Source organism: Brassica napus, chromosome A9 (assembly GCF_020379485.1).
Source record: "Brassica napus cultivar Da-Ae chromosome A9, Da-Ae, whole genome shotgun sequence".
Taxonomy (NCBI): domain Eukaryota; kingdom Viridiplantae; phylum Streptophyta; class Magnoliopsida; order Brassicales; family Brassicaceae; genus Brassica; species Brassica napus.
The window spans coordinates 14,825,622-14,880,573 of record NC_063442.1 but is presented as its reverse complement, the minus strand read 5'-3'; the positions used below and the strand labels follow the sequence as shown (position 1 = coordinate 14,880,573).

Genomic DNA, 54,952 nt, shown 5'->3' with positions numbered 1-54,952 from the left:
ATCATTTTAAACACACCAACAAGAAAAAAAAAATAAAAACGTGAAAGAAAAAATATATCGGGCTCCGAGAAAATTTTCGAGTTGCAGAGGTGGATTTATATGCACAGAGATGCTAACGGGAGAGTGACGAAAGAATACCTCGAAGGGCTGGAGACATTTACGCATCAAGCAGATTCCACACCGCTAGACCAAGAAAGCGGTAAGATGTTCTGTCCTTGGCGAAAATGCAACAATTCAAAATTTACAAATCGTGAAAATGTTTGGAAGCATTTAATAAATAGAGGTTTCACGCAAAATTACTATATCTGGTTTCAACATGGAGAAGGTTATAATTATGAGAATGAAGCTAGTAGTAGTAATAGTAATTTTCAGAAAGAACCGGTTGATCATCATTTGCATAATGAACATAATTACCATGAGGAGGAGCAGATGGTAGATTATGATAGAGTTCATGATATGGTAGCTGATGCATTCGTAGCTCATGATGAAGATGAAGAACCTAACAAAGATGGAATTTTTTTATGAAATGTTAGATGTTGCGAATCAACCACTTTACAGTGGTTGTAGAGAAGGTCTCTATAAATTGTCGTTGGCTGCTAGAATGATGAATATTAAAACTGATCACCACCTACCTGAAGGTTGCATGAATGAATAGGCAGACTTGTTTAAAGAGTATTTGCCGGAAGACAATGTGTCTGCTGATTCTTATTATGAGATTCAAAGCCTCGTTTATAGTCTTCGGTTACCTTCGGAGATGAAAAACGTTTGCATCGACAATTGCATGATCTACTGGGGAGATGATGAGAAGTTAGAAGAATCTCGATTCTGCAAGAAGGCACGATTCAAGCCGCAAGGACGAGGACTTAATAAGATACCATACCAAAGGATGTGGTACCTACCAGTTACAGACATATTGAAAAGATTGTACCAATCTGAGCAGACTGTCGGAGGGATGAGATCGCATGTCGAGCATACTCAGATGGATGGTGAGATGATTCATCCATCAGATGCAAGAGTCTGGAAACATTTTAACAAAGTACATCCAGAATTTGCTAGCAATAGCCAGAATGTGTATCTCGGATTATGCACAGATGGATTTAGTCCATTCGGAATGTCAGGGAGACAATATTCATTGTGGCCACTCTTTCTTACGCCATACAACCTTCGACCGGAAATGAGCATGCAACAGGAGTTGCTATTCTTGACCATATTAATACCTGGTCTGAAACATCAAAAATTATCTCTGGATGTTTTCCTACAACCACTGATAAAAGAGTTGAAGGATTTGTGGTTAACATGGGTGAGGACGTATGACTGCTCAACGAAGACAGATTTTACGATGCGAGCGAAGCTTTTGTGTACTATAAGTGAGTTTCCTGCCTATGGGATGTTGTCTGGATGGACTACACATGGGAGATTAGCTTGTACAATGAAACGACATATGCGTTTCAACTGAAGAATGGTAGGAAGACAAGTTGGTTCGATTGTCACCGTCGATTTCTTCCCATTGGCCATCTGTACCGAAGAAACAAGAAATTGTTTAGGCACAAAAGGGTTGTGAGAGACACTCCTCCTCCATATCAATCTGGAGAAAAAATTGAAGCACAATCGATTACTACAGAGCTAACAAAACAGTTCGTTGTGGTGGTAATTGGCATGTCTCCGGTAATATGCCTAATTTTTATGGTGTTCGGCTCAACTGGCACAAGAAGAGTATTTTTTGGGAGTTGGCATATTGGAAAGATCTTCTTCTGCGCCACAACCTCGATGTGATGCATATAGAAAATAATTTCTTTGAGAACATCATGAATAAATATTGAATGTCCCAGGGAAGACAAAAGACAACATAAAATCGAGGTTGGATTTGCTGGATATTTGCTCAAGAAGTGAGTTACATAACAAAAGCAATGGACAAGTTCCCGTTCTGATATTCAGATTGTCTTCAGAAAAAAGTCGGTGTTGTTCAACTGGATGGCATCAGAAGTGAAGTTCCCCGATGGGTATGTTTCAAATCTCTTCAGATGTGTTGAAAATGGTCAAAAGTTCTCTGGGATGAAGAGTCATGATTGTCATGTCTTTATGCAACGACTACTTCCCTTTGTATTTGCGGAACTACTTCTAACAAACGTACTTGAAGCACTTGAAGGTAGTATATTATAACGTATTAATTTTATAATGGTCTAGTTTGCAGTAATATATGACTACTAATGGGTTTAATTGTTTTTGGAATATACTCCCTCTGTTTTTTATTGTAAGTAGTTTTACATGAATGCACAAATATTAAGAAAGTTATTAATTTTTTCAAAAGTAGCATTTGATATATAAATTAGGTGTTGTTAAACCAATCTTAAATAAACATATATTATTTGATTGGTAACACTATACCCAATAAAAATAAAAGTTACTTAAAATTATGAAAACTGCTTATATTTTGAAACAACCAAATTTTGCTTAAACTACTTACAATAAAAGCAGAGGGAGTATGTACAAGGCATTGGAACATTTTTCAGGGATCTGAGCACACACACTCTTAAAGAAGAAGTCCTGGAACAACTTCACGAGAACATTTCCATCTTATTGTGCAACTTGGAGAAGATATTTTCCTCCGGGATTGTTTGACGTCATGGAGCATCTAGCTGTCCACCTCCTATATGAGGCATTGCTTTGTGGACATGTACATTACAGATGGATATATCAGTATGACCGAGCCATTAAATATTTGAAGGGAAAAGCAAAAAACCTCGCAAAAGTTGAAGGTTCTATAATTGTTGGAAGTTTGACGAAAGAAACTTCTCACTTCACATCATACTACTTTGCGTTAATAGTACGTACCCGGAAAAGAGCTCCAAGAAGATATGACGGTGGTGGTGTCGTGCCAACATATACAATTGCTGGTGTTCCAGACATCTATAGCCAGATTGACCGAATCGGCGGGAAATCAAAAGAGGTTTGGTGGTCGAGTGAAGAAGATGCTCATAGTGCACACACCTATATTATAAAAATGTTCTTTTTGTTTAGAAAGTATCACTAAAACTATAAAATAATTGTATTCAACTAATTGAAAAATAAATTATTAAATATGATTAGTTGCACGGTTTTTAATAAAGTAAAAGTTACTTAGAAAGTTGAGAACATCTTATACTCCATCTGTTTCGATTTAATTGTCGTTGTATGAATAAAATTCATTTCAAGATAAGGGTCGTTTTAGAGTTTCAATGCAAAATTTCTTAATAAGATTTTCCACTTTATTTTTTATTGGTTGAAAAACGGTTCATTTATATGTAATTGTGTTTTTGTTTTGGAAGTATACAAAATCATATGTTTTCTTAATCTGTGTGCATAAACCTACGACAATTAAAATGAAACGAATGGAGTATTTGGAACATTAAATTTTTTTGAAACATCCTACATTTAAGAACATAGAGAGTATATAGAAAAATTATATCCATATAAAGTTTTGGTAGTGTTTTCGATTTGAGTTTGTGTCTGTTCAAATCTATGTTGATTCTAACCAGTTATGTATTGATATGGATATACAATTTCAAACCTGAATTATTATATTTTACTTATTTATTTTTATCTTAAAAAGAACTAAAATCATATATATTTTATAATATGAATGTATTGTAACAAAACTGAAGTAGCCCAATAGTCATGGAGGATTGTCACTTTCTCATTCGAAATATAGAGTAAAATATGATATTTTTTTATATTTCATTTTGTAATAGAGTGGGTAACATATTGGAGCAAAAATTGCACTATAATAAAATTATTTTATTTTAGTGTAAATTATAAGAGAAAAAATAGTTTCAGGAGATTTCATATGGCAATGTCAAAAACAAAACAAAAAATCCCCAAAAATGAATTATAAAGAAGAAAACAAGACCACTACATGTGGCTGTGTAGTATATACATGTTAACCTCTCACCTTTATTGACCTTGAGGTATGAAGAAAAACTAACTCGGTTATATTATCACAAAATGATGAATTTAATTATATATAAAGATTTTGTTTTTAATTAATAAAAGGCCATCGTCAAGTTTGGTAGGCCTCAGAAGAAGAAAACCTCCACGCTTGAATTCTTCAAGCTAAGACAAAGCGGACAAACTCGCACAGAGCCGTCGCATCCTTTACACAGGACCAAATGGCGACACGGCAAAGCCAACACCGTCGCCGCTCTCCGCCGACAAATCCTGCAACTCGGTCCATTCAATTCGAATCGATCAGGATCAACGTAAACAGACTCAGCGTCTCCAGCTTCATCCACACCGTCTACGCTTTTTAATTTTGGTTCCGCCGCCGTAACTCCACCGCCGTGAGCAACAACTTGCTGCAATCGAGCTTGTAACGACATCGCTTCGGCTTCTTTCGCCGCTGCTCTCACCTGCCAAGCACGTGCTTCCTTCTCGATCTGTGCAGCACGTGCTTCAAGCTCCGCGTGACGACGCGTGGCTTTCTCCATTTCCGCTTCTTTCTCTCCTAACCTCCGCCTAACAGATTCTTCCCTCGTTCTCAGAAGCTCACGATAGTGTCTCTCCCTGCTGTCCGCTAACATGCACCTCAATTGCTCTCCCTTTACAAATTTTTAAAAACTCAACTCGGTAAAAATATTTTTACCATTACAAAATACACGGTCGTTTATAGTAATTCCAGTAAAACTATAGTTACCTGGGTTTGAAGAAATCTATCTAATTCATCCGCTTGCCGATTGATTTCTCCGGCGAAATTTCCGTCTATCATCGGCGAAGATGATGACCGTTGTTCTATGCTCTGTGATTGTCCCTGAGACAAACGAAGACCGGTGGATACTACATTAGGAGTTTGTCGACGGCTGATAAACTGCGGCGGTGTACACGGCGGAGGGTTCATCGGAGCCGCCGTGGTTTCTAAATCACTCACCGAATAATCTTCTCTGGCTCGCTTTCTTTTATCAACCCCTGTTTTTTTTCCGACCAAACGTTAAACCGATTCATTTCTCGAGATAACCGATTATTTATTTATGATAACCGTTCGATTTGGAATTAGAAGTCAAACCGGCGGTGATGGAAGGCAACTGAGACTTTTGCAGGTCCGGTGAAAAATCAGTCCCTTCTTGGCCGTTTCTGAGAAAGAGAAATATTGAACATATGGATACATACACGCATATATACATATACAGAGAGTCAGAGAGAGTACCTGTTGAGGAAGAACATAGTAGAAGGATGGTGATGAGCTTGAAGAGCCATGAACAGAAGAAGATAAAAGAAAAACAAAGAAGGAAGCTTTTTAATGAGAATCTTCAATGCACATAGTTAGCATGATTGAAACTTTGCTTCGGGACTGGAATGGAATCAAATGGAGGTTTTCTAAGGGAAGGCTTTTAAAGTCTCTGTCTAATGCACATAGTTAGCATGATTCTCATTTATTTTAAAATCAATGTTGAATACTTGAATCGCATCTACATTTATTTACTTTCTAATGGAAAACGGATATTTCGTTTTTTCCAGGTGTATTATACTGTACTTCTGTAGATTCGTCAATATTAGTTTTTTTTAATATAAAAATGTTGCTAACGAAAATAACTAAATAAGAAAGGCAACTAGTTGCACGTATCACATTTCGATCTTTGTACATGTATGATAAGAAAAGAAAAAAAAAATGCAATTAAATTCGTTTAGGTTATAAATTCCTTTAGCTTATGATTAAATTTTTTGAAATATTACTTATTATTAAGATTATATTAGTTATACTATATAATTCAAAATTCCTGCTTGCTTTATAGTTTTTCAGTGAAAACCAAAATAAAAGGTGTAAATAATTTTTTCCCTACACCTATAGGAAAATACAGTATTTTTATAGAGACAATAGAATTTTTACAAGGTATTTTATAAATCTTTATGTATGTATATTTATATTTAATATATAATGTTTTGGCTAATATTTGGTGAAGAAGAAGTGTATTTAGTTAAGTGGTTAATTGTCCATTTCTCCATTATTTTTCATTAGAATTTAACTATATCAAAACATAGGAATTGGGATTTGTCAATCCAACTGATGACAAAAATAATATTCGGTGATTTATGATATATTTTAAAGCAGTAGCAAAGTTCAAATTTAATTTTGACATAATTTTTTGTTTGACAATTTTTAAAAATAAAATAATAATTATCCTTAATCATTTATATGTAATTATTATTTTATTTTTAATAAAGTATATATACAAGTACTAATTTAAATTTTATTAATAATGTAAAAGATGTAAATTAGTTGGATAACTAAATCAAAGATATATATATATATATATATATATATATATATATTTTTTTCATCATATATATATATATAATATAAATGTATTATTTTGTCGATTTTGCATTTTATACTTATTATTTTATTTTTGAATGTATACTTATTTTGTTAGGGCTTCATTTTTTGTTATTTTACTAAATAAAATTCATATTATTCATGATTCTGAAATACGTATTATAATTTTTTGACCAAGAAATATGTATTAGATTCAAATTAAGTTTACACGTGATTGAATTTAACAATTATGGCATTGCAGGTAACTGACTTTGTCCATGACAGAGACATTGTACACATTTGCGTGCGAACATATATATATATATATATATATATATAATTATTTTTTTGACATCATATATATAAACATATTATTGTGTTTAGTACACTATTCATGACGGAACAAAAATCTAACAACTAAACAAAGATAATCAACAAGTTTTATCAAAATAAACTGCAAGTTACGAGCATATAGATATTAGGTGGGTTGATGGCTTGATGCTCTTCGCTTAACCTAATAACTTTCCAAACAGTTTAAACATTAGGCGAGGAAGAAATATATATATGACTGACTGATAGAGTGATAGGAGGGATTTTGGTTCAAGTTGAGACTAAGTTTCTGAACGAATACATCTGACATACAATTTATAACTGATGATAAGAATATTGAGTAATGCAAAAAATCTATTTCTATAACCTAGCTGAGAGATGGCCATCGAGTGTTATATATTGTTTGATTTGACCAAAACTGAGTATTAATAATGATTGCCAGTAAATTAAAATTTTAATAAGAAGAAGAACAATAATGAAAGATAGTAATGGAGTCATAACACACTTTTGTTTCTTCCCTTGAGAGGTGCCCACAGCCCACCACACCAATTTGTGAATTCTTGGGGAAAAACTTCTTGAACATTCATTTCTTCTCTTCCAAAATCATGTTATCCTCACTTTTCAATCTCTCGTACGCCTCACCCTACAATCTTATATTCCATATATCCTTCATATTCCTTTAAATATACATATATCAACATTATAAATATATATGCATCACAAAATATAAAAAACAATGCATGTTCCTTACATTTTGGTGCTAGTGCTTTATATGTGATAGGTTTGCGAGTTATTTCTTACGAAAACTTGATCACATCTGAGATTAGCTGGATGCTTAAGCGAAACTCAAATATCTGATTCCAAACTGAAAATAGTATATTTTTATTGGTTGGTGCATGTGACAAGGCGTCTTCAAAAACGTCAGTGTATATCTAGTGCGAGAGTAATTTGGTGAAGGTAAGAAACAAGTAGTTATAACTTATAAATGAGATGCTTAGAGTTACTTAGAATACTTTCTATATAATGTTTATCGTGTACGTACATATCTGTATAGGTGTAACTTTAGCCTATAGGTGGATTGTGTGTTGGCCATGATGAAAAATGAGTGAGAATAAAGTGGATATTTAGGGAAATAACAAATTAAGAAATATAAAGTGAAAACGAGAAGAGTCAATATATATATATTCAAATGTGTAGATTTGATTAGATGCAAAATACACAATTAGACATCATTATTTTCTTAAATTAGGATTTTAGAAATTATCCCTTTTGTCCACCTTCACTTTTCCTCGTGAGTAACAATAATGCTGCTTCACACTTGCAATATCACATTCTCAACCAAAAAAAGTCATTTCCGTCTTCTTCAAAACGAAGGTTATACATAAACAAATGCATACGTGTATATCATATGGTAATATATTTCTAACTGTGAGAAGTAATGGTAAATGTAAGAATATTAGACTCTAATTACCTAAATTCACAAATAAGATGATTATGGACTATACACACACGCATACATTTTGAGTATACGGAAAAAGGTTATAGAATGGTGGCAAGAGCTAGACAGGTAGGCAAAAAGACTGATGTAAATGAATGGCATCTCTTGAGACAATACATGTTTTTTTTTTTTTGTTCTCATCGAGTTTTTATTTGATAAAAGCCAAAAAGCCCAGACAGCATACAAGGCCAAACCACTTAAGGGCCCAACTTAGAACAACAGACAAACACCTCGGGCCCAAAACAGAACCGTAGGCCCAAGGGGAAAAGAGATGTCGGCCGCCTTCATCGCGAAACCGCAGCATCCCTTCCGATTCGACTATCACCGGAGAACCACCCAACGATGCCCCTAGCCACACCGGAGCTCATAAACTCCACACCGACTTCACCGCGACCGCCAACCTCTTAAGTGCGTCTAATCTCGGAGAGCATCACTCGTAAACGAGATCTCATCCGCCATAGTTCAACACATCCACCAAGGAGAAAGCTTCGCTCAAATATCACCCTTTCCACCGGAGAGCTTCCATCGTCCTCCGACGAGATCTCTCCACACCAACCCGAACCAAACCATTAACTAAGAAAACACAATAACGAAGGAAAAAAACAGAACCAAACCCTAGAACGCTACTAAGGGGCCATAAGCCGGCGACGCAAGGCAGAAGAGGCCTTTACCTCCCGGAGACAGAGCCGGCAACAATGGAACTGTGGGAGCCTCCACGATCCGGAAACTTAACCGGCGCCACTGAGCTGAAGAAGCCTCGACAACCCGGGATCTTTAAAGGCGATGCTAGAGCTGGGGGAGCCTCTACATCCCGAGACAAAAACCACCGCTGGACTGGAGATCTGACTAACCTACACCCTCACCGCGAATCCAGAGAAAGAAGACTTGTAGAGAACCGAGATCTTCCCGGCGCAAAACCCTCACCCAGATCCGCCGGCATGTCGGAGAGGAGCATCAGATCGGATCAACACACACAAAGACTAAAGCGAAATGAGACAGAAAAGCACCAACGGCGCCGGTACGCGCTCAGACGCGCCACCGGGCGCTGGTGCTTCCCTTCACGCGACTCTCTTTTCGACTCTCTTTTCTCTCTCTTTTCTCTCTCTTTTTCTGTTATTCTTTTTTTTTTATATTAGACAATACATGATTTACTAAGTAAAACTATATATTGGATTAATTAATCTGATTATGATTTGTTTTATTTTATTGTATACAAAAAGCACCATACACTGAACATAGCTTAGGATGTTGAGCCTATCAATTTTATTCCTTTCCATTTTCTGGTTAAGTTTCATGAGCCCATCTTTGTTTGTTGAAAATATGAAAAGTAGTACAAAATAAGAGTCAAATTTGTATTTTATATTAGTCTATATTATTGAGAAATGTGGCAATGCGCCATGGCTCATGGCCTCACGTAAGGACCTGACAAAATACGAAATATATTATAATACGTAAAGGTAAATTAACGCTCCAATTTAAGGCATAATGGTAACATGTAACGTAAGACTCTTTTTGAACATGTACACGAAAATAAGATGAACAAAGCCATCTTTAATTTGTTTACTTAGCTAGCTAAAATCATATACACAACTTGCTTATAACCACACTAGAGTTTAGTTTCCTTTGTTATGAAAAACAAATTAGCGATTTGTCAAACTTTACCTAATTTGTTCCTTCTATCTCTTTATATATCTGTGTGTTTTCTCTATCAAAGGGATTCAGAAGTTAGCCAAATTGTAGCTTTCAAGAAAAACCAAACTAAATCTAAAATTGTGTCTTATTCTTATACATGTGAATTGCTATGGATTCTTACATGGGATTCTTGTATGCGATTCTTATAGGGATATATTCATATATTCAACGTCACGATCAAGTCAATTGCATGTATATAGGTTTTTATTCATCATCATCAAGAAGCCGATCCGAAAATCTTGATCATCTCTATACATGTATGTGTCTAGTTTCTCTATTATATGGATTCACGAATATGAACTTAAATGTTGGAGTAATGAGGCCAACTGGTTTTATACTGTTATTTTTGGACACACTTTTTGAATTTCGAAGACTAATGATTCCAGTGAGGAAGACAAGACACATCCTTCACTTGGTGGAAGACAATACCCGATTTTTTTTACCTTTTTGCATATATGAATCAACTTTCATATTTTTTTGGGTACTAATCCAAAATCAAACCCAACACCACTAGCTCATAATTTTCTTAGCAAAGTATATGGTACCGAAACCTAAAGTACAACAGAGCTACAATCTAAGATATATATAAGATTCGATCTAATAATCTAAAACCCATTTACATCCATTTTGATATTCTAAGTCTTAAATATATGGTAACATACCAGTGTGGATATGCAGTTACGATATGAATAATTAATTTGAAGTTTGGTATTTTCATTATTCATTATGAAAATATGATGTAATTATAATATCTGATAATTTATATATTACCATGTTTTGGATAAAAACAAATCATAAATAAAATAAATTAAATAATATGCCCAAAGAAAATTGATAATCTACGTGACTAGCATATATTCAATATAGATGATTGGAATGAGCTGTAGTTTTATATTTTTGTTTTAGAAATAAAATTGCAGATTTTTTTTGTTATGGATGTAGATAATTTTGCTGTAGAATATTAGTTGTAGGTTTTAAAAAATTCAATGATTTACATATAAATTTTCTAAAGCAAAAAATAAGTGTTCTATATTTATGGTTTTTCACAGCTAAAAAAAAAAAAAAAAAATCTGTAGCTTTAAAAAATCTTTACAAAACATATTGACAAAAATTTGGGCTGTAGAAATAATTTATGCTGTAGAAAGATCATACGGCATTTCTAGAGCACTTGCCAATCAAACCACTAGAATATATGTGTGTGTATGTATTAATGTACGTATATATTTTATAACGTACCAAATAAAAAGTATCAAGTAAGATTTGAAAGATCTATATACCAAATCTTCAAGAAAACAGAAAAGATAGATTGGTGGAGAAATAAAAGAAGTTTCATGAAGATGGGGTTTGATAAGGCACATGAGGAAAACATTTAAATAAAGAATACGATATCTGTTGTTGTTATCGTTAGATATTCTCAACCATCGATCCATCCTCTACTTCTTCTTAAATTCTTGTAATCCTTTATAAGGGGGACCAAGGACCAACCATATTTTAGGGTATGGCCAAAATAATTTAAATCCAACAAGCTTTAACGAAAGTTATGGGTGAATAAAACAAGAAATATCAAAGTAACCCAACCTCTATAAGCTATAGCCGAGTTGGTTTAATAGCCTAATAGGACTATAGGAGAGTCTCTATGAATTTAATTTTTGTTATAACAAAATTCATGAATTCCTGTCAAGATCGTTTGGAAGAAACTATCTATTAGACACAAAGTGTCTCACATCGAATGTTGGAAAATATCCTAAACAATATATAAGATAGATGGATCATTTCACTTATCACCAATTGGTTTTAGGTTGGAAACTCATCTAGCTTAACATGGTATCAGAGCCCGATCTTACATCGATCTGGCCCGAAATTGGTCCATCGATCATTGCCTGAACATTCTGAGATTGACGCTCAAAGAGCCATCATCTCGAAGGGGCGTATTAGACACAAAGTGGACACAAAGTATCCCACATCGGATGTTGAAAAAGATTCTAAACAATATATAAGATAGATGGATCATTTCACTTATCACCAATTGGTTTTAGGTTAGAAACCCATCTAGCTTAACACTATCGACCACCGATATACAATTTCTTGATACTTCAAAGAAGATATAGTCTTTGGAAGCATGCTGAAGGGAAGTATATGACTAAGTTTACAACAAGCAACACTTGGGACCAGATTCGAGATACTAAACCGATTTGTGATTGGAGTAAGGGTGTATGGTTCTCTCATTCTACTCCGAAATACTCGTTCATGATGTGGGTTGCATTGAAGGGGAGGTTGCAGACAACTGATAGAATGATGAGATGGAATAATTCTATAAATACAGAATGTGTCCTAATTCTATAAATACAGAATGTGTCCTGTGCAATGAGGAATCTGAATCATGCGCACACCTCTTCTTTGGATGTCGGTATTCAGAGAACGTTTGGAGGAACCTGGCTGGAGGTCTTATGCAAGACATGTTCACTACTGATTGGAGTAACCTGATAAGGATTATCTCGAAGCCTTGGCTAACGCCTATCAAGACTTTCCTCCTCAGATACACTCTACAGGCTGTGATGCACACAATTTGGTGGGAGAGGAATGCTCGTAGGCATGGGGAAGATCCTAAAACCATGGCTACTCTGACACAGCTTGTAGATAAAAACATAAGACTAAAGCTACTTGCAGTGAAAGGGAAGGGAAATTATTTAGAAGAAGGGCTGATTACTTGGTTTGGGACAAGACTAGATTTATGAAGAAGTAGATTCTATTTCTTTTGGAGTAGGGAAGTTTATATTTCATAAAAACAAAGAAGCACTTGATGTAATACTGTTTTTGTTTGAATAAATTTTACATTCATTCAAAAAAAAAAAAAACAAAGAAGATATAGTCTGTAGCTTCCTTTTATAGTTCTCTTACAGAACCTAATGTGTCAGTTCATTTATCGCTTGTTTTTTTGGTTACAAAATTTAGCATTAAGAAAGCTTCCATCTTTCATTTAGAAAAAAAATTGTCGCACACCCAACGATTGGGTCGAGGGCCGCACAAACCTCCTACATCGGACTGGGCCGAGAATATAGTTTGTTTTTTTCTTGAGATCTTGCCAAAAACGTAATTGCGAGAATATGAGATTTAAAGAGAGAATATATTAGGGATATGTATCCCATATTGAAAATTTTAAAGGAAATTAAGTAATTAGGATAAGACATGCGTCTTGCGCAGGGTGAGTTTATTTATATATATTATCAACAAATTTTTTAAAATATATTTGATCATTTTATTTATACATATACAATATTTTTTGTTGTTATTATATAATTGATTTCCGATGGACCGTATCAATTTTTTATTAAAAATTGTGGAACTAAATTATAATTAATATATCATGGGTTGCTTGGATTAGACATTAAACAAATTATGACATAAAAACCTTATTTTTTTCACCGAACACATTCTTGAAAAAAATGAACAATACTTTTTCACAGTTAAATTATTTTGACTTTTATCTTCCATATGATTTTGAAAGGTTTCAGATCAACCATAGAATTGATACATATCATTTTAATGTTTTTAGTCGTATGCTTAAGGAAAACTTACATTTTGTAATTTAAAATCGTTTTAAAAAAATTAAAATATAACAAAAAAAGAAAAAATCTAACATATAAGAAAATTTTAAAATATAATATTTTTCTCATTTTTTAAATTTTTTTAGTTTGTTTTTAATTTAAATTCATTTAAAATATAACATATAAGGTTTCCTAATTTTTGTAATTTAAAGTCATTTTAAAAATTCCAAAATATAACATATAAGATTTTTTTATTATTATATGGTTAATGTGAATGTTTAATTTTATATTAAAAAAAATTAAACAAAAATGAAAAAGGATGCAAAAATTATTATCAAATCTTTATTATTCATAGTTATTAATTGACATATATATATTAATCATATTAGATAATTCTGTAGCTTTTATTTAAGGAAAGAATACACGCTTCTTATATTTTGGATTAGTATAATGTTTAGTAGTTGGATTTGAACCAATATTTTTTTCAATTGATTCTTAAGCTGCCACGTAAGCTAAATTGTCATTTTAATTAAGTGTCACCTAAGCATAGTCTTTTTTTTTATTAGTACAAACTTAAGGTTATAATTTTTTAAATGATCCTCAATTAATATACAGAGGATATATAAAAGGATATGACCAATCCACTTATCATCAATTGGTTTTAAGCTGAAAATTCATAATTAATTCGAATCTGACATAGTATCAAAACCAATCGAAGTTACTGTTTAATTGTTAGTTCTTCATTGCAAAGATGCATTTTATTATTATTTCCCATAATTTTCCTTGATGTGTTCATGTCATCAAAGATAAGGTAAGCTTACTCTAGTTCTATTGGGGTAACATTTTTTTTGGGTTAATGTATCAATAGATATTGGCTGGACACCGGTATGGTATCAAGATAGTGATTTTGTGAGCAAATCATAAACAAGTATAATTCTAGCCAATGCCGGCCCTAGCCCTGTGCTAGGAATGCATATGCACATAGTCTCTGTTTTATTTTTACTTTTCATTGTGTATTTAGGGTTCTAATTTTTTCATATTTTGCAAAAAGGTCCAATTTTTATATTTTATAAATATACACTTTACATGTGGGTAAAAAAAAGCGCTAGCACATGACCCATTTTTAGTTTGAGTGATTTACACTCAGAGACAGTTTATGAGTTTTAATTACACTGCAGGTCACATAGCATAACTTGGGTAGTTTATTGGAATGAAAGACCATCATGACCCTGAAAAAGCAAACCAGAAACTAATTCTCTCATTACTTTTTATTTTTAGTTTGTTTTTTAAAATTTGAATAAATTGAATGGTGGACTCAAAACCAAGTTTAATAGATTTTAATAATTAGACCACTTGCCTTTTACTTTTGGACATAATAGTTTTAATCAAGATTTACGATTCCCAAAGTGAAAGAGAAGAAATAAGCTTGAGAAACTTACTATCGACAGAAGTTTGTTTCGACGATAGAGATGGTGCCGAAGAAGATGACGACTAGACGAAAACACACAGGAAAGAGAGAGCTGATGGCAAATTCTATCTTTTCGATTTTGTTTTGTTTTAGTCGATATTACTTGAATCATGTTTCTTACAATCTGTTTGGTACCTAAAATCAGAGCCTTCGGTTGTGGAAGAACTAGACGAGCGATTGAAATAGAGAGGCGTTTTGCAATTAAGTAAGTTGACATCTTTGATTTTGAAACGAAAGTTATAATATTTAATGTGTATTATATTGTTGTGGTGTTTGCGGATCTGACTGTGTCTTATGAGGGAAATTTGTTATTCTTAGTCTTTCATGTTTGCTTTTGTTTGTGTAAGAATCTGAGAGTTAAGAAGCATTGTGCCTTTTGCAGGTTAAACATGTGCTTACAAATCTATGCTACATGGGAATTCAGAGTTAGAGATGTTGTTTGAATTTGTGTACAATAAATACAATATGTTTTGGTTATAAAGAAAGAAACTTGGTTGTGGATGGTTGTTTTCTTGTTTGGTAGTGTGTCGTACACTTGTGATGCTTTGGGTATGTTGTACGGTGCTTTTATTCATAAGTAAATAAACTGTGAAACACTATAGTTGTAAAGTAAACAAACTCCATAGGTGCATTTTTGTTTTTATGTACATCATGTTCGTCTACACGAGTACATTTAGCAACCGCATGGATGTGTATGTAATGGCAGTGTACACGGGTACATGTGAAAGAAAGACATTTGTCTTTGTAGGTATAAAGACGAGGAAGTGTGGTTTACGTGAATGAAGGGGGTTCTCATTTTCGTGAATGTTAGAACACTCCGTTTTATGTTGTTTTCAGTGAAGGGAGGGAAGGTGACACATCAAATGCTACTATAAGAATCTTAGGTTACTTCCGACCTTCTAAAGCTAAGGTGGTTGGTGTGGTAAGGCAAGTTATCTATCAATCGATTTGTCTCATCTCATCTAAATCACTCTTGGTGCTAGTCTAAGAGACGAAGGTTATTTTAGATATTGATATAGGCATACACATGTACAGCATTGTATATTATTTCACTGAACTATATATATGCGTACACATGTACAACACATTGTTTGTGTACACATGTACAACATTATATATTATTTGTGTACATATATACTTGAACTATATTTCACTGATAAGTTCAATCCCATAAGCCCAAGCATTTCAAACTGAACAGCTTTGATACGTTTTAGTGTCAAACGACATCCACTTTCACGAATATACTAATCTAAAAATGGAACACTAAACTAAAATGAAGAAAGTGAAGAATGGACACTGATAGGTTTGGTGTACATAAAAGTTAATGTACTGTAAGAAACACTAATATGTGTAGTGTACATAAAAGTTTTAGATTGATATGAGAACCGGTGTACAAAAAAAGATGAATAATGCTTTGGCGTTGCAATAGCTGATAACATTTATTAACATTTACGCGTACATAATGTACACGATGATTGACTGTCACGTGTACACTGGTGTACTGATTAACTTTTATGTACATCAGTGCTGATTAACTCTAATGTACATCACGAATGGACACTGATAGGTTTGGTGTATATAAAAGTTAAAGATTGACACTGAGAACCAGTGTACAAACAAAGATGACTCAATAATGTTTTGGCGTTGCGATAGTTGATAACATTTATATGTATATAATGTACACGATGATTGACTGGCCGGCCGCGTATACACAATCTTGGTTCGACATGTACATCTGTTTAAAAAAACAACGTGTACACCGATTACAAAACATCGACATGTACATCGTTTTAAAAAACAATGTGTACACCAATTGCAAATTTTTACACTTACAGCATGAGACCTAGTACAAGAACAACCAAAGTCATTGTTTCATCACCAGCCATGTCATTAGTTTGAAAGCAACTTGTCTCACTATCATAGCTCCAAATTTATCAATTGGATTCTCAAGCTCAATCAAAGCCAAAGCCATAACAAATTCTCAAATCTAATAAAGAAAAAAAAAATAAATAAATAAAGAACAAAGATACCACAAAGATTACTACCATTGCCCTCTAAAAACTCTTTATTTTTAAAAATCTAGATGTAGCTCGTAAAGTTTATCTTTTCAAGCCAAGATCCAACATCATGTAAAAGAAATGAACAAATATCCTCATCTAAAAAACTTTCAATATATACAAACGAACAAACTAAAAAATTATAATAATTAGTAACAAAACAATACTCATCCACAAAAAGCACGAACTAGCCGTAAAGTGAAAGCATATACCATCAAACTAAATTCATCATGTTCACAATTAAAGTTGTCATTAACTTGGAAATGATTTAGCTTTTCTTCGAAATTGTTTCACAGAATATTTTACAAATGGCCAAAGCAACTTACAAAAGACTCAAATTTTCTAAAACTGTAAGAACCTTTGGACAAAAACGACAACACCGTGAAGCTTATGACCTTTCAGTTCTGTCCAACTCAGCAAAGGAGGACTGTGTAAAAATTGTGAGGTAGAAGACGCGGCGATGGGGATGATTTTCTTGGAGGTGTCCCATGTGAAGGTGCTATTGTGGAGGAACCTTAACTTTGGCGGTGTCCCATGTGAAAGCGCCATGGTGGATGAATTTCTTGATTCTTACAGTCTGGTTTATGGTGGGGGATGAGTCTTCTACATTGTTTTTGCCGTCGACTATGTTTCCGCCATCGTCTTCGTCAAAGTCGCCAACATCTCCTCCATTGTTGTTGCTGTATATACCACCATTAAATCACTATCGGAGATACACCTTGATATATTTCAAAAGATAGATTAAATATTAAAGGATATGTATCCCACATTGGAAAATCAATGGGACATTAAGTAATATATAAAGGGTTAGGGCCAATCCACTAATTGCCAATTGGTTTTGAGTTGGAAGCCCATAATAAACCTGAATCTAACATGGTATCAGAGCCCAGATCCTAATAAGTTAAACCCCTAATTAATGTTAACCCTACCCGACCGGGTATATAGGTCGTAATTGACTCGCTCGACCGAGTATAACTGTCTTAAAAAATTTCCGAGATTTCTGGCCGATAAGAGCCATCATCTCGAGGAGGGGTATTAAGGGATATGTATCCCACATTGGAAAATCAATGGGACATTAAGTAATATATAAAGGGTTAGGGCCAATCTACTAATTGCCAATTGGTTTTGAGTTGGAAACCCATAATAAACCCGAATCTAACATTAAGTAATAGAGATAATGATTAAACACAAGTTTTCTTGAAAAAAGTATATAAAGAAGCAGGTTTCAATTTTAAAAAATGGAGAATATGGGAGGAGAAAAAATGGAGAATTTGGGAGGAAGATGACGAAGAGTAAAGATAAAAGGACACACTTGGTCTCTGAAGAATCTTGACCATTAGATTAACAAATAAATGAATGACTATAGTTAAATCCCGCCTAAAAATGAAATAGATGTTACATTTAGTTATCGTATAACACTTGGTTACAAAGTTATTTAGTTAACTTTTAACCAGAAATTGAGTTTCACTAGACAAAACTATCTTGTTAGTGAGAACTGCTCTATTGTGTTAATAAAACTCATAAACTGTTTCTAGGTGTAATTCTTTCTTTTAGTTTTGAGTCGGGCCTGATTTTAGTTATAGCGAGCTTTAAGAAACCTTATTGAAATGCAAGAAACTAAAGAAAGAAATGCTTTGAGTTGTCAACAAAATTTAAAGAGAGTGATTGATTTCATAAGATAGTTTCGTGTGGCTGCGACTATAGACAGCCAAGGTTACTAAAATACAATGACCTTACACATCTTTATATCAACTCTATCTCAACTTGAAACCCTAGATACATAAGCTCATGGGGTTGAATAATTATATGGACTGAGGTCTCTAATAGATTCTACCGCAGAGGAACTCGAAGTACTTGGTTGAAGTGCCCGTCGCTGTACTTTCCAGCTTAGAGATAAGGTTTTAAACTTTAATTTCTTGGTATTATATTAGGAGCAAGAATGTCTGCTCAGGCTAATCCAACCTAGGCTGGTCAATATTAAAGTCGGGCTCTGGGTTGCCTTCGTTTTCTAGAGTTAAGGCTAAGTGGTTCTGTGGATAAGTCCCCAGTCAACCACCAATACAAGAAAAGAATCGGGTTTTGCAAGGTATATATGGTCCTGTCCAGTCTTCGCGCAATTGGTCCCACATGGACCGCGTTTGGTCTGATTCATATTTTGCTTGAGTCTAGATCGGGTTGGTCCACAATGACATAAATTGGTAAAGAATGGATGGGTTTTTTTTTTTTTTTTTGTAACACAAAGAATGGATGGGCAAATAGGTGAATATTGGCAAAGAGAAGGGAAGACGTTCTGGAAAACACATTTGAAGTAGGTTTGTTCATTGTGGAATCACTCTAAATTATGACAACAGAGCAAAAGTCCCAAAGCTCTCATTGTCTTTAAGACCAACATAGTCAGACCCACAGACAGTCTTTGCCTCTTTGGCTCATTTGATAAGGTTATCATCCGTATGTGTGCATCTTTCTTTCTTTTTCCTCTCACTCACATCTCATCTATATTGTAAGTTTGTGTATGTAAATGGGCTTTTAAATTTAACTTGCTCAGTGTTTCAAAAAAAAAAAAAAAATTGAACTTGCTCATCTTCCACAAAACCAGTACTCTCAAAACTTGATTTGTTAATCATGGTACGAGTTGTTGTTCGATGTCTGAAAATGGTCGTTCGAAATCATAATATGTTTTTGTCACATCTGCAACCGTCTAATATTTTTGTAACGCTCTCTATCACTGAACGTGACGATCGATATTCTTTCATGTGTCTCAGCTCATGCATTAGGCTTCGTCTTTTTTAGTTTTTTTGGGCCTCCTGTTTCTGAAATACACTCCCACCTAATTTTCTCAACATTAGCTCTAATATATTTTCGTTAAAAAATGCAGAAAAACGACAAGTGGTCCTTACATAAACTCGGAGACCACAAATAAATTCGGAAACTTGTAGCTGCTCAACACAAACAAGTAACAGAGAATATGAACACAAGAAACTTGTTGTTGGTTTGTGCCTTCCACAAAGTAATTTATTATTCAAACAAACTCCAACACAGTAAAAACAAGGAAAAATCATCCTTAGTTGTAGTAAGAAAAAGGGACTTTCATTAATCATCTGTAAACCCAAATGATTTTTGTTTTAATGAGAGAGAAAGAGAACCTTCTTTTAGCCTGAGAGAGCTGCGTTCATAGCACTGTGAACTTCGACACCAATCTGTGCTTCTGCTTTCTCAAGATCTGTTGATGCAGAAGCAAGTTTCTGTGTGAAGTCAGCTAAACCCTTTTGGACTTGGCTTGCGTCGATATTCTCAAGCGGCACGGCCTCAACCGCTATGATGTCAGCGACGGAGTTTGCGTGGAGAAAGGCGAAACCACTGCTGACGAAGTATTTCTTTATGTCAGTGCCTTCGTGAACGGACATGATACCGGGTTTCAGCTCAGCGATTGTTGGAACGTGTCCAGGCAAAACACCCATTTGTCCTGTTGTCGCGGGAATGATGACCATGTCGACCTTGAGGTAGACAAAGAGAAACCAATAAACTTTTAGTCATGATTGAATATAAACCAGAAAATAAATGACAAAAATCAAGAAGTAGGGGTTAGTTTAGGTTTAATATTGAACATATGGAGATTGTGATATTCAATTTGCAAAGAAAAAAGATGATATAAGCTTTCAATGCAAGTAAGTCTGGGAAGATAAGATCCTTCAATGCATTCTACATGGAGAGAGAGATACCATAGCGAACAGCAAACTAATATTCATCTGTAAAATACTATACGAATAGATTACTACTTTCCAGGGAGATGGAACTCATGGAAATTACAGATATAAAACCAACGTTCAGTTTATACGTATCAGGTATGAATAGAAAATATACATTTTACACCATATATATTAACAGCCAGCACTTAGGTTATGTAAATGCCATATAGGATTGATAATGGCCATGAATCTCACAGTTTCAAGACATGAATAGATCATAAACGAAACATGATTTTACTTTTTCAATCTCATTGTAAATATAAAAACCAGAAAAACACTTAAAGTTGGGATCATTACTAGGAATAGAAACAAAATAAATCTCTTATAAGAGTTGCAATGCAGATAACTTTAATGATCGATCGATCAACAAAGAGTTTCTAGGTAGTGCTCTTCAGTCCAGAAAATAAAATTAAATAAATCTAAACAAGCAACATTTTTTCTTTCTTAATCACAACTATCAAGTGCAGCTTTTTTTCTCTAGAAAATTTTCATTCCTACCGCAAAGATTAGCAAAAACCCTTAAATATATCTGCGTCAGATCTAACCAAAAATAAAAGGCACATTTTTGATACGTTACCGATTAATCAAATCCGAAATGCTGTGATTAGACTTTTCCACACATGAATCACCACAAACCAAAAGCCACACAACAATCCAGCATTCCAGATTCGTACTATTAGACCAAAACCTAGGAACGAAAATGGGAAGACTGACCTCTTTCCAGGAAAGCTCAGATGCGTAAGGGAGGACGAAATTGACGGTGAGCTTCGTCGGAATCGAAGAAGCAGTCGAAGGACGTGGCTTCATGAAGGAAGAAGGAGTCTGCGGCGGGTCCATGTTCGGCGCTACTTTCTTCCATGACTCCACGAAAGTCGAATCGATCGTCGACGGAAGCTCCGTTGAAAAGGCACGAGCCGTCACCGATTTGGAGGATGCCGCGGTGGCGGATCGGGAGATGAGGCGGGAAGCTTGTCTCAACATGGCGGCGATTTGGAGTCTCGGGGAATATTTGCAGATGAGACGAGAGAGAGAGAGAGAGAGAGAGAGAGAGAGAGAGAGAGAGAGAGAGAGTCGATCCTTGAGATTCTTAAAAAAATAAAAATGCTGTAACTCCTCAAGTGTTTCGGAGTCTGAGGTTCACGCGCTTTAGTTGCGTGCGTGGTTATAGCTTCGGCTCACATAAACTAAGAAAGGCCTAGACAGTTAAGCCCACTTATTACCCATTTAACTTAGTTAATCCTGTGGTTGACATTGACCTTGTTTTTGTATGGATTGCAGGTCAATAAACTTTTGGTCGTCTAGATTTTCAGATCAGTGTAGATGGTCAAATATCATTTTAGGTCACTTATACTGCTAAAAATATATATATCAGATGTTGTTGGTTTGGTTATCTGAATCTTTTTAGAATTTTATATTGTTGACAGCAAAAGACAAGTATCAAAACTACAACTCTCAATCTTGATTCTTGAAACTTAGATCAGGTGTAGAATTCGGATTTGGTTTATTGTTTTGAATTGTTCTGCCTTTATACCAAAACTTTAACCTAACTTACATTTGAACGTATAATATACACTGAACTTTTCACGTACCAAACAAATAATAAATTTAACTTTTGGTTAGGGTTTAGAATTTGACCTCCATCTAAACTCTCTAGTTTATAAAACTAGCCTTTCGTCTGGCAAAACCATTCTCCAGATAACCAACTAACACTGAGAAGTGAGAACTACCTACTTGTACTTTTTAGCAGATTTACATGGAAAATAAGATACCATCTTTTCGTCGTCTTCCGTTATACGTCAAGCTCCAGATTCATATGCCCAGAACGTATCTGGATCGGGACAAAGAAGAGAAAAGTCTGATACTTCCAGATTCGCGACGTGCCAGTCAAGGAACCGAGCTTGTATCCACTTGAGTAACAAGAGCATTGCTGGTAATACCCACCACTTATCATCATCTCTGCCCAGATACATAAACCAAATTTTGTACTCAATATAATAAAGAGTTTTGGTGTTCCATAAACAAAAGCTTAAGATTAAAGACCGATTATGATCAAAATGTTCATTTTGTGGGATGATTAAAGAAGACACAAGAACAAAACAGAAACACTATTTTTATTACCTTATGGCGTTCCAAATGTTTGTCTTATCACTTGGATTGTCAGAGAAAAATACGGAATGAATGACACCACAAACGAAAGCCACAATCTGCAAAAATACTTGGCAATAAGAGACAACAGAGCGAGAACGAGGTCACGTTGTTGCTAAATATGTGTATCAACTTACGACGTTGGTTAGAGATGCAGCGTTCCAAAGGGCGTAGACACGAGTAAGTGAAGCTCTTCTAATTTCTTTACTTAATAAAGCGTTAAGGCCAGCGGGGAATGGGCAAAGGAGAGCGAGAGGGAGAATCAGGAGGATAGCGAGAAAGGCTGCAAGAGCAAGCCAATAGAACTGAAGCAATGCAAGGATTGTAACTGAAAGATCCGCAAGAAGAAGGATGGAGATCAAACGTAGAAGAGTATTCTGCATAACATGAAAAAGATTCTGCTTATATTAGTACAAAACAAAAGGCAAAATAATGATTCAGGAGTGGAGAATATATGTAACCTGACGACCAACGGGTCGTGTATTGTTTAATAAAAGAGAAAACGGGTAAAGCAAGTCCCTCCTGTACTCCAGAGATTGTATTGAGATCTCGTTGATGAGGCCTCCGTTTATTCCACCATTGATTCTCTTCCGAGATAACCCATGCCCTGGTTGGATCAAGTTTTGTTGCAACTCTAAAAGAGAATTGCTAGGACATGCAGAGCTGTTCCTGGAAAATGGAGTTATGATTACGCAGGTTGAGGAAGTGACAATAACTAGATGAGGTCAAAGAGAGGTAAAATCTTTCATGGCTCACCTAGGGGACTCCTCGTCACATCTGCTGAATGAAATAGTCTGGTTCACAGTGTTCGGAGGAAAATCGCCAACAAAAACCAAGATACCAAGTTGGTAATATCCAGAAGCTGTAGCTTGAAACCATCCAAGCTCAATTCTTACTCCGTGGAATTCGAGTTGAGGATTCCCATGGCTGTTTACCCACCTAATGACAGGAAGTAACGCTGAACGAATTGATCCATGCCTCACAGTCCTAAGCTGTGCGTTTAAACCGGCAACAAAGCGGTGCCAAACACTTGGTGGGATGTGCTGGAATAGTGATTTGGAACTCTTAGGAGATTCTCAGAGGATAGATCTTGAAAGAAACAATATATATAGAGAGAAGTAAGCTAACCTGGCCAAGAAGATTTGCTAACAGTGCGTCACTATGAAGACTATAGGGTGACATATAACTTCCATCTCCACCAAAAAGTATGCACATTGGGAACCTTTTCTGTATAATAGAGACCATATCTACACGCTTCTCGTCACCGCCGAGAAAAAAATCAACGTATGCAACCATCAGATCCGGAGTGGCTCCAACCTGTGTTAACGTTGGATACATACAGTAAAACTGCAAAGTAAAAAAGGTAGCTAATTGTGAAGCAACAGGTATATTAGATAATAAGAAATCCGAACCTTCATGCCTTTGTATAGGGCTCTAGACCTGCATGACCGGAGGCAAGAGTGGTCATATTGAGTTTTTACGTATTCTTGAAGGCGATGAATTTTTCTCCTGCGACGCCATTGTTTCCATGACCAGGCGCAAGGATTTGCCAGAACTGATAAAATGCTGTGCACAGACCCTTCCCACCAATCATACGCCGCAGTAGAATTGACCTCATCGATAAATCTGTTAAAAGCATCCTCGTACCTGCGAACAAGAAGTGTACAGAACAATGAGTGGAAGACATGCCTTGTAATGAAATGAGCCAAACGTCAAAGTCACATTGGTCAGCAAAGAGTAGGACTTAAGAAAACAGAATATGGATTAATGATATAGACAGTCATTACTTCGGGAAAGGTAAAGAGAGAGAGAAAACACGTAGTTGTTATAAATAAGTAGCACAAAAGAGACTGTCACTTAGCCAAGAGTTTTTAGCACAACCATTTCATTCACACACTCAATGGCATCCAATCGCAACAGAATTTGAACATGTCAAGTTATATCCTTACACCATCTCGATGATTGCATGGGGACGAGAACAGGGCAGATGCCAAGGCTCCCTGAAAGTGTTTGGACCCATGAAGTACATACGGTAAGCGTGGGTTTGTGTAACGTCAGATTTTGCGCCTCGGACCTATAATGATAAGACACAGGCCAGAGAGTTTGGTTGACTTCGTTGTCTTATAACAACAACAGAAGATTTGGGGACAAGACAATACTCGCAGCACCATACCTCAGAGAGTGACAGAAGATGGGGTAAACAATGAGTACTCTGGTGTTCGATGGAACTGGTACCATAGAAACTTGATCTTAGCAATCTGATACTTAACGTGCTTAGCAACAGACCCAAGACTACCACCACACAAGACAGAAGAAGAGCACATGGAAATGGCCCTCCAAATGTATAGACGAGATCTTCCAGAGGTGTATAGCAGTTTGGTAATCTGTACTTGTCAGACACACATTTGTAGGGACAAAAAGGTTCGCTAACTCCTCCTGTAGATTCACAGCTTCTACTATCAGAAGACTAATCAGGGAATCGAAGATAAGAGAACAATAAGATAATATACCTCGTACGTATACAAATTTTGCACGGCTTGGAAGATGCTCAGGTGGGCAGGGTGTACAAAGACGTTTGTCAGAACCTTCAACATTCTTGAAAGTCCCAATGGGGCATTCCTGAAACAACACACAAAGCCATAAAATCTAGAAGTATCAAGCACAAGCAAACAAAGCAGAGATTTGCCATGATGGTAAAGGAACACTATTGGGTCTGTCTAAATTCTAATTTATTACACCGACTTGTAGCTGAAATTAAGGATAAGAAGAATTAAAAAAAGACTTGACCAGTGCGGAAGAAACTACAACATAATAAACCATAAGACTTACCAAGCAAAATGTACCATAGAGTCCCTTCGGACACATTTTTCCAGTCATCGTTCCCTCTTCCCCAAAACGGCCTACATTGTCCCCTGCACCTCCTCTGAAGACATCACAGAGCAAGCAATTCAAAGCCAGTGTTTAAATTTCATGAGGATTAGTTTTGCATATTAAAAGGTCTGTCAGATTCAGAGTTCCAATATACGTTCCAAATTCGGCATAAAGAAAATAGTGCAGGCAGAGTTTCAAGCATCAAACACTAGCAATTATCCTCTCAAACCATGGCGAGCTATAGGACTAGGAATCAACTTATATATGCATGCCTTACCCTAGTAACTACAAAAGACCCACAAAGTAGCAAGCATGCAAGGGAAATAGCTTCACTTATCATGATAATGGTGCATACCTATTACTAATGGACCCCTTGACAGTCGCAACAGGAATATACTCATCACCAGTGTGTAACATGTCCCAGTGAAAATGAAGTCTTCCACCTCCACCCCCACCTCCCCCAAGAGGGCCACCTCTGCCCCCTCTTACTGATAGAGATGAGTTCTTTGAGAGTTCAAGCATCTGAAGGAAAAGAAGAATCGTCCCACCAGATCCTCCACCAACTCCACCGACCAAAGATCTGTTACCGTTCGTTATCGGCTTTCCAAGGCTTTGACCATCAGAGCTTAATGATCCACGTAGATTAAGCGTCAAAAGAGGAAAGTGGATGGAGCCAATTACTGAAAAGGTGGAAAACAAATTTGTATATGTGACATGACAGTGTGGATGAGTAAACAGATAGTTCACAGTGTACTATTGTCTGGCAGCTTTCTTAGTTTAATAGAGAAATAGTACTGACCAATCATTCCTCCACCAATCACATTCCCATATGATTTATCTGGACTCTCAGCTCCGCTCCCTAACTCACAGGGAAAATCAGGGTCGCCGTAGGTATGACCTCCATTGCACACTCTCCCATTGAAAATGCCCGATCCCCCTCGCCCTCCATGCCCGGCACCACTACCAGCCCCATTTGAATAAAGTCCTTTCCCCAGGCCACCACTGCAACCTGTCATAGCAATTTTTATGCATAGAATCAGAAACCAAATTAATCTTCTTGAATACAAAGAAACGTATTTAAAATTTTTAAGACATGGTGAGAATCCTGCTGTGGCGAAAGGGCAAACAGCTATAGGAATTTGCTGAGAAGGATAGAAGATTGAGTTTCGATGGTTTACGTACCAAATTCAGATGCACTGATCAGGCCTTCATCAGTAACTACTACCGTTCTTGCTCTATGAATTTGAATTATGCTTCCTTTAACAATACCACTCACAAGAATGTCCTCAACTCGACATATCTACACAATTAAAAGGTTGAAGAATGATCAAAATTTGGTTGGAAGCTACAAATAGAAGAAAAGCTAATTAAGCAGTCAAGTCTGATTTTCATCGAGGGGAGAAACACAGAAAGGACTAACGATGCACAACTAGAGGCGTTACAGGATAATGGAAGTCACAATTGTTTGGCTTATCTTAGCAAAAAGTTTCGATCAGCCGGATAATTTATTAATAGTAGATTATTTACTTGTGCAACTACCTAGTAAGTAGTAAAAGCTCTGCCTAACAGATAATTTTGGACTATCAAGATACTTCTTTACTAAACTCACCTGAAGGGAAAATGATAGTGTATAATTGACATGGCAATCATCTGGCGGACTTATCAAGTCTACTGGGCATGTCTTGCTCTCACAAAGGGCATGAGTAACCCTGTAAAAAAAAGAAAGGGATTTTCTAGCACAAGCGTTTCAGTTACTAAGTCCAGCACTAACTACATTCCCAAAAATAATGTAAACGTATAGGAAGTAGTACTCACGCGTTTTTGCTTTCGTCGTCATCAAGTGGTGCCTGAAGTATAGAACCTGGTCCAACCTGTAAAATTTTAAGGAACTATTAAAAAAAAGCGCTTTGCATACTCCACCGATACTGTCTAAGTGAATGTTTGTAACAGAGACGAAAATGATCTCATAATAGCATACATGATCATGAATTTCATGATAGATATAAAAAAAAATCAACAGAAGTTGGGTGACATAACATGTTAAAACAACAAAGTCTTACAGTTACGTTGTAAAACTGAGATAAGGAAAGTCTCTGCCCTTTAATTGCATCTCCAGGACCGGTGAGCATCAACATTCCTTGACCATTGACACCCAAGTTCGCATTAGAAGTAATGATGGAATTTTCCTACAACAAGAAGAAATCAAACCTGGCCTCTAATCAAACCAACGGAAGAAAAAGGTACAAGATAAGATTTACAAGTATACCGTTAGAACTGCAAGGTTGCGAACTTCGAGTACAGAGGAAGGCACTGCAGGGTTTCCTTCGCCATCAATTTTAATTACAGAATTCAACATGAGCAGTATCTTCGTAACAAGTCGTAATGCACCGTAAACCTTCATTTAAGGACAAAACAACTTTAACAAAACATATTGAAAAGAAAGACAGTAAAAGAGACATAAGATTGTTACTGAGAATGATCAGGAACAATAACCTGCCTTTATCACGGAGTTACTCATTAAAAGCTCTTCTGCAACAAGCTCAAATTCTGAATCTGGAAAATTTGATAACCCAAAGACAATGCTGCTTCCCCGATAAAGACTGATTTGACCTCTGATCTTCATAACCAGAAAAGAACATTTAGGATCATAACAAATACATTGGATTAAAAAAGTGTAAGCGGATCACAAAAGTTCAAGGCAGAAAAGATGATTCAAGACATTATCGGAGAAAATAAGACATTCAAGAAATTAACTGACCTGCATCCTGGTCCAAAGCAACGGAACCAAAACTTTAGCATGATTATCTACATAGATGTTTGACCACGGAGGCCTCGTAGGAAAATCGAGCAAAGGAGTTTCAGTCTCTGTAGTCATGTTATCATTCCCAACCCTTAAACTCGACAATTCTGCATTAAAGTACGTTCCAGCTGCTCCAGCATTTTTGGGGCACCCGATACTTGCACCACCTGCAGTTAACAGAACCAAATAATTTAAAATGCATAACATATTCAACACACACCCTATATCAGCAGAAAACAAAAAGGACAAACTTTTTCCCATAATATGGAAGCCGGAAACAATTTTCAGAAGGGCTTAAAACTACTTGAAAACACAAGCCTGTAGAAGACCTATGTCAATTGCATCGCATGAGCGTTAAAAGGTAGCAAAAGAGAAATACAAACCATGCACAAGAACTCTGACATCTTCTTGAATGCTGTAACAGTCAAGGGAGATCCTTCCTCCACCACCTCCACCCCATCCCTTCCCACCCGATGCAGATATTTTACCGTAACCCTTCCTACAAATCCAAATGTTACCATCCAATAGCAAGATCAATTTCAAAGTATACCAAAACAATTGTTACAGTCAGTTAAGATATACTTCATGATTGAGATAAGACTCGAATGAACTCACAGCTTAACCGCACGAATACAGATACTTCCTCCAGATCCTCCACCCCCTTCCTCTCCACCATCACCGCCCTCAGCAGAAACGGAACCATTCAACAGCATCGTATCCTCCAATATTACCCTAACACGACCTCCACCTTTACCTCCTGCGTTCAACTTAGCCCCTCCCTCGCTCCCATAGCTCCACGGATCATCCAAACTCGACCAGGAATAAACATCACCACCCCAATAAGCCGATACATTGCTCTTCACACACGAAGCACCTCTCCCACCATATCCTCCCCCCGCACCATCTCCACCGACAGGTGTCCCGCTAGTCTGAGAAGGCGGGGGTCCAGCCAACGCCGTCGTGTAGATGGATGAATTGCTCTCCATGGTTAGATTGATAGCAGAGAGAACAACGGAACCGGCGAGGATTCTCGCCGATTGGCTGACGTGGATGGTTCCGGAGACGTTGAAAGCGATCGTACATCCTTTTACAAGGCAATCTACTAAGACGTGTGATAGTATGATGAGATTCCCCGTCCCGTATACGTAAGTATCGGAATCGAAACGGTGATTTGAGTTCAGTGTGCATGTGGTGTTCAACGATCCAACGCCGCCAAGGTCCTGACACGTCACTGAGGTGAAATTGCGAGGTAGTGCCACGGTGGAGTGTGGTAAGCTAAGGCATGGCGTTAGTAACAAAAGGACGCACCAGAGCACGAGTTCGAGCATCACCACAAGGGAATCGAGTATCAGTCGCACACACTAGCCCAGAGAAACAGAAAATATAGTAAACGGCATCGTTTCGATTCCGTTAAGGTTCGTAGTAATCCTAATTCGCAGCTATCTCCGAAAACAAACAGTCTCGATTTCTGCGAGTGATTCTTCTTCTGCAACAAGAAGTAACAATCGCGTGAGGGATTTTGAGAAACCTATTGAAGAGGAAAGCAATCCGCTAATTAGAGAAGAGAGAGTTGATGAAACCTGATTTTGAAGAAAGAAGAGAATATGGAGGTTTTCCCCGAGAGAGTCAAGAGATAGTCTCTTTCTGTGTTTACTGGGCTTTACTTTTCTTTTCTTTCAGCGTCTGCGAGGAGAGAGAGAGAGAGACTGTTATGGAGTTGAAGTTTACGCGTATATTATAGTCTAATCTACAGCTGTAAGTCCGCATCTTTAAAAAAATAAATATTTACCTTTTTTTTCTTCTGGTTGCTTTATTCATTTTTTGATAACTTAAGGTAAATCAGGTAACTCAAATTTGTTTATGATTGTTGATTTATTTATGTCCATATAAATCACAACTTTCAGTAGGGAGATTATATTAATGACGGAGACTACGACATCAACATCTTTTCCATGAATTACGAAACTGCCATCATGAGTTTGCCTGAATGATGCACAACCGTTAACGCAAAAATTTTCTTCTTCTTTTTTGATGCACCTTTTTCTTTTGTCCATCACTAATAAAATATTAGGGACGGTCAAGATAATACACAAAAGAAAACAAATTATAGATTGATGTTTCAGTTTAAACAAAAGAGGCGAGCTTAATCGATCAGCTCTTGTCAATATTCTGACGTAGGACTCCTATGAAGTCAGAAAATATAATATAAAATGTGTCGCAGCTCAGATAATTTTGGCATGTTCTAGTTGAGGTGTGACAAAAGCCAATACCAACGGATATGAGAGATAGTTGGGAGAAAATTGAAAGATTGATTTAGAAGGCCCAACTGGATTCTGAATCTAGTGACTGGTGGAGCAGGTATAAAAGCTCACGGCATCTTGCATTTCCATACGTTTATTTTCTAAATTCCAGCCCGTGAGAGATCGTCCCTTCCAAAAATTTATTCGATTTAACGCTAAAACTTAAACCTAATGATGATGACATAGCCAACAAACACATGAGAGCGTTTCTTGTCTGTTTCAGGTCAAACCGAAAACAAATGGAGCGTTTCGAGTCGGTCTTTTTAAAATATTTAAGCTTCTAGGACCAATTGGGTCCCGACAAAGTACTTCTTAAAAAAGGCCTCTCATGACGCGTTGACACATGTACAAGGTCACGAGGAACATAATGTCTAGCGAATCACTGATTCAAATAAGCACTACGCGAAAATATATATTTTTAAAATAATTTAAACAAAGAGCATTTAGTAATCATAACAATGTCACCAGACACAACCATCAGTCTTTAAGTACCGGTAGCTTCAGATAACTGATTGCAATAACAATAAGAGGAGGAGATTATAATGTTACTTAGGTACCAATACTTCTCCCAAAGTTACTTAGGTATATGTATCTCTGCACTATCATCGCATGTTGCTCTGCTTTAAGCGCAGACAGGCACGTATCTTGCATGCACCCGAAAGCCACCAGATGTTCTTTTTGGAGCCATGATAGCACGATACCAAGCTGCTGAATTTGCAAAAGGGGTTTACTGTTTACAAATCCATTGCATATTTGCATTTAATTTTAATTTGCCTTTTGTCATCTTTAGCCATTGTAAGGAAGTTGTAGGTTTTGTGTAACTTTAGGAGGTTGAGATTGCTGTGAGCCTGAATGTTATAGTGACTGTGTGTAGTGTGACAAATCAAAGACTGCGAGTAGAGTGAGTTTGGGAGACCCTGACCCTGAGCGACAAGAGTCATTAGCATATTTTGACCAGAAACATGTGCACATAGATAAAAATGGTGAACACTAACTAGTAAGGCCTCAATTGTTTGTCTGAGTTTGCGTTAATATTAAATGTGTATTTTCTCTAGATGAACCCACAACCTTCACCATCTTAGAGAATACCTTTTCTTTTGTTGATTGTGAACATTAATGCAACCGAACGAACAAGGATTAGGATTTGTTCACACCAAAAGGACAAACCTGAGACTGGAGATTAGGATTGTTCACACCAAAATAATTCTATTATCCATCATCATGGGATTCGTCAGTAAAACCAGCTTGGGTGAAAAGACATTGTGCTCACATATATTCCTACATAAGCAATAAAAGGCTCAGAAGAAGGTGCAAGTAAAAAAAAGTGTTAAAAGGTATGGCCAGGTGAAACACACCTGAGACATGAAATCATTACTCCCACTGAAACGAGAATAACCGCCTTGAGAATTCTGGTCCATAAAGTTTCCAGGAAACGCTCCACGGGCTCCTTGTGTGGCATAATCAACAGCATATCCACCCTGCGAGACATACCAATAAACAATACATGGTAACAATTATAACCCATCGAAAAAAGCTTTCAAAACGTATTAACTAACTTTGCAGCACATAGTTATTGATTTGTCCCAACCCCTTAACGTAGGAGAGGTTTGAAGTTTCCAAAATAGTCCAATATCCAAAGTATGTCATGTCTAATCACGAAAGCAGGCAGAAGAGAAACCAAACCTTTCTTGGCGACTGAAATTGTACCATGCTCTCCTTTAAATTATTAAGAGGTCCTTCAACCAAGCACCCATATTCCTGTTGATATAAGGGAAACAAACAAAAAGTTCAAGCTTGTATCATAAAATCATTCATATTACTCAATAAATTCCGGAATAAAAAAATGATAACATCCCAAAGCCTCAGAAAGAACGATTGCAACGACGGAGTCGCAGCAGAAAGTGACAATAACAATTTCGTAAAAGACCGCAATTTCTTCTTCTGTTTTAATAAAAAACGTGTACCATGTAATATGCCAGTAACCTGTTCCAGAGCGGCTGTTTACTAAGAACCTTTGGGTTTCTAAGAATAACATTCCCGTAATGAGCACGTGTAAGTGCAAACATTAAGCCTCTTGTGGATCACTAAGGAATCCAATGCCCTGAAAACCATAAAATCAGCAGTTACCAGTCAAATCCAATAATTCTCAGGAGCAATGTACAACAGAGCACCAACAAACCTGATGCTCGTTACTTCTCACGCAGGACAATATGATGTAATCTTTTTCTCTTCCCTGGAAAGCATCAACACTGGAAACCTGTAAATTCGAGAGCTTGTTAAGTAAATGACAGAATCAAATAAACCTTTTCGAATCCAACTTTAACAATACTACCTCAATTTCCTTGTAAAGTTGTTGTAGGAGAGAACCATTTCTTGCCATATAATTAACAATGCATCCCCTCTGTCCCACGTAATGAGTTATCACTCCAATCAGGTAACAATGCGCATAACTCATTACGTCAACAGATGCCAAAATAATTTACTAGACCAAGTGAAAACCCTAGTACACTCACCTGACTGGGGACAACTACACTATTTAAGAAAGCGGTCACAAGTTTCTCCACATTAGCAGCCTCAGTTCTATTTAGATATGATGTTCCACTAGCACTGATCTCCTCTTTCCCCAGCTGCACATTGAAAGACAAGATAAAGGGATCACATTTGCTTTAATGGGGTTTAGGATGGTGGAGGCTGTGGCTTTAGTAGACCATGTTTTTAAAGGTTATAAACTACTTCAAATGCGAAGTTTGATACCTGTACATAGAAAAACATTGGTTGATTAGGCACAGGCCACGGAAATTTAGTCCCTTGCCTTTCAATAATTGTGACTCCATTACATAGTGTTCCTTCATAGAAGCTATTAGATGGAAACTCGGACAAAGCTGGATGCATACGATATTGAACCTGAAATCAAGAATATGACAACACTGATTGCAAGGTCCTAATGGTAACAAACCTCATATCTTATATTCCTCAGTCTCATAAATTTCTTATAAACAAATAAAATTCCAGTATAAGTGGTAAAATCTGCTAAAAGATTAAAATAGTACCTGCAAGCTAATTGGTTTAATGCCAAGCTGACAATGATCACCAACAAGAACAACCTAGTGCAAAAAACTTTCTGTAAGTAATCGATAATAATTAACTGTAACAAACCAGCTTGTTTCAAATATTTTTTGAGTCAAAATGAGTCGCAAGGATAACTAGGATATGCTGGCTTGTTCCTTTATTTTAGGATAGATAGTCATGGGCAGTTACCTAACCGTGATCTTTCATAGCAGAAGCACCGAGACAAGATTGAACAGGTGGACTGTGCTTACCGGTGTTACTATCTTTATGCTCGAGTTTGCTACACTCATGGTCGGGTTCACTACCGTCCTGTTAGGAGTCAGTAACCTCATGTCTTCCTGCTGTTCTTTTGAGTTCTAGTGGGGAAGTCAATTCTTTAGAGAGATATATGGGACATAGTTGATACATCGAATACATCTCCGGACTCTTGTGTTATCAATGTCAAGCCTATGCTGAGACGTACAAACACCAGAGCCGTACAAGCCAAATTATTTTGTATTTATTTCAAGCTTAGTATTGGATGAAGAGATGGTTTCATTGTATTACAAGATGATGGAAGTACCAAAAGCATTATGTTTGCAACGAAATATCATGAAGCTTATGATGCAAAGAAGAAGAAGTTGGGATCACAAGATACTGAAGAAGGACTAAACCGTTCGAAGTATACTTTGGCTTGAGGCAGATTTGGGATGAAACACCCAGAGCAAAACATTGACGTGGCCAATGTTCAGAGAATTACATGAAGGATTTGGTAGCAAGCTATTTGGAGATGAACGCGATGAGTTGTTGGTCGAGAGTCAAGAATTACTTCAGAGAGGTGAGATCGAGTTGGACAGATCTCAAGAGTTCATGAAGTAGAATTTTCTACACAAGATATGGGACAGATTGAAGATTCAGTTTACGGAGTTGGTACAGTGGGATGTTTCCGCCAGGAGGTTCAGGTTGAGTTAATCATATACAACAATTTCAGCATCAAGATATGTGGTCGAGTGAATTTCATTCATCGATTATGGTTTGGAGAATAAGCCAAAGATCAGATCGAAAATATTTGGGAACTTAGCCAAGAATTTTGTAGTAGATAAAAGACCATGGACTCTCAGAGCTTCGAGGAGATGTTAGAGTATGACGCGAATACTAAAGAAGTTATTGCTGAAGAAGTTCACCAAATTCTGCAGACCGTTTAATTCCAAACCAGTGAAGATCGAAGATTATTTTAAATTAGTGGATTAAGTCGCTGGGATGATTTTGGGTGTACGTTTCATCAGATCAAGATCGAGGAGGCTGAGTTGTTATGGTGGTGACATGCCATGACAGCATAGTCGGGATCATCCAAGTGCGAGAAATTCTTGATTATTTGCATCAATGCGATTCAGTGATTCCCTTGTGAAGAGTAAGGATGATTATTTTACCCTTGCCCATAAAGTTACTCGGTTCCTTTACCTATACCTAGGGTACCAGTAGTTGGAGTTGTTCACGCTTCCTTACCATTAGTCTTGATCCAAGTGTTAGGCTATTTGGGTAGAGCATACACTTTATGGTTGTCTGGACCGTCAAAACCCCTGAAAAGTTCAATCACAGGTTTGCTTCTTATCCCATTGTGTGTTGTGTTCATTTTTAAAATTTTATTAATGATTGAAATAAAAAAAAACTTATGTGAATTGTGATCAAGGTGTCGTAAGAGACCTTGCATATGAATGGAATTCTCCGCCCATATTGTGTTTGATTCGGGAACAACACATGGTTGTAGTTCCTGGGCGATGTCATAGTATTAGAGAGGATTCACTTTTGTGAATTCAAGTCTACCGTTCTTATTTGGAAGTACGGGCTGCCAGTTAAAGTTATGGTATGCCTTCCCCATTCCATAGTACTTCCGTTAGAGCGATATGTTTCTATCTAGAATGAGATTGACTATCTAGTTACCGAGCTCAATTAGGGTATTAAGGAAAGAAGTCTTTTGAAGAGGACCAGTTATTGTTGGCCTACAATGGTATACTACTAAGTGTTCGAGTATCACTCAAATCAGTCTGGCGTGTTGAAGAACTTTTGGGAAAAGGTAAAGAAGTGTACTCTAGTAACTTGATCGTTTAAAAAGTAGAAGATGAAAAGGAGCAGAGTAGAAGACAGTCTGATAATCAGGGAAGATGAAGATGTGTTTAAGGCATTGAAAGGATGGTCGACATCTAAAAAAGTAACATGTTCAGTATTCTTGTTGAACATGAATTCACTGCAATAGCCTAGGGATTTCACCAATTGGTTCTTGTCGAGTTCTAGTAGTAGTTCGAAGATTATGAAGAGCATTTCAGATAGATTAGAAGTGTAACGAATACTGTAAGTGAAATCATTCTTGGAATGGGTGAGTGTGTTTATTTGAGAGTAGCACCCCTTGTCTGAATCATGTTGGCGTGATTGATCGTGCATGTTCTTGTTTGATTGTTGCACGGTTAATCAAGTTAACATTGACTAGACTGGAGATGTAACATTCACGTATGGCACATCACCTCACGTTTCAAATTTCATGTTGTTGTTATGGGGGAGAGCCAAATAGAAAAGGTTGAGAAGTAATAGTCTACAGATACAAGATTGTTAGAAAAAGTATGCAGACCGCAGTTGACAAGAGTTGTACAGAGTAAAAAATTTGGTTATCTTGAAAGTGGCTGCTCAGAAAAGAAAGGATAGGTTAGGGGAATCAAGGGATCGACCATGAGTTGTTTGGATATGGGAAGATTAAGAAAAGATAAGAGCTAATATCCAGAATTCCTTTCAGAGACTATTCAGTAAAGAGTGCACAGCTACGTTTTCAGAATTCGGGGACGAATTCTTTTGAGGGGGGAAGAATGTAATAACCCTCACGAGCAGATATAATTTTGGTCGAGAAAATTCTTTAAGATCAGTTTGAAAATTGATCGATCAGAATTTAAATAAAAATCGACACGGTGAATTAATCTCGACGGGGCTGTCTTTTGGTCGAAAAACCATCTCTTGATGGTTCTGGTCGAGTGTTAATTATTATTGTCGATTTTTATTCATGCTGGGTGAGTTTATTCAGAGCAGGACGAGATTCGAATGATGAAAAATATTTAGTCGAAACAGTCCGAAAAATATCGACAAAACTCTAAAAATTATTTCTGAACAGTCACATGTCTTGCACCTTCTAGCCTACTTGCTTCCTCAGTAATTAGGTCACATGACATGCACCTACTTGCTTACCTGCTTGCTCATTAGAATTCACATGCTGGTCACAAGCTGTTTGCTTCAGCTGCTTGTATCTTTCTTCATGGAAGGGAAATGTTCAGCTGCTTGTGCTGCTTGGTGTGCTGAAGCATGTCACCAGCTGTCTAACCTCAGCTTTGTCTTTTGTGGGAGCAAACCCTCATCTGAAGCAACTCCTTAGGATATAAAATACCCTCTTCTCTCCTCTGGACGTCCTGTTACTGCAAGAAAAACCAGAGAAAAATTCAGAGAGAAAGAGAGAAAGAAGAGAGAAAAATCTGTGAGAAAAACTAGTTGAAAAATTCAGAAAAAAATTCAGAGAAGAGAATTGAGCATGGACGAACCTTTCTCACCATCCTGTGACTTTAATCAGTGTGTTCTGGCGTGGTTAAGAGCTGAAGGTTTGGTGTTCAAGAGTTTAGAATCACCCAAGTTCTTTAGCCTTGGATTTTATCGGTAAGAACATATGGGTTTGATGAGATCAGTTTTGCTTGAGCTTCAGTTCTTTTTAGGTAACCAAAATGATTTGGTCTGTTTCTGATCTTGAACCTATCATGGGTATCTTGTCCTGATCAGGTTAGACGTGTGTTCAGATTGAAGTTTATATCAACCAAGTTCATCTTAAACCTTGAGGAAATCGTTAAGCCATAGCTACTAGTTCAGAGAAGTTTTGTTTGGAACAAGTGGAATGATTTGTTAAGCTTCCTGTCCAGATTAGTTTTTAAACCTGTATTTGGATTGATCTTGGTTCAGTTATGTCCCTTAGATATTTTTTTAAAGGCTTAGCTGAACTGAATTATCCTTCAACCAAACTGAACTGCTTTGAACTAAGCTGAGTAGAGTTTCTGTTGGAATCAACCTGACTGATCTTGTATCCACACATTCTGAATCAGGAGTGAAATGGAGTGTTATTAGTTGAGCTCAAGTCTAGTCTTCCCTAGCCAATCTCATGGAATCAAAGGTGAGTCTAGAAAGATGATTGATGAGTAGTGAATGAATATTTCTTGATTGAACGTATTGATTGTAGATGATTCATAGGCTTTGTCCCTTGATCAATATTGAATTGGTAAGGTGTTTACTTAGTGTAAACACTTATTAAATATTTATGAATGATCATAGTTTACTCCAAACCTTAGTACTTGTTCTCAAATACTAATACATATGTATAGTATTAAATATAATTAAGTATAGAAATATTAATCATTTGAAGTCTTATTATAAACCTGTCTTCTAAAATATTCCCGTATGAATGATGATTACCGTAAATTGGTCCTGCGATATGGAACAAGGTCACGAAGACACGATGATGGGGTCGCACCCTGGAGGACGTGTAACTGCATGCAGCGTTAGATGTTCAATTTTTGAATATCTGATGTCGATGATGGTGATGCTAACTCGCTAGACTCGTTTAGCCTTTGTGGTTTCTCGGGTCTGGTATATATATATATATATATGATTATATGAATGATATGAGAGACGGGAATAGGAAGTGAGGTATATGATTAGATTCACAATGATGGAAGTATAGACCTTAAATATGTATTTTTATTAGTTATGGAATATATTTTCACTGCATACAAATGAAGTTGATTACTTGAGATATTATTGATATATGTTGGGGTGCGGGACTAGGCTCACTGAATAAACTAGTTACTCACGACTCATTTGTGATGCAGGTAACCAATAGGCAGGAGACCTTACTCTAGGACGGGAAGAAACAACATTAGCCAGCGGTAGTTTTATTATCCTTGCAAAGTCATTTTGATATATCTTATGTATAAGATTTGTTGACCGCCGAAAACCTCGAGGTTAATTTATAACAAATTTTGTAAGATGCTTTTGAATGATATATAAAGAGTGTTTTTAAAGTACGGGTTCCATATGATATTAGTCCTTGTCCAGACGAACTAACTATCGGGTATTGCTTTTTTTCGGGTTGAAAAGCCTAGAGTGATATCTGATAGGAGCGTTGGTGTTCTTTGGTTGTTGGTCTAAGGCGATCAGAAGTATTCTGAGAACCTCAGATCAACCATCGAGGAACATCAACCGTGTCATTTCCGGTCAACTACGATCGGGGGTGTCACAAACATTATCAGCCCAAATAAATGTAAGACAAAGCCCAGTTGAAAACCATAAAAATCCAAATATAACAAACGTAAATAACACAAAACGCAAGTCCAGTTGGTGGATTCAGATTCTGTAGCGAACAAAGCCCATCAGATTTTAATAAAATGAAGTGATGCGTTTTAGTTAAGCGGTACACGTGTCATGACCAGAAGACTTGAATTTCTGACCTGTCTGCTGAGGTGGACAGCCTAAGAGTGAAACAAAGTGTACTTTATATAATTAGATATATATGAATCTTACTCCCAATGTTTTCTAAAACATATAAGTTGGCGTTCTATGACACACTGCTTATTTGTTCTAAAAAATTGAATTCAAAATTTTTTTTGTTTATTATTATTATTATTATTTTTTTATTTTGTTTTGTCCCTTCCAAAAAATGATGAAAATGTTGAAAATTAAACTTTTTTTTTAATAAAGATGCTGATGACGACAACGACATTGATGATGATATGTGGAAATGATCAATATATAATCTGAAAGAAAATAAAAACTGTTAAGGATATATTGATTTCTATGTGGACTAAAAATAAATTAACATAGAAAAAAATTAACCCCTTTGACTAAAAATAAAGAATACAACTGTCAATTACATTCAACATATGTTATTTATAGTCAACAACTGTTAATTACATTCAACATTTGTTAGTTACATTCAACAACAGTTATCTCTTATTAGTTTGAATGGTTAGTTGTATAAACATTAACCCATTTGACTAAAAATAAAGAATACAACTGTCAATTACATTCAACATATGTTATTTATAATCAACAAATGTTAATTACATTCAACATTTGTTAGTTACATTCAACAGATGTTGTTACATACAACAACAATTATTTTTTATTGGTTCGAATGGTTAGTTGGATAAACATTAACCCCTTTGACTATAAATAAAGAATACAACTGTCAATTATAGTAAACATATGTTATTCATAGTCAACAACTGTTAATTACATTCAACATTTGTTAGTTACATTCAACAGATGTTGTTACATGCAACAACAGTTATCTCTTCTTGGTTTGAATGCTTAGTTGGATATAGATGACCCACGAAAAATAAATATAAAATATACATGGTTACTAATAAATTAAAACATAAATTATAATAAATTTCCATTAATAACATCAAAAGTTTTCTACTATAAATTAGTCTATGGTGTCAATTCAATAACTCAAAAACTTTTGTTGTAAACATTTTTGTGAATCCAAAGAAGAAAAAAAACCATGAAGGCCTCAATTTTCTTCATCGTTGCATTGCTTATTCTCTCATGTAAGTTACTCCATATTTTAAACTATGAGATTCAATTATGAAGCATATATATAAATTTATTTAAATCTTTATATATGCATGATTTAATTATAGGTTCATCATCAATGATAATGGGAAACTCTCACGAAGACCATTGCCATGACTATCAAGATTGTGAAATATGGTGCAAACAATATGTTCCTGAACCTAAATGTATTAACCACATTTGCAATTGTAGACCTCCACCTTTGACCTCTCGAAGGGCTCTCAATATATTTTGATTCTTCCATCTGGATTATCGAATATGATGATGACTTTCTACATGCAAGCATCAAAATAAATATTTTTCTATTGTTTTACTTCAGTATGTGGTAATAAAATAATATTTTTATTTTTTAATATCTGAAGTCAGTGTTTATATCTTCATATATGAACAAACCCAATTTTGACCCCATTTCCATTAAACAAATCAATGGGGCCGAGATTTTAGAAAAGATTTAGCGACCACAAATTTAATTTATTGTTCTTAAGTATGCAGTAACATATGTAATTTTTAGAAGAATTAGTGAAATGTTAGGACCACTCTAAATATAAAAACATAAATTTAAATATCATAAAATTAAATAATCGTGTTAGCTAGTTCTGGATTCAAAATTAAATAATTGTGAACTATTTAGGACTTCAATTTTTTTATTTCATGTTTCATCCCGAATATTTCATATGAATCACAGTCGCAGTTAACCCAAAGAGTGCAAAAAATATATATGATGAACATTCAGAGCCGGTCCAGAGTATAAGCCCATCAAACATATGTTTTATGATCAGTATCCTTAAATACATTTTAGAAGCCATTTTGATAAAAGATTGGTTGGTTCAGTTGGCTTTAAGCTAGTCATATTGTGCAAAGGCTCGATTCTTCCACCATTCTAATTTTACCGGTGATATATTAGAGATAAATTTTTTTATTTTTGCTTCTAAACCCAAAATTATTAGGTCCAGCCTTTGAACACTATTATATATATTTGTATTTTTGGAATAATTATTATATACATTGCCTATAGTGTTTATCATATATCACTACAAATAAAACAGATTCAATTTTTATCTACTTACAAAGAGTGTAGGCTGGACCATTACATTTATTTAATTTCTATTATTTCTCCTACAACTAACTTAGTTATTGTTAAATATTTGTCATATCTAACTTATTCTTTTAATATTTTGAATTAAAATATATAACAAGATATTCTTAAGTATCTTTTTAAGAATGCATTTTAATAATATCTTTTAATAATTTTTTATTGAAATGTAAATATATTATTTTAATATTTAATTTTAATAAAATTCATAATGTATATTAACTACAATTATAAACAAATATTAATTCATTTTTGATTTATAAAATAAAAATAAAATTTCTATAATATTTATATATACGTAATTTATATTCATAATTAAATTTTTACACCAATTAATAATATAAAGTAACTTAATCCACTTACTAAATATTTTAAAAATATAAAATTAAAGAATAACATATATTCATGAATTTTACAAGATACTTTAACTTATTTAAACAAAATATTAAAGTATGATATATAAACTAAGAAATAGTTTCATATTTTAATATATATATATATATATATATATTTTTAATTTTTCATAATTAAAATAATTCAATATATTTATCAAGTATGAGAGGGGTTGTGTGACATATAGTTAATTTATATAGTAATAAAATAAATTTGTATTATAATTTAAAGCTTTCAAATATAAGAAAAATTAATACAGGTGGATTATCATGTAAATTTTAATGAAATCATATTCATGTAAATTTGTTGTTGATAGTAATAAAATAAATTTGTATTATAATTTAAAGCTCTCATTTTTTTCATAAAATCATATTCATGTAAATTTTAATTTAATTATCTATATTTTAAAAACATATCTTTTATAAAAATACATATGTATAAAATTTCTAAATTCTCAGTAAATAATGTTTTGAATAAAAATTAATCCCACTCTTTTAAAGCGCATATCAAAATCTATTATCGTCTTAAAGTTATATCATTATAATTATGACAATACCAGGTCCATCGAACATAATCAATTTCTATATACCAATTTTAGAGTTCAATCTATAATATTAAAGCAAAATCTCAACTAGGATTTTGTCCTTGAGTTTTTAAGTTAATTACAATGGCATACCATTTCCTTATTAGAATTTTTAGTTAATTTCTACACTTTCAAATTCAACCAATCAAAAATAACTTTTTAATACTAATATCTTTAATTCAATTATTATAACCCCTGTTAACCTATTCCCTTCACGAAATATATACATATTTCCTTTTATGGTTTCATGTTCCAAATCAACTAACATAGAAAACATTTAATAGCAAATCATACATATTTTTTTAGAGCACATTATATTGAAATTGACCATATTCATATGATGGGTCAAGATATCAGCCGTAAAAACATAAATATTCATACGTTTTATTTGACCATATAAATTTTTTTTAACTGTATGGCACCAAATTTATTTCCGGTTTAATGCCTTAATAAACCGGATCTATTATATTGTATGCAAAATAAGATCCCCTATATAAGGAGAAGCATTTTTAAAACTTACTTTAAAAGTTTATTGGCAAGGAATGTGACGTGGTGACGTGGTTTCACGAGAAACTTTTATTTAGTAAAACGCTTAGCTGTCACGCAGAGAACGTTTTTCACCAAAACTGTGCATTTAATGCGTTCACACTAACATTCCTTTAAAAAATATTCAAACCATGTATACTTTTCTCGACGATAAACCTTCAGCTTCAAGTTTGATTATTTGATTTATCAATTTTCTCAATATAATCATAGCATCAATTAAGATTCCTTATTCCTCTATACGTTTATGTTAAAAACGCTAACCCATCTGATCTATCGCTATTAAGTCGACAGATCCGTAGAGACGACAAAGCGATGAAACTTTAGTATAATGCCAAGTGTTAATGAAAAAAACTCTTTTCTCCATACTTGCTTTCATGCATTTAGCAGAGCACTCACGTTCTTGAGAACCGTCTCTCATTGCTGAAAGAGAACGTTGAAAATCTATCTCAAGATAAATGTGCCGTATTCGATTTAGTTACTGCTCGATGAGTTGATCTCTGTTTCGAAGAGACTGAATCACTGTAAGTCGTTTCGGCTTAGCGTATTAGTCTTCTCGAGCAAGCAATATAAGCATCCGAGTGTTACCACTTTTGCCGCCATGAGAGCTCTGCATTAGACGACCTTGAAGATGAGAAGAAACTTCCAGGAACGAACCACCAGCAAGTCTCACGTGCTGGTCGCATCTAGAACAACATTTACAATTTAGAGAGTCAAATAACCTTCAATTTCTTTTATTATGCAACTATTTTTTTTTTTGAATTTAAAGGAGCTATACTTTTTTTTTTATTTCACACAGTTATTGTTTTGCTTATAATATGTCATTGATCCACTTTTATTTCGATTTTATGTGTTAAACCCCTAAGTCCATAACTACTACAACAGGATAGGTGAAATATAAAAAAATATTTTCCAAAGCTTCTTCTCAAACTTGCAAACACCGTATATTAAATTTTAATATTAGTGAACTCATTATAAAAAATTCTATAGCTTCACCCCTGATAATATTCATACTTTTAGCTCTATCTAACTATCGGTTAAAGTATACTTTATGTTATACATAATCATAATATATAATTTCAACATTAATATAGACATCTTATCCCGCGCAAAGCGCGGGTTACTATCTAGTCAGTTTATTATTTTAGTTGGTTTTCTATATTGCCATATCTTTAAAGAGGAGAATCATTAATTCAAAATACATATAGTTATAGTTTTTCCTTTCTTTTCGTTAGATAAACTAGAGTCTTTCTCCGCGCTACGCGCGGAAAATGTGTTTTATTTAGAAAGAAATCTTCAAAGATTTAGAAAATATAGTTGCTATGTTTAATAAATGTTGGACGGGTAAAATTGAAGATATGGAGCTTGTTATTTAAAATATTCCTAAGGTTTTAGTAGGATCATAAAAAATTAGATTATTTTAAGTATATGTGGAGAAAGGTTGCCATAGTTAAAATTTTATGGTGATGTGGAGTACGGTAAGGAAAGAGTGTGGTAGCTGAAATAATGATTGAATCATGTTTAAAATTGATAAATTCTGTATGAAAGGAGGAAAAGTTGATACCATGAATAAAAACAGAAATCTGAACTAAAATGGTAGAGTATTTCTAAGAAATGATAGGCATATGTAATGCAGATTGTATGAAAAGAGAGCCTGAAATTTTTAAAGAAGCAATTAGTTCACTTAAATTTTAAATACAAATGAAGGCATACTATTTTTTTGAATAGACATAATTTTTATTTGAATTTTATCGGTTTACTATTTTATTATTATTTGATATTGTACCTTTTATTGTTTTATCTTATTTTCTTAATTATGGTTAATTTAATATTTCAATAAATTTTGTATTTTAACTTATTTATAAATGGATAATATTCTTTAAATTTTTTTGTTCAATATATCAAATTTTTAGTTTTAAAATAGGATTATATTTTATGAAACAAATAAAAAGCACGACAATAAAGATTGTGATGGTAGAGAACAATATTTTTTTCTTCCTTTTTATAGAATTCTGCTTATTTCTTATGTGGGATGATGTATATGTTTTTTTTGTATTTAATATTTAGTTTCCATTTGAAACTTCTAATATTTTTTTATGAATTTAATTGTATTGTATGAAAATATAATATTACAATAATGTTGGTAATTCTTATAGATTCACCAATATGCTAGTTATTTTACTTAAGATATCAGCTAATTTAGAATTTAGGAATTTTTCATTATAAAAATTCTAGGATTTTTTTTATTTTAGGCGTATTTTTTGTTTCATTCAATTTTTGAATCATCAATTTATTTGTGTCACATTGAGTTAAAAACTTAGTATTTTTATTTTGTTATTTTTAACTATATATGTGTAATTTTAAATAAAATTTAAGATAAAAATAATTCTGATAGAAAAAAATCATCTTTTTAAACGGAAGCTTTGAAAAATTGTTTATGTTATTTTGCTTATTTAATTGTTCATTATACTATTTTGTAAATAAATTATATTATACAGCTAATGTATGATGGCTCACGTTATACAGTCATGAAGTTAATCAGTATATCAGAATATTATTTGAAAACCAAAAACTTAACATGGCCTTCAAAATTTTCTCCAATTTCAAATATGAGATGATTTTTCACTATAACTTTTGTAAAGACAAAATATTTTTAATTGATAAATTGGAAGGTAAAAGATCAGAAATGTTTACTTAATCTTCTTTCTATATGTAAAAAATATTTGATAATCTGAATTTTCACTATAATACTTTTTTCACATTTCACAAAGGAACTTTACAGAATTTACACTTACAATAGTGATCTTCTTTCAAAACTTAGAAAATTACAACCACTAACAGATGTAGAATCTATTTTCATTCGGGACAGAAAAGTATAAAATACAGAAATTACACTTTCTAACCGCAAAAATAATTCAATTTTCGTATGTAAATCTCTTCTCCTTTCTACAACTGTTTTTTTACAACTTTTTTTTTGTTATTTCACCAATTCACCTTATAAAATAACATATAAAAAAGATCAAACATAAAAAGTTTTTAAACAACTTCCACAAAATCATAGGTGGCAGTTGCTCTTCCCAAAACCTATGCAGATTGGCCACTGGTTACAGTTCGAAAATGTTAATAAGGTTAATAATAACCATCTTCTATTCCAAAAAAAAATTTAATCAAATTTTATCTTCAGTCAACTACTTTGTAATTTCAACATCGTTCTCTTTATGGAGTGATGCTACAGACCAATAAAACAAATTATATATTTTTTTAGTATTGTATTATATGTTTATAGTATTACCAACTATTTTGTGTTTATACATTAGCCTTATCAAGCAATGTTAGAAATTTATTTGTTTTTGTTTGTTTTTTGTTTTACTTGAATTTTTAAAAAGTTTACATCTTTCGTGTTCAATAAGAATTTGGATAATATATAAACCCAAAACCAAACTGTAAAAAATCTGTTAATTACTTGTCTTATTTCTCCTAATTCCTAAGCAATCAATCTATAGTTTCTAAAATCACATACTAATATTAAAAAAAAAAAAACTGTTTTTAGACCTATAACTTTTTATTTTCTGAAAATAATACGACAACAACATAAAAAGAAACTAATTATAATTTTTATTAAATACACCAAGTGTTCGTGTATTCTTGTGAGGAGTTCAATTTCCATCACGCATTCAATGAGTCATTCTATTCTCTCAGCATATCAGTAACCTTTTGTTAACAGCCCATGCAAGAGCTGTCATGCATAGTTCAAAATGAGCATACTGGTCGTCCATAATGTTATAGAGATTACAGATGCTATATTAAAGACATATAACATGAGAAGTATGTGTTACATTAAAAGATCATAAAAATAAAAAAGTGAAGGATAATATCTCTTCAATCAAAGTGAAGCTCTGCCGTGAGAGGAACTTAACTGGAGAAAGACATTGATCAAAAACGGCACCCAGAAATGATGATGACATTTTTTAAGCTCATGTTATATGAATTGTCATCTGAGGGAACCTCTTTAACTGTTGCATCATTTCCATTCCATATTCCTCCAGCACAGCTTCTTATTCGTCTCTGCGCAAAAGTTTTGATCGAAAGCAAAGCAGACTCTTACTTATTTATATGACAGTAAAGAAGGAAAGAGCCGAGAAGAAATGTGTTGTTTACTTGTTACTGTCTTTGTCTAATTCTGGAAGGCTTTGTGAAGATTCTCAATACTTTCAAGCAATGTTGCAGGAATGAACTTGATGCAATCAGATTAGCCCATCCCTATTAACACCAGCCAAAAGCAGAATTCCATGGATACATGAGTTTTATAGCAAAATAATGGAATAGAAAAATAGTTTCAACCAACTTACAACTTTCATGAGCTGCTTCACTTCTACCTCTGTGAGTCTAGATTCAAATTTGGATAATCCTTACTTCAGTTCTTCTGCTTTATATGTGATTGTCCCACTGTTGTATGTGTCTATGTTAGCAAACATTGTTTCTTAAATAAATCTCAAGGAATGAATCTGAATCTCAGTTTTAAATCTCTCCGTCTCGTAATGAAGGGTTTCCATCATATTTCGCCAATTCCATTGATCCTTAACTCCACTTGCCTTGCATCCGAATGTGGCCCATGTTTTAATTTTTTTGGCTGAGATCTATTTTATTCAAGCGGAAAGGAAAACAATACGGCATACACAAAGGTGCCACTGGAGACTCTAATATTATTCTGTCTTTGTAGAGATTCTAACATTTTGTATGCGAACAATCCCTACACACTGACAGAAAGAAACTGGAATCTTCACTGACCAAACTTACTTGTTAAGGTTATGTGAACAATGTCAGATATGTTGAGAGTCGTCACCCGAGCTTTGATCACTTCCCGCAAGATTGCTGTATAAGTACTCTCTCTCCAATCTTGACACCAAGTTGAAACATTTACAATGTTTCATTCACAAAGAAACAAAAACAACAAAGTAACAAATGTTATTTATATTGGTATTACTAAAAGAAGAGATGTTTAACATAGTATCAAGAAGACTTTTGATAGAAGTCGGAAGGTGTGTAAACGAATGGTGTTCTTGTGATTGAAATTGTAATTGTAATAATTCTAACCTGTCTAGTGGGATCTTCAGTTTTTTCTTGCTTTTGTGTAAACATACAAAACACAAAACAACCATGACACGACCAATATTTACCTTTACACTATGACTTAAGTAGTATGCTCATAGAAATGAAAAATAATATTGTTTACCATCATGTCCATTCTGCAGACTACCTCGGGAAATCCTTGATTACTTTAGGTTTTTTTGCCGACAATGAAAAGACGAAGGGCTAGTCGGGTCGTTCCGGGTAAGATTCACTTCCTTCGCCCGCAACACTAACTGCCACAATCAAACTACAAACACCACGTTTTGGTAACTAATTTTCACAAAACGCTAATTCAATATGATTCGAGGACTGATCCATTCAAGTGATGGGTCCGATTGTCAGAAGGCAAACCTTTTTCACTGGTGCGGCTGGACCGCTCCATTATTCACCCAAATAAACTCTCTTGCGAACGGAGAGGTGAAACAGAACCCAACAATGACACCAAGAAACAAACAGAACAACATGGTTTCAGATTAGAGCATAGTACCTGAGTTAGTGAAGTTTTTGATGATTCAACCGTCTAGAATCATTGGAATTTCCATCGAGACTTCAATTGTTAATCATATGTAACCTGAATTAATAGAACCAAGGTTCACACGTCGACGGAAAATTGAGCAGTGGAGACTCGCCGTAGGACTGAACAGATTTTATGGCCATAGCTTTATGTTCTTCCACAGAATTTTTAGATTTTGGTTGAAAGTAAGATTTACAACTGGGTTTATATTGGAGGAGAAAGAAAGGGAGATGGAACGATGCCATATCTCACGAAGAAATGAGTAAAGAATCGAATTGAGTGATTTAGAGGGCATATCTTTAATTCACTTTAAGGGCGAGTTGCAGACGGATGAATTTCTTGTTTGGAACGTTGAGGGTGAGTGCAAGAGTCAAGAGTCGTAGCTCGACTGCGACGATCCAAATTAGCGTTGAAGGGTTTGTGGGCTATAGACTAAAGAACAAACAGGCCCAGAACGTCCAGAGCCCAAAAAAACAATGAGAAGCCAAGATGACTTGGACGAATGCTGCTTTGTGAGTGGCTAATTTTTTAGTCCTAGGTGGCATAGCTGAGAGCTCTTAGTATCGGGCTTTTAGTAGTGTTAGATTATTTGAGCAAGATTATACTAACAAATTATAAAAACACGTAACCAAAAATATACTTAAATACATAAAAATACATAACAAATATATGAAATATGTTAGATTATTTTATATAAAAATACATAATATTATAATTAAAACATATTGACCAAAATTTTAAAAGGAAATAAATTCCGTACTTTCAAATCGTGGATCAAAATCTAGTATCTTTATATAATAAAACCAAAACTTTCTTGTATTCCATTTTCTTACGCCAGTATTTATATATGCCAAAAAAAATCAAGAACCAAATTCATAAGCAACATAAACCAAACAAAAAATTGGCAAATTTCAAAAATAGAAATAAACAAAAATCCAAAAAAAAAAACAACCACACGTACATATAAAACAATCCATTTACGTAGCCTCTACTTGGTAACCTCCTAAGACATGAAATAGTCGCAAAGCCTTTTCTTTCTTCTTCATTTCTAATTGCTTTCGACCAAGATCGATTGTAGAGAAGTCTACCTCGAGACATCTCTCTCAAATTTAACTCCCAAAACTTGTTTCAGACATAAAATATGTGTCTCTCTCGCTTCGTCCTCCTCATTTTTCTCGTTGTTGTTTTACCAGCCGTATCAGCTGATGTAGCTATCTTGAGAACGGATTACTACCAAAAAACGTGCCCTGATTTCAACAAAATCGTGCGTGAAGCCGTTTCAACGAAGCAAGCTCAACAGCCGACAACTGCGGCCGGGACACTTCGTCTATTTTTTCATGACTGTTTCCTTGAAGGTTGTGATGCATCTGTTTTAATAGCCACCAACTCGTTTAACAAAGCGGAACGTGATGATGATCTCAACGAATCCCTCCCAGGAGATGCTTTTGACATTGTGAATCGCATCAAGACAGCTCTCGAGCTGTCTTGTCCCGGTGTGGTATCATGCGCTGATATTTTAGCGCAGGCTACGCGTGACCTTGTCACGATGGTAGGAGGACCTTACTTCGACGTAAAGCTTGGTCGTAAGGACGGACTCGAATCCAAAGCACATAAAGTCCAAGGAAACGTCCCCATGCCTAACCAGACGGTCCATGACATCCATGGGATGTTCAAGAAAAACGGGTTTAGTCTACGTGAGATGGTAGCTTTAAGTGGAGCTCACACAATAGGATTTTCTCACTGTAAAGAGTTTAGTGACCGGCTCTTCGGATCAAAAGCTGATCCAGAAATCAACCCGCGATTCGCAACCGCTCTCAAAGGACTATGTAAAAACCACACTGTGGACGACACAATAGCGGCGTTTAACGATGTGATGACTCCGGGAAAATTCGACAACATGTACTTCAAGAATCTAAAGAGAGGACTAGGTTTATTAGCTTCCGACCACCTCCTTATTAAAGACAATAGCACAAAACCATTCGTTGAGCTTTATGCAACTAACGAGAAAGCATTCTTTGAGGATTTCGCACGTGCGATGGAGAAAATGGGCACGGTCGGCGTTAAGGGTGATGGGGAAGGAGAAGTGAGACGTAGGTGCGACCACTTCAACAATCTCAATGTATAGGATGAATACACATAAAAATAATAATTTTTTGTGTTGTATTCGCACGGAGAGAGGATAAATTGCTGAGAATAAAGGTTTGTTGGTATATATGTTATAAAACTATGTATTATATGCATGATCGTCTAACAATTCAAGAAGGGATGTTAGTTTTTGATGAGAATGCATATTATTGTATTAAAGTTATATAGATACATATAATAATTATGTATAAGTATCGAGGTTGTAAGTTACATCTTATAGTTGATAATGTTGGCACGAAAATTAAATTAATTAGGAAATCATCAAACCAGTGATCTTTTCTTCTTTAAAAACACTGACCCCCCCCCCCCCCCCCCCCCCTCCCTCCTCTGTCTCTTTCTCTCTGTTAGAATGCAGAAGTAAGATAACAGAATCAAGACTCTATAATTAGATGTTCAATAAGACTAAGGCTCTAAACGGTATAGGTAGGAATGAACAAAATACAAGACTGAAAAAATTTAACCAAACCCGATCCAAAAAAGTTATACCAAAACCAAAATTAAATTGGTAGAATATCCTATAGGGTCCAAAATTTTGGTACCCGAAGAACCAAATCAGAACTAATGGTGTTGACATATAAAATCATTTCTCTCTGTTAATTTTATATTGATAAAATTAATGAAATTTTATATTAACTAAATCAGAACTAATGGTGCAAAGTTATTTCTCTCTGTTAATTTTATATTGATAAATTAAACATTGAAATATAAAATGTTATAATATTATGTATACTGTTACGTTTTGTCAAATTTAAAGATGGTCATTTTGATTTGAAATTTGTATATAAATTTTAAATTTTATTTTGGGATTTTTAAAAGAAATATATGTTTAGCGATGTGTATGGTATTTTTAATAAGATAAATACATTAATATGTTGTTCAAAAAAAACATTAATATAATATTGCATATATTATGTAGATGATTATAATTTCAAAATTTTATATTTGAAAATTATATTATAGAAAACAATAATTAGATGTTCAATAAGACTAAGGCTCTAAACGGTATAGGTAGGAATGAACAAAATACAAGACTGAAAAAATTTAACCAAAACCGATCCAAAAAAATTATACCAAAACCAAAATTAAATTGGTAGAATATCCTATAGGGTCCAAAATTTTGGTACCCGAAGAACCAAATCAAAACTAATGGTGTTGACATATAAAATCATTTCTCTCTGTTAATTTTATATTGATAAAATTAATGAAATTTTATATTAACTAAATCAGAACTAATGGTGCAAAGTTATTTATCTTTGTTAATTTTATATTGATAAATTAAACATTGAAATATAAAATGTTATAATATTATGTATACTGTTACGTTTTGTCAAATTTAAAGATGGTCATTTTGATTTGAAATTTGTATATAAATTTTAAATTTTATTTTGGGATTTTTAAAAGAAATATATGTTTAGCGATGTGTATGGTATTTTTAATAAGATAAATACATTAATATGTTGTTCAAAAAAAACATTAATATAATATTGCATATATTATGTAGATGATTATAATTTCAAAATTTTATATTTGAAAATTATATTATAGAAAACAATATATATTATTAAAAACTATAATATTTGTTGTTATATGAATTAGTTTAAATGGTCTTACAATGATTTCCGAAATTTTAGAAATATTTTTTTGTTTTAAATTTTGATAATTATATACATAGCCAAATTTTATCTTATCTTTATTGAATTTAATTATATATTTTAACTAAGAGAATAGATAAAAAAATATCTCCAAGATTATAATTTTAAATATATACATAAATATATATAATTAAATATAAATTTACATAAATTTTTTATTTTATCTTAATTTTATATAAAATTAAATAAAGTTTTAGAATAAATATTGCAAGAAAATAATAAAATCAAAATATTAACAAATTTGTATTTAAAAAATAATAATTTAAATTTTCAAAATTTTATTTTTGCAGGTGGCGCAAAAAACACATATTAAAATAGTAAATCAGTATCAAAACTTACAACACTTCCCTTAAATAACTACACTTTTTTTTTTGTAGTTTGCTTGTTACTAGTTAGATTCAGAAATATGTGCCTTTAACATTTCCCGGACATGACAAAATCTAATAGTTAACAAATTTAATTTCAATTGTTGATTGTCATCAAACAAATTCAGTTAACGTTGTTGTTGTCATTTTTAGCTCATGCTTTTTATCCAGCGCAGTTCTCGTTAATTATATGGTCCTATGCTTAAGACGAACGGCGAAGCATGAGATATCAATCTTAAAAGGCTTCTGTTTGATCCGTGTCCAAATATTTGTATTATTAATTATTATGAATGCAAAAAAATAAACGTGAAAATCAAAAAAATATATTATAATTTAATATAGTTTACCAAATTGAATATGTTCATGAATAGAGAGAAAAAAATATTAATTGAAAGTTGAAAATATATTCGAAATACATTGGATTACAAGAACACAAACTATATAATATTATGGTTTGAAAGATTAATATTACCGGGCTCACATTTCTAGATTTAATAAACACAATTAGACTAACAACAGCTTAATATAGTGGCTAACTAGATTTTGATCCGCACAAATGCGCAAATTTATTTTTCATTCTTATATGTTTATAATTTTGAAAATGTCATCAAATTGATTGCTTGTGTTCTTATTGTAAATTTATATGTTTTCAGTTTCTAGATTTGTGTGCTTATTAATGTGTTTAGTTTTTGGCCTTTTCAAATTTATGAGTTTTTTTCTTCTTTAAACCATGTGCGGGGTTTTATTAATTTTATTTTGATAAATTAAACATTGAAATATAAAATGCTATAATTTTATGTATACTGTTAGGTTTTTTCAAATTTAAAGATGGTCATTTTGATTTGAAATTTGTATATAAATTTTAAATTTTATTTTGGGATTTTTAAAAGAAATACATGTTTAGCGATGTGTATGGTTTTTTTAATAAGATAAATACATTAATATAATATTGCATATACTATGTAGATGATTATAATTTCAAAATTTTATATTTGACAATTATATTATAGAAAACAATATATATTATTAAAAACTATAATATTTGTTGTTATATGAATTAGTTTAAATGGTCTTATAATGATTTCTAAATAGTAGATAAAAAAAATAGGAACCTAAATTAATAGATTATGTATTAGGAAATTATAACATAATCAATACTTATAGTCTTATATTGTGTTTCTTCAAATCTATTGTCTATTGTGTTTGCCTCCTCTCATCCCACCCAAAAAAAAAATGAAGTTCTTGATGTTTTTTTTCTGGTAAAAAAAATCTTGATTTGTTGTTACAAAAAAAAAAAGAAGTTCTTGATTTACTTTGTTGTACTCTTTCTCATCGAATGGTATCACAGCTAACAAAGTGGCAAGTTCTTTGATTCGAGATTGTTGCAAGAAGCTTTTAGAACTGAGAACCCACATTAATACAATTTACAAATCACATTATCAAAGAAAATCTTGTTTTTTCAAAGAAAATCTGGATAGTCAGAAAGCCAAAAATGTTGATGATTTGAACATGGTAGGATTAAAAAAGCTATGTCGAATATGACGAACGAGAAAGGAATCGAGAGGATTGTAAAGGAAAGTAGTATGGAAGTAAGTTGAGTGAGAAGTTTAACGATTGCTTTTATCTTTTTTTGTTCTGGAGGTAAATGATTCATTAACCAAAGCTTTAAAGTACATAAAAATACGAGGTTACAAGAACGTCTCCTAGTTTTGCCGATGCAAGAAGTGTAGAGAGAACTTGCAAAATAGGATTCAATGGCGATAATTATCAGACATGATCCAGTGATGAAAGAGAATTACTTCCTAGTTTTATAAACTCTATACATGTATTACTTAATTGACTAAATTTGGAAACACACTAAAACGAATTGAGTGAACAATATTTTATATTATACTAGGGAAAGCCCGCGCTTCGCGCGGGATTTGATATTTTGTTAATGAAAAAATTAAAGTTTGTTTGTAAGACCTTGGTTGGTAGATCATTAGCATTAGCATTATGCTTTACATTATTCAATCAACAATTGTTAGAAAAATATTTAGAAAAATATTTACTAAATGTTAATGCTCTCCAAATACTTTCTTGTCAATGCTCTCATAT

At 34.2% G+C, this 54,952-nt stretch overlaps 5 protein-coding genes and 2 long non-coding RNA genes across 10 annotated transcripts; 3 read left to right on the top strand and 4 right to left on the bottom strand.

Moving 5' to 3' along the window:
* Nucleotides 1–3,837: 3,837 nt before the first annotated feature.
* LOC106364441 (BOI-related E3 ubiquitin-protein ligase 1-like) lies at nucleotides 3,838–5,577 on the bottom strand. 2 transcript variants are annotated; one of them, XM_022692756.2, is made up of 5 exons: nucleotides 5,177–5,577; nucleotides 5,036–5,103; nucleotides 4,901–4,938; nucleotides 4,670–4,783; nucleotides 3,838–4,574 (listed from the first exon to the last, which is right to left on the bottom strand). In XM_022692756.2, the coding sequence occupies exons 1-5, from the start codon at nucleotides 5,224–5,226 to the stop codon at nucleotides 4,053–4,055; spliced, it is 792 nt and encodes a 263-aa protein (XP_022548477.1). In that variant the 5' UTR covers nucleotides 5,227–5,577; the 3' UTR covers nucleotides 3,838–4,052. The 2 variants fall into 2 exon arrangements, with proteins under 2 accessions (XP_022548477.1, XP_013659473.1); XM_013804019.3 differs by having other exon boundaries at nucleotides 4,670–4,938; nucleotides 5,177–5,568.
* A 6,550-nt stretch (nucleotides 5,578–12,127) lies between these two features.
* LOC125578080 lies at nucleotides 12,128–12,538 on the top strand. The gene has a single exon (XM_048740365.1). It carries the CDS (start codon nucleotides 12,128–12,130, stop codon nucleotides 12,536–12,538), a length of 411 nt encoding a protein of 136 aa, XP_048596322.1.
* Nucleotides 12,539–19,827: 7,289 nt separating this feature from the next.
* Nucleotides 19,828–21,753, bottom strand: LOC106366836 (ATP synthase subunit delta', mitochondrial-like). The gene is made up of 2 exons (XM_013806501.3): nucleotides 21,334–21,753; nucleotides 19,828–20,367 (listed from the first exon to the last, which is right to left on the bottom strand). The coding sequence occupies exons 1-2, from the start codon at nucleotides 21,598–21,600 to the stop codon at nucleotides 20,023–20,025; spliced, it is 612 nt and encodes a 203-aa protein (XP_013661955.2). The 5' UTR covers nucleotides 21,601–21,753; the 3' UTR covers nucleotides 19,828–20,022.
* A 452-nt stretch (nucleotides 21,754–22,205) lies between these two features.
* On the bottom strand, nucleotides 22,206–30,183 carry LOC106366837. Of its 3 annotated transcripts, none has more exons than XM_048740678.1 (23): nucleotides 30,016–30,183; nucleotides 29,051–29,921; nucleotides 28,819–28,934; nucleotides 28,394–28,602; nucleotides 28,133–28,252; nucleotides 27,902–28,030; nucleotides 27,696–27,821; nucleotides 27,451–27,506; nucleotides 27,245–27,344; nucleotides 26,818–26,935; nucleotides 26,435–26,644; nucleotides 25,991–26,315; nucleotides 25,594–25,687; nucleotides 25,275–25,383; nucleotides 24,938–25,200; nucleotides 24,714–24,838; nucleotides 24,177–24,411; nucleotides 23,893–24,081; nucleotides 23,521–23,807; nucleotides 23,226–23,433; nucleotides 22,902–23,141; nucleotides 22,738–22,823; nucleotides 22,206–22,575 (listed from the first exon to the last, which is right to left on the bottom strand). In XM_048740678.1, exons 2-23 carry the CDS (start codon nucleotides 29,761–29,763, stop codon nucleotides 22,416–22,418), a joined length of 4,218 nt encoding a protein of 1,405 aa, XP_048596635.1. In that variant the 5' UTR covers nucleotides 29,764–29,921; nucleotides 30,016–30,183; the 3' UTR covers nucleotides 22,206–22,415. The 3 variants fall into 3 exon arrangements, with proteins under 3 accessions (XP_048596635.1, XP_048596637.1, XP_048596636.1); XM_048740680.1 differs by having other exon boundaries at nucleotides 23,226–23,427; XM_048740679.1 differs by lacking the exon at nucleotides 30,016–30,183 and having other exon boundaries at nucleotides 29,051–29,996.
* Nucleotides 30,184–38,977: 8,794 nt separating this feature from the next.
* Nucleotides 38,978–40,790, top strand: LOC106364442. The gene is made up of 2 exons (XR_001273200.3): nucleotides 38,978–40,412; nucleotides 40,506–40,790. It is a non-coding gene; the product is annotated as an uncharacterized LOC106364442 (long non-coding RNA).
* A 1,345-nt stretch (nucleotides 40,791–42,135) lies between these two features.
* Nucleotides 42,136–49,229, bottom strand: LOC111200548. The gene is made up of 4 exons (XR_002654201.2): nucleotides 47,847–49,229; nucleotides 47,399–47,495; nucleotides 47,208–47,309; nucleotides 42,136–47,114 (listed from the first exon to the last, which is right to left on the bottom strand). It is a non-coding gene; the product is annotated as an uncharacterized LOC111200548 (long non-coding RNA).
* A 452-nt stretch (nucleotides 49,230–49,681) lies between these two features.
* LOC106364444 (peroxidase 65-like) lies at nucleotides 49,682–51,093 on the top strand. Its single transcript, XM_013804021.3, has one exon. It carries the CDS (start codon nucleotides 49,835–49,837, stop codon nucleotides 50,816–50,818), a length of 984 nt encoding a protein of 327 aa, XP_013659475.1. The 5' UTR covers nucleotides 49,682–49,834; the 3' UTR covers nucleotides 50,819–51,093.
* Nucleotides 51,094–54,952: the final 3,859 nt, after the last annotated feature.

Coding starts and splice junctions, on each gene's coding strand:
- LOC106364441 (XM_013804019.3), bottom strand. CDS start 5,226: ATGGCTCTTCAAGCTCATCACCATCCTTCTACTATGTTCTTCCTCAAC. Junction 5,104..5,176: donor ACTATGTTCTTCCTCAACAG/GTACTCTCTCTG, acceptor TCTCTTTCTCAG/AAACGGCCAAGAAGGGACTG. Junction 4,575..4,669: donor ATAGATTTCTTCAAACCCAG/GTAACTATAGTT, acceptor AAATTTGTAAAG/GGAGAGCAATTGAGGTGCAT.
- LOC125578080 (XM_048740365.1), top strand. CDS start 12,128: ATGTGTCCTAATTCTATAAATACAGAATGTGTCCTGTGCAATGAGGAA.
- LOC106366836 (XM_013806501.3), bottom strand. CDS start 21,600: ATGTTGAGACAAGCTTCCCGCCTCATCTCCCGATCCGCCACCGCGGCA. Junction 20,368..21,333: donor CTGAGCTTTCCTGGAAAGAG/GTCAGTCTTCCC, acceptor GTCTACCTCAAG/GTCGACATGGTCATCATTCC.
- LOC106366837 (XM_048740678.1), bottom strand. CDS start 29,763: ATGCTCGAACTCGTGCTCTGGTGCGTCCTTTTGTTACTAACGCCATGC. Junction 28,253..28,393: donor TGCTTTGGACCAGGATGCAG/GTCAGTTAATTT, acceptor CTGGTTATGAAG/ATCAGAGGTCAAATCAGTCT. Junction 23,142..23,225: donor CACGACCCGTTGGTCGTCAG/GTTACATATATT, acceptor CATGTTATGCAG/AATACTCTTCTACGTTTGAT.
- LOC106364444 (XM_013804021.3), top strand. CDS start 49,835: ATGTGTCTCTCTCGCTTCGTCCTCCTCATTTTTCTCGTTGTTGTTTTA.